Below are 72,089 nucleotides of genomic sequence, written 5' to 3'. Positions count from 1 at the left end.
TCAGTCTTACTGTAGAGTGTGTGTATCTCAGCCAGTATGTTGTGTTGTTGCAGACAGAGCGGCTGCAGGACTCCCGTTAATCAGAAACTCAGATCTGTGCCCCTGTGAAGAGTCAGATAGCTATTATGAGCACTCTGTGTATGCTCTTCGCCTATGCTGTTTATGAACAAGTTTATTTTCTTCAGTAAACTTTTATTCTGTTTATGAAGAAGACTCTGCTTAATTAATTTACTGCTGCACAACACTTATTTCAACCCAATTTCACAGTGGAGGGCTTATTTGAAGGGGAGCTTGCTCATGGTGGTGTTGGTAGTTGGCGCTGCCCTTCTCCCCAAAATTGTCCCCATACTACAACAAAAAATAACATATATATTCCAATCTCTGAGCAGTGTGAGATTCCAGGAGATCCAGGAGCCTATATACAACCTGAGCCTATGATGGAGGGGCTCACAGCATTAACACCACAGAAAGTCTTGCTTCTCCATCACGCGCAGCCTTGGATTCAAGCAGAAATCAAGGATGGCTCTCACTCTCAGGCTTCTGCCTGCTTTCTGCTTCTTGCCCAGTTCACACTCTCAGCTCTGGCTATAGGTGAGCCTCCCTGGGGAGAGCATTCCAGGAGTGGCTACTGAAAAGGCCTGTTCTCGTGTTGCCACCCTCCAAACCTCCTATGGAGGGGACACATGGAGAAGGGTCTCAGATTATGACTGGATGGTCTGAGCCAATTCATGTGAGGAGAGGCAGTCCTTGAGGTTTTGAAGTCTTGGGGCTTTATAGATTGTTAAATGTTTGGAAAAAGTCAGAAGTCCAAGGCAATATAAGTTCCTCAACTAAGTTTATTCAACATTTGTCAGTGACAACAGCTCACACTTTTATTCTGTTTATGAAGAAGACTCTGCTTAATTAATTTACTGCTGTGCAACACTTATTTCAACCCAATTTCACAGTGGAGGGCTTGTTTGAAGGGAAGCTTGCGCATGGTGGTGTTGGTAGTTGGCGCTGCCCTTCCCTTCTCCCCAAAATTGTCCCCATACTACAACAAAAAATAGCATATATATATTAGCTAAAGTGGTACCTCGGGTTAGGAACAGTTTCAGGTTAAGAATAGAGCTCCGGAACGAATTAAGCACTTAACCCGAGGTACCACTGTAAGTACTTAACCCGAGGTACCACTGTAAATGTAACCAGTCATCTCTCTGGGCCTCACTCTTACTGTAGAGTGTGTGTATCTCAGCCAGTATGTTGTGTTGTTGCAGACAGAGCGGCTGCAGGACTCTAGTTAATCAGAAACTCAGATCTGTGCCTCTGTGAAGAGTCAGATAGCTATTATGAGCACTCTGTGTATGCTCTTCGCCTAAACTGACTGGACAACACAATAATAAACCGAGCATGAACTGACCGTTGACAGTTAGTTGAAAGTGCATGCGCTTACTTGCCATTAGAACGCTCGTCCACCAACGCTTATATGATTGGTTAGAATGCGCCTTGTAACCTAAAATGTGTTAAACCCAATACATAACACTCCTCCCCCCAACTTCCTAACAAAAGGAACAAACATAGTCATCAAGGTGTGGCGGCTTTTTCCGCTCCCACTGGGACCATTGCGGTTCCTGTACCCGAGTGGGTGACCCAGGAGGTTCTTCCGGTACCTGCGGTCTGAGTAGGGCGGTCAGCGAGGCTGGCTCTGAAGGGGTCACTGCTGATGGAGCCACTGAGGATTCCGGCCTGAAGTTGCCCTGCTGGGGTAACTCAGTCACCGGCAACCTGTCTGGTTCCCACCCTGGCCTGGGCACAGAATCTCTCGAAGTACCCATTTCTCTGTCCTCTGATTCCACTTGAAGTTCCATTTTCGGAGGTGCCCTGGCTCTGATCTGGTCGAGGTGTCTCTTCCAAACCAGTCCCCCCTCCAACCCTACCTCGTAGGAAACTGGACCTGTACAGCGGGCAATGAAACCAGGGACCCAACCCTGTCCAGGCCCATAGTTTCGGACGTACACAGTGTCCCCTAGGGAGAACCCTCTTGGAGCCCCCCACACCACAGTGGATGGTCATTGCTCAAGAGCCCGGTCTGATCAATTTGTAATCTGCCCTTGGGGAAATCTGATTAAGCCCTGAAATACCTAAGCCTAACGACCTGAACCATGCTAGGCCTAGAAGGCTAGTGATTGGGCCTTTGGTTATAATGAGGTTCAAATTCTTGGTGTACTTCTTAAAGTGGACCTTGAAGGTGCCCGTCCCCTTTAGCTGGATTCTTTTTCTCTGGAAGTCCCACAGCACTACGGGGGCTGGGCAGAGTTGAGGACCGCCGTTAGGGCAAAGCTCTTTCAGAGTCTTAGCAGATATTATGGAGTAGGATGAACCGGTACCCAACTCCACAGTGCACGGGGTTCCCTCTATCTTGAGTTGTACCCTGAGCTTATTGGACCCTGGGGAAGGAAGTTGAAGTAGTACCCTGGCTGGAGTGGTGGACTGTAACTCCTCTTCTATGTAGGCCTCGTAGACATGTTGCTTGGGTCGTGCTCTGGAGGTCTTGGAGTGGCAGACTCGACCAATGTGCCCAGTTTTCCCACAGTGGCTACATGTGGTGTCCCGAAACCTGCATGTCCGACGCTTGTGGTTTTCTCCACAGCTGGCACAGGTCCCTCAAGGCGAGTCAGATGACCGCTGGTTCGACGATGCGCTCATAGCTTGGGAGTGCTGGTGTTGGTAGGATCAGTCTGAAGCTTGGTGGACATCCTCATTGTGGGAGTCTACAGAAGATGACCGATCTCACTGGATGCGTTGAATTCTCCTTTTGGTCTGTGGGCTGTGGGTCGCCTCGTGGGCGTTATCCTTCTCAAAGGCCGTGGTCATATTCATTGCTTCCATAGCTCATTATTCAGCAGAGCCACTGCGGCCATTCTGCAGGATGGCTCATATCAAAGTCCAGTGATGGCCAACTATGACTGGTAGCTATCCTCGGACCTGGAGCAGTCGCTTGTGCGATTGTGGGTGGTTGCGAAGACGCGGCAGGCGCAGTCTCGTTTCCGGCACTATTTGCTGAGTCTAGCGTGGCAGTGAGGTTAGGCTTACTGCGAGACGGCAGGTGGTGGTGTTGTGGTGCAGTCTTGGGCCTCTGGCAGCCGGCGGGAGCTCATCTATTCCACCTTCGTCGCCAATGTTAAAAGTTCAGAAAAAGTCAGAAGCCCAAGGCAGTATAAGTTCCTCAACTAAGTTTATTCAACATTTGTCAGTGACAACAGCTCACTCATAGGAACACAAGAACCAAACTGACTGGACAACACAATAATAAACCGAGCATGAACTGACCGTTGACAGTTGACAGTTGAAAGTGCATGTGCTTACTTGCCATTAGAATGTTCGTCTATCAACTCTTATACGATTGGTTAGAACGCGCCTTGTAACCTAAAATGTGTTAAACCCAATACATAACATAGATCAAAACCAGAACTTCAAACTGAGCCCAGAAACTAACTGGTAGCCAGTGCAGTTGTTCCAGAATTAGTGTTGTATGTTCAGATCATCCGTAACAGTCTTAATTTGAAAATCCTGCATATCCGTCTTTTGCGGGGCAGACGGGCGGAAGGTTACAAGTCATGAAGATGTGAAATTAAAATGCTTGGTGCATCCACAAGTACTATAGCTAGGAATGGACAATCAGTTGATTTCAGTTTCTTTCCGTTTCTCATTTTACCAATCTTAAATTTAGTTCTCCACATTTCCATATTGCTTTGCAATTATTATTTTTAAAAATCCTGATGAAAATGCATCCATACTTTAATGCACATTTCACCTAATATTCACAACAAATTATTCCAAAGCAAATTTCCCTAATATGCTGCCTTTGTGATGTTACTTTTGCTATTATGTGCATTTGTTTGTTTGTTTTATTTTGCTTTATTTCAACAATCTGTATACTGCTCAAACACAGTAAACTCTAGGTGGTATACAAATGACCCGATACAGTAAGACTCAAAATGAGTTTAAAAAATAAAATATGAATTCAGTTAAAAAGCCTGCTGGAATTTACAAGAAGTGCTCAGTAAGCGCCAGAGGTTTGATAGGAACGGAGCTGTTTACGCCTGTATATGCACTTTTTACACACTACTTAGCTGGACAAATGAATTGCAAATGTCAGAGATGTGTAAATTATGAAGGATAGTTGCGTTTAGGTTCTTGTATTGTTTCTGATAGTATGAATTAAGAAGGTTCACCTTTAAATGCAAATTGAACTGAATCTCTTCCACCATCCGTAATACTGTCATATATGTATATCATAATCGTATATAAGTACCTAACAGGTATAAGATGCATGACACAGCACCTTTTCTGCAAGCGCTTTGCTTGGTTGTTCTTTGAATGCATTTGTCTATTTATAGCAAGAGTGTACACAGCCAAAATCCTCACATCCTTTCAGTTTCTGACTGCACAATAACTCAGAGAGGGAAATGTGCTCTGACATGCCTACTGAGTTACGCTAACTCTCTCTTTCACTTACTTGGTTTCACCACTCCAGACAATGTTGTTCATTTCTGGGTAGATGAACTTCCTGCCTATCTTTTTTATGTAAGCTAAACACCATCCAGAGCCAGCAAAGCTGGTCATTGATATAGTTACTTGCAGGGCTTTTTTTAAAGCCAGAACTCACCGGAACTTAGTTCTGACACCTCTCAGGTGGGCACCATTGCCATTATGAGAGAACAAGGGAGGCATTCAGGGTGAGTTCTGGCATCTCTTTCCCCAGAAAAATAGTGCTGGCTACTTACTGGGTTTTTGTGTGTGTTTGTTTTTTTAAAGAAAGACAGTGGCTAACAGACTGAGGTGAATCCTGACAAGACAGAAGTACTGTTCTTGGGGGACAGGGGGCGGGTGGGTGTGGGGGATTCCCTGGTCCTGAATGGGGTAACTGTGCCCCTGAAGGACCAGGTGCGCAGCCTGGGAGTCATTTTGGACTCACAGCTGTCCATGGAGGCGCAGGTTAATTTTGTGTCCAGGGCAGCTGTTTACCAGCTCCATCTGGTATGTAGGCTGAGACCCTATCTGCCCGCGGACTGTCTTGCCAGAGTGGTGCATGCTCTGGTTATCTCCCGCTTGGACTACTGCAATGTGCTCTACATGGGGCTACCTTTGAAGGTGACCCGGAAACTGCAATTAATCCAGAATGTGGCAGCTAGACTGGGGACTGGGAGCGGCTGCCGGGACCACATAACACCGGTCCTGAGAGATCTGCATTGGCTCCCAGTATGTTTCCGTTGGTGTTGGTGCTGACCTTTAAAGCCCTAAGCGGCCTCAGTCCTGTATACCTGAAGGAGCGTCTCCACCCCCATCATTCAGCCCGGACACTGAGATCCAGCTCCGAGGGCTTTCTGGCAGTTCCATTATTGCGAGAAGTGAGGTTACAGGGAACCAGACAGAGGGCCTTCTCGGTAGAGGAGCCCGCCCTGTGGAACGCCCTCCCATCAGATGTGAAGGAAATAAGCAGCTATCTTCTCTTTAAAAGACATCTGAAGGCAGCCCTGTTTAGGGAAGTTTTTAATATTTAATGCTGTATTGTTTTTAACACTTGATTGGAAGCCGCCCAGAGTGGCTGGGGAAACTCAGCCAGATGTATAAATAAATTATTATTATTATTATTATTATTATTATTATTATTATTATTATTAGACAGCGATTTGTCTCCTTAAGCAGTATAAAATAAAGCCAACTAAACTTGGCTTTCCTTTATCCATACTTTCCTTTACGCTGGCTTGGAATGCAAGTTAGGACACCCTTCTAATTAATTTCTATAGGGTTTACTTCTGAGTAGACATGTATTGGCAATTCACTAATCTGAATTAATGGCTCAGCATCAGTTATACATGAGACAAATGTAAACAGTGACGTGCATCTTCAGTGGCATATACCTAGATAATTCTTACACAGATGTTACATTAGTGGCACCTTTTTATATCATCTTTCTGAACAATAGGGCATAGGTATTTTTAAAAAATGAGGGTTGGGAAAATTGTGACCCTCCAGCTGATGATGGGCTATGGCTCTCATTATCCCTGATCATTGGTTACACTCACTGAAGCTGATGAGAGGAGTTGTTGTCCAACAATATCAGAAGAATCACACATTCCATACCCCTATTTTAAGCTAAGGGTATGTGGGGTGTTAGTGGAGGGGTAGTACCTCTGTTGGGGGAAACACCCTGCTCCTTCTGGGGTAGTTTGTCCACCATTGGTCCCCACCCAGTGCTCAGCTCCCACCTGTGGCTCCTAGAAGCTGCCAGCATGTGACAGCAATCACACCCTGGGAACAACTTTGACTGGCTGGCTAAACCAGGTGAGGGTAACTGATGGGTCTCCAAGCCTTGGTGGGTTAGGCACTTCCCCCGCACAGGCTTTGGCAGATTCAGCAGATGAGACCAACAGTGGGTCCAATGGTCAAGAAGGCAGGGCAGATTGGGCTCATCAGCCTGGGAAGGTAGCCCGTCTAAGAGAAGGAAAATTCTGATCCTAACCCTTGTGGGATATCTTTGGGAGAAGAAAAGGCTGCACAAATCTGGAGTGCAGTCCCTAAGACGGATGTCATCTTGTACTAGCCAAGCTGGTGCCAAATGGATTGCTCTGCTTTCCTTTTTCTCACATCTGTGAGGCGGGGGGGGCGTGTCTTTTCATCTGGGCAGCCCAGAACCTCCACACACACTTCCCAGGCTTGTGCCCTGGAGAGGTTACTTCAATGCAGGAGGCAGCAGTTATGAGTTACTGGCCTCTGCAGCCACAGCAGGCGCTGTGATTCTCCAGCAGTTTGACTTCATCCCTAGAAACACACTCCATTGTCTCTCCACACAGATAGATGCCATCAGCAACAAATATTGAACTATCCAAGTCCACTAAAGGGAACTTTTACTGCAGAAGCAGAAAGTGCCCTCCAAATGTTTTAGACTACAACTCCCATCAGCTCTAATCAGCATGGGCAGTGATCAGGACTGATGGGAGCTGTAGCCCAAAGCATGTGAAAGGCATCATGCTGGCTGTCCTTGAAATACTGGTACTTACTAGCTGTATCAAAAAGCTGTATTAAAAGACTCCATGCCTTTTAACAAAAGCTTTTAAAAGGCAGAATCACAATTATGGCCAGTAGCACAAAGCAGTATAATATCAAATAATAACTGCACACCATTTACTTGAACATGTCCATTATGATGGAAGTGCAATCTGGCAGAGTTTAAGCTTTGAAGCCAGTATAGCTAAAGGATAACTGTTCCCTTTGACGCTGTAGTGATCCCTCATGAACAATTCTGCGGGTGATTAGCAAGATGGCATTTGAGCATTACAGGCCTGTGAAACACACACAGACACAGAGCATTAAATGGCAAAACTTTTAGGGTGCAATCAGACATGGGGAATAATGCATTAGTTTTCCTGATTATAATGCTAGCACTTCTGCTCATTTTCTAATGTTCATTTCACGCTGCAGTACCTGTTGCATTACGGAACGGTGGCTTTTTGGCCAACATACTGGCACGTCGCAGTAAATTTAATTCACACATTTTGTACAACAATGAATATCACTGGGCAACATCATCGCCCCCCCCCCATTCCACAGATGCATGCTTCCCTTCGCCCATGAAAATGGAAGAGAAGAACTTTGTTCTGGTACATGGCCCCAAATTTTGTGTGTGCATCCAAGTTTTTCTGGATTCAAGGGATTGCAAATGGATATTATTCTGGAATCAACATAGAACTAATCATGAACCACATCCCACTAGTTTTCTGAAAGTGGCTTTTATGTTGTGTGAAAGCTCAAATATAATGTGGAAGTTAAAAAGGAGATTTCAGGAAAATTGAACAAACGTCTGTGTGGATGCAACCTTAGTGTAAGAAAGGGTGGCCAGAGTGAGGGGAAGACGTCAACCCAACAAGCAAGCATGGAGTGGAACTTTGACCAAGCAGCCTTAGTTACCAGAGTTTCTGGAACAGGAGATTACTTCATGAGGATGCGTTTCATTTCTCCCCTCTGTCCTTCCAGGCACCAGTTCTTGCTCAGAGTTATTCTATATCTTAAGGAACAGTATTCTCTTTTGTGACTTTGTTGTGATTTCTTTTAAAGGATTGTCTGCCCTCTTCTCTGAGGTTGTCATGGAAGCTTTTACTAATGAACTCTATGGACCCAGATCATGTTCTCCTTTGTGGTTAAAATTTACTATTAATCAGCAAGAGTGGCAACATTTCTAAGCCTCCCATTCTCATCTCTCTGTATCTCTTTTTTCTCTCTTTGTTGACTGTAATTGATACATTCTTAGCTCTCTAAGCACATGAAACTAGGGATGTCAGAGAATTCTGACAAAGAAACAAAAACGGGAGCAGGAATTGCCAGTATTCTCTTATTCATCCCATGCACAGAATGGAAATCAATCCAGTGAATATGATTGGGATTCCTTTTTGTTGGTTTCAGTCCTCAAACAATACGTGCAATTGATTACATCCCCCACTTGCACTGAATTTCCTTTACACTGAAATGAATGGGGTAGAATAACTTAATGACAACATGCAATTTATGTAATTTATGTAATTAATTACATAAATTACCTAAGTTAAGTAATTTCTCCATAGCAGACAGCGAGACAAATAACATAGTTTTTGTTCATACATTGCTACAAAGGAACATGGATAGACCACCTGCCACTCAAGGAAGGCTATGGATTGAAACTTTTATTTAAATATATCCTGATTCAGTAAAACACTTATCTCTCTTGAATACACCTTTGCAGCTATTCTCTTTGGGGCAGGGAGGTGGATGGAATTCTCCTCCTTTTTCTTTCCTTACTCTCTTCCTTGTTAAATCATACCTGATGGAAGTCAAACTTTTGTGGAATAGAAACAGTCTGGCATGTGACCAAATGGGGCTGAATAGAAACAATACATTCTTATAGCCCTACTTGCAAGTTACACTACTGCAATCAGATGCTACAATATGTAGGCTGTGTCCTACCATTCCTAGGCTACAATAACCTTGGGTTAAAGGAGTGCTGAGTGCACAGAGACACAATTTTGTGGCCCATTTGCTGCAAAATGGAAGTGGTGTGTTGGTATCTTTTTCTTTCGGGGAAGACTTACTTGTAAGTAAACAGGTATAGTGGAGGGAGGCAACATGGTGCCCTCCAGATGTTGGACTCCACCTCCCATCAGCCCCCCAGACAGGATGGTCAATGGTAAGGGATGATGGGAGATGAAGTTCACAACACCTGGATAGCATCAGGTTGCTTACCCTTGATGTATAGGGTTGCTGCACACAAACCTCAGCTGGGAGTGGTGGTTTGCAAGCATTAAGTCATCAAATGGACATGTGCATTTGACTTCAGATGCTCTGAATAATCTATTACAACAGTGCATCAGATACAACCGATCAAACACTTGGCATCCATCTATAACATTCAGTACAGGAAAACACTATTATGTAGGCCCTGCACTTACCAGCTGGTTGGCAATGATTGACTGACACATTCATGTTTCAGTTTGTAACTCCCCCCGCCCCCAAAAAACCGCTCATTATTTAACAGAGTCTTCAGGACACACCCAGATTTTCAGCTTGGCATCCTGCCATCATAGCAGTCCCCACACTTCACTGCTGTGATCATTTTTTTTGCCATTGAGCTGTTGTGTGCCAATCCACCTGGTTTCTAACTTCTCCTATTCATTAAGAAAAGAGGCAGGTTTTGCTCACCGAGAGCATATGCATTTGGCATAATCATGCTTTTTGCTAAATGTTTGGGTTCCTTGCAAACTTTACTACTTAGAATAGTTTAGGGCCTCTTCAAGAAACCCAGAGCGATTTTCTTGTCAACCCACTCTTGCAAGCAGGAATCGCAGAATATAAACCTTCCCAGTTTTCTAATCCTTATGATTAAATGCAATGATATGAGAAGATCTGGGAGAAGAGCTCTTATGCTCTTTTCTAAATTTACTTATTATAAATGAAGGAAGGTCATACAGCCAATCAATTCATTGAAAGATGAAACTTATTTATGAAACATCAGTATTCAAAATTTCAAGATAAAACACAGCACATGTCTTCCTTCCACTCATCTGATTGTGATAGCAAGTTATGAATATTTTTCTTATTGATGATCACCTCCTATTTAATTACTATCTGTTTTTAGCACCAGGAAACAGCATTCTGCTTATCTTTTAGTAGGGTGTGGTTGAGTTGCATCAGCCGTGTATGTGTGTGTGTGTGTGTGTGTGTGTGTACACACACACACGGTTGTTTATTCTTGTTTTTAATGTTCATTCTTATAAGTTGATTTAAATTTCATTGTTCTGAAAAAAGTGTCTAATAAATAAAAATAATACATCTCCACATCTTCTTTCTTCTTCCCTTTTTAATCTATCTTATTTTCTCCCCCCCCCTGTCTTTTTTCTGTCTTTGTTTCTCTGAACAGATAAGATCCATTTAGCCTTCTAGGGCCCCTCCAGGCATTCTTTTCATTGTGCATTCATGACGATTTGTGTTCATGATGGTATTGTGACAGTTATCATAATTCTGCTTTCAATAATCTTTGCACTTGGAAAAAGGTTTGGGGTGAACATACTCCTCCATTTGCAACTTATGCATGTCCCACAGCTTGCTGCTGAAATCCTGCAACATTTTATGCCAAAAAAGCTGGGGGGGGGGTGTTCATCTTTTGTACTCGTATAGTGCAACACTGCAACAGTGCCCCTAAAGAAAATAATGTGATAACATTGGGGAAGCATTGAAGAGCAACTAATGACATGTGGACGGTCCAGTATAAATCCGCCACTAATGTGCTAATACAATAACATGCTGCAGAATATTCCCTAAAACACACACATGAAAACACAAATGGTCTAGAGCAGGGGTGCCCAAACTTTTTCCAAAGAGGGCCAGATCTGATGAAGTGAACATGTGTGAGGGCTGACCAAAGTTGTTGAGCTTTTTTTAGGATTTGACTCCTAAACTGCCACAGGGGGTGGATTAGACTTTGGACATGCCTGGCATAGGTAACTCTCCCCCCCCAGTGGAAGGGCATAAGAGAAAGGGCTGTAGAGCTGCCACCATTGGCCCCTCTTCTTTGCATGTGTCTATTGAGGCAATCAGCTATCTCTGCCTAAAAATACAGTCAGCTCTGTAGAGGAGCTTTGAGCCATTAGTTGCATTGTAAGAGTCAATAATGTTGCCACAGACTCTATAAATCAAACAGTTCTGAAAGCCACCCACCCACTTCAAACAGCAATCTGAAATAAACATGGGGGGCAGAAAATCACATCATTTTCTACAGATGCTAGGTGGACATCTTGCTACTTGTTTGCATGCACTCAATATAAAAACAAGTTGAGGTTTCCTGAATGCATGTAAAGTGGAGGTTTCCTGTGTAGAACAGCCGGTGCCGCTAGAGGGCAGACGTTCTCTGGCTTGTAGGCTGCCACGCATGCGCTGAAGAGGCGGCTTTCTTGTGTCAAAAAAAAAAAAGCGAGAATAAAAGGTGAAGGCTGGCGGCCGGCGGCGGCTACACGGGCCACATGACGAGGTCTGGCGGGCCGGATTCGGCCCGCGGACCTTGTGTTTGACACCCGTGGTCTAGAGGGAACCTAAGTTTTCATTGCATATGTGATGGCATTAAATATTGGTAGTTTCTACTGTAAATTTTTTGCTTTCCCACTTCATTAAAGCCAGCATGATGCAGTGATTAGAGAGTGTCAGGCTAGGATCCAGGAGACCTGTGTTCTAATGCTCACTCAGTCATGAAGCTCACTGGGCGACCGTGGCCCAATCACTATCTCTTAGCCTAAACTATCTCACAGAATTAATGTGAGAATAAAATAAGGAGGTGAGAACCATGCACACTGCCTTGAGATCCTTGGAGAAAAAGTTGGGATATAAATGAAACAAACAAATTAAATAATCAAGCAAACAACTAACCATTCCAGTGTTTCACAGAACCACCTTGAAAGACTGGTGGAATCTTTTTTGTTCAGTAGGAAATAAAAGGAACTATGTCAGAAGTTTAGGATGAACCTAAGTTCCAATTGTTTCCTTTTTCTTTTATACATCCTCCTTCAAGAGTTTAAGTGCCAAGAAAGAGCAGTTGCCATTAGCCTTGGCAGGACCACTGTATCCTTCAGACAGATGGGCCATCTATCCAATGGGAGTCCCCTTACATTGCTATCAACTCTGTACTTGGACACCAGCTGGTTGGACATTTGGCAAGATTTGGGGAAGTGTTAGAGGAGCCAAAAGTTAGCTGGCCACTGGGGTGGCTGTGAACTTACAGTACCACAATTGTGGAGGCAGAAAGGGATGGGATTATAGGGAAGCCATGCTGCTGGCCACTGCAAGAGACAAGGGAAGAGAGGAATCCTTATTTTAAGAAAGGATGGGACATTTATTAAATGAATAATGAACCAGAATCAGTGTGGCTGCCAGATATTTGACCTCAGTAAATGAAATGAATTATTATTTGCCTATTTGCAAGGCTTTAAGAAAACAATGCCAAAATTCCATCTGGCACATTTTAAATTATGATAATCCATGATCCTTGAAAAAATAAAATAAAAATCAGTTGATATTGTTCTGTTTTCTCCACCAAAGAGCTGGCAGCCTGAAATCACAGATTAGCAAGAGAGGCAAGGGAACTGTTAGCACTAGTATTAATGCCATTACCGGGTAGCTGTATACATAGTCACTAGGGAGAAGGGTGAAGCACTGTCCCATCTAGGCAACCACTAAGGGTTCTTATTGTAGGTTGTGCAGCCCCATCCTTTCTGGTACATCAGGGAAGGTTCTGATCCTGGAAGCAATGAAGCCACAGTCTCATAATCAGGAACAGAGGTTGGTGAAGGGAGGCATCATGGTGCCAGATGAGCTGTCTGCCTTCTAATTCTTTTTTTCTGTCTGGGTTCATTGCCCTACTTGTCTTGGGCTCCAGGCTACTGTAGGCCACTGGCGTATAGCCTGTTAGGGACAAAGGGAAGGATTTTTGGGGTTGCATCCAAAAAAGTTCTACTAAGAGTATTGAAATAAATGAACCTAAGTTGGCCATGTCCATTAATTTGAGTAGAACTAAAACTGGAAACAAACTTCCAGTTCAGTTTGACCCCCAATACTGCAAGGCTATGGGAACATGCAGACTACATCTTCCAGTATCCCTGAGTATTAGCCATGCTGGCTGGAGTTGATGGGTTCAGCAACGTTTGGAGGGTCACCCGCATAATTCTGAGCACTGTGTTTGGATGAAGAATGGCTCTGTTTTCCATATGCACTTAATTGCTGACAATGCATTTCAGAAGTCTCAGCATGTCTCTTATAGAGTTGGTGTGTCTTTTTTTATTTTTTATTAAACCGGTCTAGCCTCGGAGGCTAGCTTAGCTGGGGTTTGAGATCCTCCTTGCCCATTCTTTTAAAAGGGAACTGAATTGCTGCCATTTCATTTCTCTAATGCCTTTCCAATAGATCTAACAGTCACTCATGTTGCAATGTTGCAGTTGTTATCTTGGAAGCTTGCTACAGGCAAAACAAGCAAACAAAACCTGGGACTAGCTATGAAATCCAATGGTACATGCTTGAGGAATACAGCCCAGGAAGAATACATTAAAATATGAATGTTTGGCAATTACCTTCTTATTGTTTCATATGAGCTACTAGAAAACCATGTTCTACTTGTGCCAGGGAATTGAAGAGCCGTGATTCAGTTCACCTTCTGACAGTTAATAGATGCTGAAACATGACTGTGAGAGAAAGCAAAACCCAGTCAGCATTCAGCTTCTCATTTAGGAAGCTGTTGTTTTCATTTGGAGGAGCCTATAGGAACTGCTTATCAGCCAACCTAGTCAAACAAAGGGCAGACAGAGCTGTCATCCCTACACGGGAAACTATGTTTGTCAGCATTCAGCAACTTGCTGTGCATAGGGGAGTGATGGATATTCTCTCAAGAACTGCCCCATCTATATGAATCAGTGGAGAAATCTATGCATGCACCATTTGGGGGCATGTAAACCAAGCTATGTATTTGAAGAAGGAAGGCTCACAAAGAGAGCCTGGGAAAAATGAACCAGTGACCGACTTGACAAAATGTAGGTCCTTAAATCATAAGTCAAGCTGAGAACTTCTTTATCCCCCAAATGTCATGAGAGTGGAGTGATATGGCTGGGTGGACTATGCCTTTTTTGAATGTTCTTGGCAGATCCTGCATCCACATGGAAGTTTATTCCATTTTCTTGAAGTTTCCCTAACTGTTGATTTCCGCATTATATGCGAGTTTCCATGTGACATAAAAGTCACTTCTAGTGTAGGTTTAGAGGACTGGACCATTTCATGGAAAATAAGGCTATCAGCCTATACTAACCATTATGGCTATGCTCTGTCTTCATGGTTGGAGGCAAGGTGCTGGAAAGCATGGGAGGGGAGAGTGCGCTTATGCTTAAATTCTTATGGTGTTCCCATTGGCATCTGATTGTCCACTGCGAGAACCAGATGCTGGGCTAGATGGGCCATTGGCATGACCCAGCAAGCTTTTCTTATGTGCTTATGTTCTGTCATACATTATTGAAGTGTCTAGTACCGGGGTCAGCAAACTTTTTCATCAGAGGGCTGGTCCACTGTCCCTCAGACCTTGTGGGAGGCTGGACTATATTTTGAAAAATATAAATACCTTGCAAGCCGGTCCCGCAGCTGCCTCCGGACCTGGAGGAGGAACGCACTCTGCACACGCTCAGGAGCGCATCTTGGTGCCACCTGCTCACCGGCGTTGTTGACAAGGAGCAGCCGCTCCATTGGCACGTCCCCGTGGAGCTCCCAGGTGGCATGCACCATGGGCTGCGGCCCGTCGTCCAAGGCCAGGTCGGCGGGCAGGCCACGCACATGGAGCACCAGGAAGGCAGCACACATCTCGCCCTCCAGCTGCTCCAGTGCAACCACCGAGCGCGCCACCAGCAGCAGCGCCAAGCCAGGTGCCAGGCTTAGGGCCAGCAGACACGCCAAGCTTCAGTTGAAGCCCCACGATGCGTTCGTCATGATGCCCATGGCATGGCCCAGACCCGCCGCCCACCCACTCGCCTCTCCATCCATGGCCGCACCAGGTTTACCTCAGCTGCGGGTGGCGAGGCTTCGGATTGGCTGCAGGCAGTTCCTGCAGCAAATCCGAAGCCGTGCCAGAATTGCTGCCCACCCAGAAGCCATGCCAGCATCGCGGAAGTCATTCCCCGCACAGTGAGACGTCTGCAGCATGCGGGGACTGACTGAGCGGGCAGCAAGGTCCATCGGCCGGATTTAAGAGCCTGAGGGGGCCGCATCCAGCCCCCGGGCCTTAGTTTGCCGACCCCTGGTCTAGTACAGAGGAAGGGTGCCATGCCTCTGTCACTTTAAGCATCACCATCTGCAAAACATATGAACTGGAACATAGACCCATTTGTTTGCATCAGCCTTCCCCAACCTGATGCCCTGCATGTGTTTTGGGCTCCAGTTTCCATCAGCCCCAGTGAACAGCTTGGCAAATGACCAGTGATGATGGGAGGTCTAGTTGAAAACATATTTATGGCACTAGACTGGAGATGGTGGCTTGCATAAAAGTTGGTTGAAGTACACTGGGTAGATATTTGACTCTTTTGGCCAACTTCTTGGAAACACATAGGAGGCAGGCCCATGTTTGATTCACTGAGAAACATATTCCTTTGATGCATGAATACTGGTGGAAGCCACATCAATCTTCCTTTGACTCTTATATCATGACCTGCTTCTTTACTTTTCAAATAAAAATATATTATAAAGCAAAGCAAAGAACCAGTGGGTAGTCTCTGCCTTCTGTCCTGTATCTATTTGCTCTCTGGCGAGTATGGGAAGAAAACCTCTTGGGATTATCTGGTGTGAAGCAGATCTCTTTTAGAGTCATATTCTTAACCCAGTGAAGAGAATTACAGAACTTTGAAACAACTGCTTCAAAAAAGTTTTTGCTTCTTCACATGAGCGCCTGTCTTGTTGCAATCAATTTTTAAAGCCCCCCCTCAAAAGAAACCCAAGAGTCCTTTATCAGTGATTGAAAGAGATTCAATTTGGCCTCGTCTAATTCCTTATCTAATTATTTGATGTGCCGTGCAGCTTGAAAGCTAATTGACATTGTGTCATTTTCAGTTTCTTACAACAGAAGCACAGACAAGCCGCCCTTCCCATTTTGGCATCTTCCTTGAGTCACTTTGCTGGAGAAATAAGTAATCTAAATTTAATTGAGTGCATTATTGCCAGGACTATGAGACCTTTGCACACTATTAGTATAGACACGAATGCAACGAATCGTTTCCCTCCTGAGGATTTAGCAGAGGTGCAAGTGGGACCAGAGGGTTTTCCAGTACAGTAAATCCCTTCCTTTTCTTGAAAGGAAATTAATATCTGTTTGGAATATCTACTAAGCCACAGCACATAATTTCATTACTTATGGAATTACAATTCTTAACCTGATATCAATCTGAAGGCTCAGGGCAGGTAATAATATTTTAAAACACTTAAAGCGGGGTGGGGTGGGGGGACGGACATCATTGAAATGTGAAATACATGAAATTTTATATGGAAACTTTATCTTCCAGACTGAAGGCTGCATTGTTTCATGGGTAACTTTCATGACCCACACACCCGTCAACATTTCTCCAATGAAAATAGGGATGGCCTATTCCATAATCATTATTTTACTATTTATACCCCACCCATCTGACTGGGTTGCCCCAGCCACTCTGGGGGACCTCCAACATATATAAAAGCATAATAAAACATTATGGTAGAGGAAAATTGGGTTGTAGAGGAAAATTGAACAGGCCTGAATACAGTGGTGCCTCGCAAGACGAAAAGAATCCGTTCTGTGATTCTCTTCGTCTAGCGGTTTTTTCGTCTTGTGAAGCAAGCCCATTGACGGATTAGCGCTATTAGCGGCTTTTAGCGGCTTATCTGCTGATCGGATCAGCTGATAAGCGGCTTAGCGGCTTAGAAAAAAGGGGGGGGGAGGAAAAAACCAGCAGGAACTCGCAAGACATTGTCGTCTTGCGAAGCAAGCCCATAGGAAATTCGTTTTGCGAAGCACCTCCAAAACGGAAAACTCTTTCGTCTAGCGAGTTTTCCGTCTTGCGAGGCATTCGTCTTGCGGGGCACCACTGTACCTAGGTCTTTAGGGGATGCCACACAGAGAAAGGAGGTTTAGCCCTCACTCTTTTGCAGGAGGCTGTCTTCAGGTTCTCTCCCTAAGCCCCATTGGGTGGAGGCAAAAATAAGTACCTGCATCCCTGGTTGAGGCAGCATTGGACACCTCCACTGAAATTGCAACAGTAATTGTAGCCTCTGAATCATCACAGGGTCAGTAAATTTTATCCTCAATATGGTGGGCCAGATGATCACAGCAGTCTTCCATTGCCCCCAGAGGCTTGCCTTGACCAGCAGCTAAGAACAAGTTTCAAACAACCAGCAAAACCTCTCCTGGGTGCTATTACTCGAGGATGCAGCAGACGCAGAAAAACAGGACTTCTTTGCTGCATTTATTGTCACATGATAGGTGCAATTATGTGCTTTAGCCAAGGCTTAGTCACCTTGGAACAGGAACCTATACCACTTGAGCTCTAGTGACCACCTAGCCTTACTTCATTGGCCACAGTTCATTAGAATTTCAGGGAGCATTGCAGGCCTTGCAGCATCAGAGACCACACTCAGGAGTGATCAGCAGAGATTCCTGTATTGCAGGTAGTTGGACTAGATGAACCTTGAAGTCCCTTCCAACTCTACAATTCTATGATTTTATTAATTCAACAGCCCTTCTCAACTCACCATTACACAATGAGGCAAGAGCCTTGTTCAAATTACCTGTTCCTATCCACTGGAAAGTCCTCCAGAGCTTTCAGGAATCCACCAAGAACCATAAATAAAATATCAGTACCCTCTACACTTTGGCTTTTGTTCACAAATACTTTCTTCTATTCCAAGTATGTGCATTTACAGATAGATATGAATAAGATTCCTGTCTGAAACCCAGGAGAGCCTGTACAAGTTCATTGTTGGCAATACTGAGCCAGAAGGACCAGTGTTTAGATTAAGGCAGAATTTTAATTTGCAATGTCTGAATTCATTTAATTGGGCCATGGAGTCTTGGAAAATGCAATTTCTATGCATCCCAACAAATCTTACAAGGTTTCTGCTGTCACCAGCCAATCCTCCCTGTTTCAGGTTCTTTCCTCTTCCTTTAGAAGGGTAAAATTTGCTTTGGAAGACGAGACTGTCAGAAAGGGATGAGTTCCCCCAGGGTGGAACATATTTGAGCTTTCTTAGAGAAATGCCATGAATCTCCCCAAGGGTTCTCTGTTCTGGAAAAAAGGGCTAATTATGAACAGAGCTGGGTGTACGAAAGAGCTTATTGGAGCACCAAATATTTAGTCTTAACTCTAGGTAAGTGATTTCTGTAGGAGTGGATCGAGAAGAACCACACACTCCAGTTCACAGGCACCCACAAAGGCTTGCATCACATATATTGTGATGCACCCACAAAGCCCTTGAAACCAGAAGATGCCTTCATGGAAGGAACCACAGTGCCCATCATCTTCGATCATTGGTCATGCTGGCTGGGACATCTGGAAAACCGGAGCCAGAATCTAGTACTAAAAGAGTTCTGGAACTGATTCAAGAATTTGGTCAGGTAGCAGGTTTTAAGTTGAACAAGACGAAAACTAAGGTTTTAGAGAAAAATATAACTGAGATCGAGAGAGATAAGTTTGAGAAGGAGACAGGATTAACACTGGTTAAGAAAGTGAAATATTTAGGGGTTAATATGACCGCTAAGAATGTGAATTTATTTAAGGATAATTATGAAAAATGTTGGACTGAAGTGAAAAAGGACTTAGAAATATGGTCAAATTTGAAGTTATCATTGTTAGGTCGAATTGCTGTGATAAAAATGAATGTACTGCCAAGAATGCTGTTTCTGTTTCAAACATTGCAAATTTTGGACAAAATGGACTGTTTCAAGAAGTGGCAGAGAGATATCTCTAGATTTGTCTGGCAGGGCAAGAAGCCTCGTATAAAATTTAAGATATTAACTGATGCTAAAGAAAGAGGTGGATTTGCCCTGCCAGACCTTAAAATTTATTATGATCAGCCGCTTTTTGTTGGCTGAGAGAATGGATGCTTCTTGAAAATACTGACATGTTGGATTTGGAAGGTTTTAACAATGTATTTGGTTGGCATGCATATCTGTGGTATGACAAGGTTAAAGCACATAAAGCGTTTAAAAACCATATTGTCAGGAAAGCACTGTTTAATGTTTGGATAAGATACAAAGACCTGTTAGAAAATAAAACCCTGAGATGGCTGTCACCAATGGAAGCAAAGGCTCAGAAAAAACTCAATATGGAGGCCAAATGGCCGAAGTATTGGGAAATTCTGGAGCAAGAGGGAGATAGACTAAAACTGCAGAGCTTTGAAAAATTAAAAAACAGAGTGCGAGACTGGCTCCATTATTATCAAATAATGGAGGCATATAATTTGGACAAAAAATTAGGCTTCCAGGTGGAAAAATCAAAATTGGAAACAGAATTGTTAGACCCCAAAGTTAAGAATTTGTCAAGAATGTATAACTTGCTGTTGAAATGGAATACTCAGGATGAAACGGTGAAATCTGCTATGATCAAATGGGCACAAGATGTTGGACATAACATTATGATGGCTGACTGGGAACAGTTATGGACCATAGGTATGAAGTTTACGGCATGTAATGCCTTAAGAGAGAATCTAATGAAAATGATCTATAGGTGGTACATAACACCAGTCAAGCTTGCAAAAATCTACCATTTGTCTGATAACGAATGTTGGAAATGTAAGGAGACTGAAGGTACATTATTTCACCTTTGGTGGACATGCCCAAGGATTAAGAACTTCTGGGAGATGATTTATAATGAAATGAAAAAGGTATTTAAATATACCTTCCTGAAGAAACCAGAGGCCTTTCTCCTGGGCATGGTCGGCCAATTGGTGCCAAAGAAGGATAGAACTTTTTTAATGTATGCTACAACAGCTGCAAGAATACTCATCGCAAAGCACTGACACAAGATTTACCCACCCGGGAAGAATGGCAGATGAAGCTGATGGACTGCATGGAATTGGCGGAAATGACTGGCAGAATCCGAGACCAGGGAGAAGAGTCGGTGGAAGAAGATTGGAAAAAAATCAAAGGATATTTACAGAAATATTGTAAAATTAATGAATGTTAGAAGGATGCTGGAATGAAGTTACATGGTTTTAGCAGAAATGTTATAAAGAACTAAGTAAAAATAGATTGTTAATGGGCCAAAGTGTAAAATTTAAGGTCAGATTGTGTTAAGATAAATTATAGAACAAAAATTGAGGAAGATGGAAAGGATTTGCTGAAATAGCTAATGGAACAAGAATACAAAAAAGGGAGGTGCGAGGAGGTCGATGATACAAGTAAATGAAAGGTAGAGATATAGAGATATTGGATGTGTTTTTTAAATGTTTTTGCTTTTCTTGTTGTTTTGTTGTATTGTTTCTTTTTGTTTTTTCTCTTTATTTTTGATGTATTGTGAACTTTTTACTGTTTTTTTTCTTTTTTCTGTAACTATTAAACTTTTAATAAATATCTTCTTATTTTAAAAAAAGGAAAACCACAGGTTCCCCATTCCTGCCTCCCGATGTCATTTAAGGAGCAGGTTTGTTGAGATGAATTGAAAAGATCCTTCAGGTGGAGAAGTCTGTATGCCAAGGGTGGGGAACTTGTAGACCTTAGAAGTTGCCAAACTACAACTACCCCGAACATTGGCCATGTTAGCTGAGGCTGCTGGAAACTTTCCCATCTGGGGAGCCACACGTTCCTCACTCCTACTGTAGCTGCACTAGAAAATGCAGGATCAGATTCACTAGAAAATACAGGATCAGACAACCTAAAGAAACTAGCACAGTTAGAGGTAAGGAGCAATGTAATATGTGCCAACAGAGCACTACATAAGGTGTGTAGAAGCTTTAGATCTTCAGGTACTGCTGAACTAATACTCCCACCAGCCCCAGCAAACCAAATCCAAATCCAAACATGGCCAAGAGCTAGGAGTGATGGAAGTTGTAGTTCAGCAACATCTGAAGGGCTATAAGTCCTCTTTACATGAGATTCAAGCAAGCCTGTCCACATGATCCTAGGAGGGAGGAGAAAATGGAAGCTGGAATCATTTTCTGTACTAGGTGGAATATCCAAAGGCTTTTGGGAATATAAGTACATACCTTCCAGCATTTCTCTGATGAAAATAGGGATGTCCCATTCCATAATAATAATTTTATTATTTATACCCTGCACAACTTACTGGGCTGCTCCAGCTACCCTGGATAGCTTACAACATATATAAAAACATAATAAAACATTAAATATTAAACAAAAACCTTCCCTATAGAGGATTCCCTTCAGAAAGCTTGGGAGCTGGGTAATTCCAAACCCTCCCAACATTTCTCCAATGAAAATAGGGACATTCTAAGGAAAAGTGGGACATACTGGGATCAAATCAGAAAACGTGACGGCATCTTTCAATCAGGGATGTCCCTGGAAAATAGGGACACTTGGAGAGTCCGTAAGTATGCATGGAAAACTATACCATCTCCATCTGTTTAGACATATAGATAATGAATTGGACACATTGCACATCAATGAATCTGGCAATTTAGAGGTTATGGGTCAGAACACAGGAGCCTTTAGCATGGAAGGAAATTAGCTGCAAAGTGAGGAAGAGACAAATCACTCCTTGAAGGTAGTAATAATCTACAGCTGAAGTCATTTGGAAAGATATATGCTGGATTGTGGTTATTAGACCCTGAAGACTAATAGCAGAGAAAGGTGAGGGGGAGCGCTTAAAACCCTCAACAATTAATTACAAAGGATCCATGTTTTACCATTTGGAATTGAGAACAGGTGTGAGAGAATTGTACAAAACACATGCTCTGCCTTTGTGCAATTTAGAACAAGTGATAATTGTTTGAAGACAAGACATATGAGCTAACAGCTCCAATTTCCAGTCTCACTATTTATCTGTCCAATTACAAAAGTGGTTCAAAGGTTGTGAAAGGTGAGTTGCAAAGTTTCTGCCAAGCCAATTCTCTCTTTGAATCTTGTAATCAAAGAGCTGAGGTGTATGGATGTGGGTGAGCTTTTTGTTGTTATTGTTGCCATGGTGACTGTGTGAGTGATGTATCATGTCATAATTATGTTATGAGACCACAATTCACCAAATATAGCTCTTGCTCCATATTTCCAAAGAATTTGTGAACCAGGATGTATACAGGTGCTAGGGATTCAGTTTCTGGATGCTAGCTGGCCTGATCTACACCTGCCAGACTTATATGCAGATCAGAATATAGATAATATTATCACCAATATATATTTATTTACACCCCACCTTTTTCCCTGATGGGACTCAAGGTGACTTACTGATAAAAACATGAATCTCCAAACACATCAAAATAATATTGGAAAAACAATAACTAAACATCATTAAACTTTAGTAGAATTAGAATTCTCTCTCGCACACACTGTTTAAAACATATAAACAATTACAATAAAACAGCATGACACCAGCCCTTTTCTTAAAAACATTCAGTACCCAAAAACCTCTTGGAACAAGGAGATCTTCACCTGCCAGCAGAAAGACAAGAAGGAAGGAGCAAGTCTAGCTTCTCCAGAGAGGGAGTTTGAGAGTCTAGGGGCAGCTACTGATGAGGTGCCAGAAAGATTGCCCCATGATAGATCACGGTGCTACAAGTTTCTCCAAGCCATGTTCATGGATTTAATGCATTTTCCATATGTGCTCTCAAACATTTTTTTAAAATTAAAAATCAATATAAAATTACCTTCAGAATTTTGCAAGGGTAACTAATGTGACACCCGTCAGTGCCAGCATGCTCACAAGTACCTCCAAAAAATCCCATAGAAGTCTTTAGTGAATATCTCCTTGCAAACAGCCAAGACCGTCTCCCTGCTGGGCCTTCATACACTGAACATGCCCCCTTAAATGTGCCAGGACCCATCCTCCCTTCTGAGTGGAGAATTGCAAATAGTTTCTCTTTCTGAGCAAGTGTAGCAGCAGCTATATAGGTGCCTTTTCCTCCTATTAGCAGGTGGCTGATGGAGGGCATGCACCTTTTGTGTCCCTGTCTCTAGCAGATGTGACAGCCATTTTGTGTTATGCCTCCCCACCCACCCCAACCCCCCATTTTGTGACTGGCACTCAGAATCTTAAATGGTCTATCACGTACAATTCTAGTGGCTCACAGGCTCTAGTTATACTAAAATAATGTATTTGTTCCATTTTTGACGTGTTGAAAAGTACACTAAGCATCCTTATCAATGTATTGACTTCTATCCACTTTGGATAGATTTGGAGTTGCTGCTGGGGAAACTGTGTACACTAGTCTGAAATATAACTGCATTCTCACATTAATATTCTTATGCTTGCATTCTGAGGGCCTTCTCGGTAGTGGCGCCTGCCCTGTGGAGCACCCTCCCATCAGATGTCAAGGAAATAAACAACTATCTGACTTTTAGAAGACATCTGAAGTCAATCCCATTTAAGAAAGTTTTAAATGTTTGATGTTTTATTGTATTTTTAATATGTTGGAAGCCACCCAGAGTGGCTGGGGAAACCCAGCCAGATGGGCGGGGTATAATAATAATAATAATAATAATAATAATAATAATAATAATAATAATAATAATAATAATTTTATTAAACTTGTGTTAATTGCAGAAATAATATATGTTTTGACATCTTTGGGTCCTTCTTTTCTTGACTTAAAGGATGAAGGTATATACATAAATGTACAGTGAACTCATGATACCCTTAAGCCACACACACACACACACACACACACACACACACACACACACCAGCTTGGTGTTCATTAATAGGTCCATTTATATGCATTTACCATGGCAAAAGACTTGAAGTTAAAAATAGAATTCTCTCTGCCAGTTTTGAAATAGTCCCAATTCTATTTGTTACTCGAAGAAATGCAAAGTATACTTACATGTAGGTACAGATTAGCATCAACTGCAATTTCTTTCTACCAGAAGAAATTGAATCAGAAGAAAAACTAGAAAATAAACACACACTTTCACTAGGCCTTCTGCCTTGAGAGATATTGCAAATCTAATTATCAGAATGTTAAAGATGTATTTCACTTAGATATTTCACTTGTGCAAACCTTTCCAAATTCAGATCATAATTTGGTGGCCATGAAGGATGGGGAAGAAATTCAATCCAGTTCACATTTAAAGGAGAACTAATTCACTTTTTCCAAAACAATATGTGAAATAATAGCCATCCTTTGAAATTCAACTTCTCTGAATTTTTCAATTCCTCCAACTAAGTAATATGTGTAGGCTTTGACCTTTAAAGCCTTGTGTGGCTCAGGACTGCCATTTCCCATGTGAAATGACCTGGACCCTGTGATCATCATCTAAGTGCCTTCATGGTGTGGATCCTCCATGGGAGGTCTGGATGGAGGCACACAAGAATGGGTCTTTTCTGTGGTGGCTCTCCACTTGTGGAATGCTCTCTCCAGGGAAGCTCACCTGATGCCAACACTAGATATATTTAGGAGTCAGCAAAAACAAATAAAAAAAAATCTTCGTCACCAGGTCCTTGGCTTTTAATTATCTATGGCCTTCATTAGTGGGTAGGATGCTGTGATCCTGCCTTTTTTAAAAAAAAGTATGCATTTTAGATTTTTTCTACGCTTTGTTTTATGCTGTATGTTATTTATGGATTATTGTTAGCTGGTTTGGGATGCAATGGTAAAAAGTAACTAATAAGTTGTATTATTAATAAGAATGATTGCATATGTTAGGATAAAGTGTGCATAAAAATAACATACTAAAATGTGTCATATTAGGGAAAACTGTGTTGCAAAAACATGTCTATTACACAAAAAAATGCATGCCCAAAATGTGTATACAAGGAGAAATTCACACTAAAATATTGATAACTTTAAAAAAAAAATGGATGGGGGTGATGGGAGTTTTAGTTCAACATAATCTGGAGAGCAACACATTGGCTACCCCAGGGATATCCCCTGGATTGTTTTCCATTTTTCACAGTTCCCATAGTGCCAACTGGGCACTGTGCCATCAGCATTCAGATTACACCTTGTTAGCTAATTTAAAACTAAGATGCACACATATTTTGTTCTAATCGAGACAAGCTTTGAGAAATTACCGCCAAGAGACGGAGCAGATTTGAAAGAATGAGCACCTGGAAAGTGATGGATGGGAAGCCGAGATAAAGTCTTGTCCCTGCCTTAATTATCAGAAACTGTCTGATTAGTTTTACTCTTCTCTGACGCAAGGAATAAAATCCAGGTGTCAGACTTTAGCAGTACAATTAGCGCATGCAAGATTCCAAACATGATTATTAGGTCGTAATAGAGGCGCAGAATAATGGGAGTCAAGTTGATGAAAATATAAGCCCAGGCCTGCTTGTGAGAGAAACGTTTGGTAGCGGTAAAGAGAATAGCCATGAGTCCCTTACTCAGTGGTGACTAGTGCTGGGAAGGCAGGGATCCCAGTGGTAGATGGAACTGGAGTCAATGAGAGGCAGAGCCAACTAATACACCCTAGTGGTCCCGGGCCCTAAAGAAGTTAGAATAGCTTCAACCAGAGCCAGGGCCTTTTTTTTTTTGCAAATTCTTTTTATTTTATTTCTTGCATAAAATACACACACACACACACAAAAAGAAAACCACAAACAGTCCAAAAAGAATAAAAAGGGGGGAAAAAGCAAAATACAAAAACACAAATAAATCACATAACAAAAACATTAATTCGTACTGTATTGTTAATCTGACTTCCCTCCACCACGGTTTGAGCTATATCCCAATGTTTTCTTCTGCAGTATCTTTTTACCACTTTTATCTCTACAACGCAGGTTTTATGTTACACCTACTGTAATTTTAATATTTCCTAAATTTGTTTCCATGTATGAAATAAATTTGTTCCAATCATTAATAAATTTTGTGTTTTTCTGATACCTGATCTTCTGTGTCATTTTTGCTAGAGCCAGGGCCTTTTCAACACTGGCTCCGGCCTGGTGCAACGCTCTGCCTCATGAGACCAGGGCCCTGCGGGATCTGATTTCTTTCTGCAGGGCCTGTAAGACAAGAGTTGTTCTGCCTGGCCTTTGGCTTGGAGCCAATTTGATTCCCTCCCCCTCTTTCTATTTTCTTTTTCCTTTCTCCTCCTGTGATGAGGCTGCATTTTAATATTTTAATATTTTAATGTTGTATTTTAATCTTGTTTTTAAGCTGTATTCATTCAACTTGTTTTTATTATTGCTTGTTAGCCGCTCTGAGCCCTGAGGGTGGGGTATAAATAAAAATTATTATTATTATTATTATTATTATTATTATTATTATTATTATTACTCCTTCCTGAGTTCTACAAGGGCAACCCTGAGACTCTGCAGGAGGAAGCTGGTATGCAGTGACATGCCCTGAACAGCGTGTGCTCGACTGACCAGCCTCCACTGCCCATACTGTTACCCTTTTCAAATATCTTCCTCAAGGTTCCTGTAAAAGCTTCCTGAAAATAAAAACACCACAAATCTAAATATGGAATCTGCACTGAGAGCAGCTCCGTGCATGCAATATTGTTGATCAGATATTTTTAAATGGGCAATAGGTACTTGCCCATGTGTGTTTTAATCTGCAAACTATTGGTGAGAACTGCCAACAAAAGCAATTTTCCATCTTGAAGAAATTCTCTCCCTCTCACCCTCTCTCGTTTTATTTTGTGGCAAATTAACTTATGTAGCTCTTTTTCAAAGTGTATTCACAGACCATAACATTTGATTCAGTTCATAGGATAGCTAAAGCCCAGGCATTTATATCTGTAAGATTTATGGGTTCTTCTTGTCCCTGTTACACTTCTTGATGCGCATGTCTATGTGCGTGTGCACATGCAGGATCAGCTAAACCTCTGTACAAAACCTGACAGTAAACATGTTTAATGGAACTGATTGCAGAGAATTACTTGATGGCCCCATTTTGCTAGTGAGGCAACCTTTGTACTTACTCATCTTGACTTTGGGTTGCCTTTCATCAGATGTACAGATGTTAGCACTAAATATATTAGCTTGGGAGCTATTTTTTAACCAGCTGAAAGGGATGGAAGCATAGAGAAAGCAAAATTTCATATGCTGAACATAGGCTATCATCCAGATATTTGCAACCAGAAGGAAATGATGTATGACTGTTGTACATAAGATAAGAATACTATCAGAACAGACAAGGAGCATAAGCACTGGATTTCTGCGCCCAGGCCTACTTGACTTTCATCAATCAGAAATAACTTTTGGGTTGGGTGGAGCTACTGTGCTCACTTGCTAGGGGGTTAAGTTACTGTTGTTTACCTGGAGGGAGAGGGGTGAGGAGCTAGGGGAGGGTGGTGTGGTGCAAACATACAGGTGAAGCCTGTTCAGCCCTCCTGCTGGTATGTTGACACCACACCAATCTTCCTGCCACCTCATCCTCTTGGTAAGCAACAGTGCCAAGAAGGTAGTGTAATGTCTCTGTGCCACTCAATGAGCTGTTTCTGGCATCAGTGGAATGTGATGCTCCCTGTAAAATATACATTTTTCTGCCTCAGGCAAGGGGCAAGAACCTCCTTATAGTGTGTACAGAAACCAGCTGAACTCATAACTAAAACTTCTGCGCTGGTAAATGGGACAGTATTCACCACCACCATTGAGGGCACTAGGCTAACATGTAGAGGAAACATGGCAGACCACACAGCACTGTCAGCTCTGTCCTCCAGCATCGTACTGCTACTTCCTGCTCTCTGAAACCTGCAGCCTGAGGTCGCCATCTCGCCCCTGGAGAGTTTGATATGATTAATTCACAGCTTCCTTTAAAAAACAAAACTAAGAACACCACCAGCAAACTTGACTTTTTAATGTCAGAAACAAAAAGCAATGAGCACAGGGTTCATAAGATCAAGGACTATCAAGTACTATCAGCTATCACTATTTACAGTTCCTTCTCCCTTTCTTAAGCAGTGAGGTGGGCTGGAATGATGTGATGACATCAGGGCCAGCCCACCCATGAGTAGGGCTGCCATACATCCATATTTCCCCAGATATTACCGGGATTCCAAAGGCAGAATTGACGAATTCTGAAAGGCAACTTTGGGGTGTCCTGGTTTTTACTTTTTGAAATGTGGCAACCCTACCCATGAGGCAAGCTGAGGTGACTGCATCATGAGGCAGGATCAACAGGGGCAGCAGATCCCTATGTTTATATTTCTTTCCCCCTTGTTTTTGGTGTAGATCTTCCCTCACTCCTTCAAAATGGGGACACCATTCTGGGGTATACCTCAGGTGCCAAAATGTCTTGGGCTGGTCCTGGATGACATATAGACCTTTGGAGCATATGTCAAATGCAATCCGGTATGGAGAAGAATTGAACTTAAGTTCATGGGGAAGTTAGAATTGGAAAAGTCTAAGAGTCTCTTTCCCTTGCCTTCTCTTCCTCTTGGGTCTTCAGCAGGATGGGAGCAAAGCAGCACACCCCCTTCCTTCATGTAATGGGCAGAAGAAAAGCAGGCTGGAGCCAAGCTTCCTGGTGGGATCTTTTTCTCTGGCTTTCATGTAAAGGACTGTTATATAAATGGGCAACAATTAATATATGGAAACCACAGCAGAGCTAATCTGCATTTCTCATGCACTCTTAGCAAATACAGATGGCCAATTACCAAGTAGTAATTTGCTATAAGGGACACGGGTGGCACTGTGGTCTAAACCACTGAGCCTCTTGGGCTTGCTGATCAGAAGGTCAGCAGTTTGAATCCCCACGATGGGGTGGGCTCGCGTTGCTCTGTCCCAGCTCCTGCCAGCCTAGCAGTTCGATTACACACTAGTGCAAGTAGATAAATAGGTACCGCTGCGGCGGGATGGTAAATGTGTTTCCATGCACTCTGGTTTCTGTCATGGTGTTCCGTTGCACTATAAGCAGTTTAGTCTGGCCACATGACCCAGAAAGCTGTCTGTGGACAAACGCCGGCTCCCTCAGCCTGAAAGCGAGATGAGCAATGCAACCCCATAGTCGCCTTTGACTGGACTTAACTGTCCAGAGGTCCTTTACCTAATTTGCTATGCCATACAATGATGGGAGATCATGTGTAGCATCCCCACACCCATTTAGTGAAGAGAATATTTTATCACTCCATGATTTTCTGATCTGTGACATGTGAGCACATTGTAGAATTGACCTATACATCTTGTATACCAGGCTGTATACTAGGAGGAGTGGTGAAACTTCACCACCCCAAGGGGGCAAGTGCTTTGAATTCCCAGGTTTAGATTCCCTGACATCTCCATGTAAAACAATCTACTAGCAAATGAGGGGAAGGACCTCAGCCAGAGACCCTAGTGCCACTGGCAGAGTAGACAATTCTGAGCCTGCTAGATTGACTCTCTGACCTCATATAAGGCAGCATTCTCTCAAAGCACTACAGAGACACAACTGCATAACAATTCCTCTGACCTGAAGCTGTTAATGAACTCTGAAACTTCAGTGATTGTTATTAATTATTTTGAAAAAAGCTACCTGAACCCTTTTGTCTCTTTACACAATGAAGTGCAGAATGCGGGCCAGCATCTGGGATAGCTAACACTAATAAATACCACCCTTGTTGTTACTGTTGTATTTTTTTTTTTTACTGAAAATTGTGCCATTCTTTTAAGCCATTCTCTTTGATCTAGGTGGTTGTCAAGATCTAAACAAAGTTTTGAATTCGCCACCGTCAGAGAATAATCAGAAACTTAAATCCTCTCCATGAAATGAGATTTTTTTTTGTATCATAAACCCCTCCAAGCAATGTTTGATGTTTTATTAACAGTCCCCACTTTCTCTAATAAAACAAAGACTTCAGCATGTATTCATCTTTGTGGACAATGAAAAAAATTTGTTCACAGGAGAATTCATTCGTCCTTCTTTGGGAAGAATGCTTGAGCTATTTCTGTGAGTCACTTTATCTAAACCATCCTAATTGCAGAGTGGCTAGCTTTGCTCTTGGTCGAAAATCCCTCTGCAGTTTCAGAAGTACACTCAGTAAACCATTGCACGTTTCATTTTTGCCAACTTCCAAACAGCTTTGAAGTGCCACCTAAAATGACTGTATACAAAGAAGGAGATAAAATCATCCAACTGGAAATTTGAAGACATTATTAGTATGGATGGATGGATCTGTCAATTTTGATTTCTCTCTGTTTCTCACTGTTTCTAAGCCTAAATCCAATCTTCACAATTCTAAATGGGTTTGGGATTAAAAAAAAAAATATCATAAAAATTAACCAGCATTTCAGTGAGAATATCTCAGGATGGACAAAATTTTGCAAGCACGTTTCCCTAATAAAATATCATTTTTGAACACATCTATTGGTTGCAGAACTGCTTAGCAAAATTTAGAATTTTGGAGGGTGTTTTGGAATGTGCGAATTAGGGACCTGTGCATTTACAATGCAAACTGAACCAAATTTCTTTCCTATCACTAGTGCATCCACTTCATCTGTATTTTCTGGTGACATGAGCTCCACATGCCTCACCCCCAATGTGGCATATATAAATTGGATTGCTGAACAAATGTGAGAGAGGCGGAAGGGACATGCCTATCCCTCAAATGCATTGGTGTTTCCTATACAGCAATAGGAGAGATCAGAGATGCCTGTCGTGATTGGACCCCTGCTGGGAGGATTGCGCTGCCTCACTGCTATCAGACCCCCCCCCCCCGGATTGCGAAACTGTGCCAATTGCCCCGCCCATGGGCAGATCGTGCCTCCCCACTGCTCTGGGTGCAGGAACAGCTAGCTCCACCACTGGTATCATACATCCAGATATAAGATAGATAGATGATAGATAGATAGATAGAGAGAGAGAGAGAGAGATGATAGATAGATAGATAGATAGATAGATAGATAGATAGATAGATAGATAGTAGGTAGATGATAGATAGATATAGATAAAATAGATGATAGCATTTTATAGCAATAAAGGAAATTTTAAAACTCCCATCCGTTAGAGATAAAAAAGACTTTGAACTTCTTTAATCTTCCTGCCCATGCACAAACCATCCTCTCCCCATTACTTTTATTATTTACCTAGGGTGGCTTTTGACATACACATCTCTTCATGCTCCATACAGGCTAACACGTGGTGTATTGTCGCAGTTGAAGAATACATCCCAGCCAGGCAAAAGCATTTGAAGAGTATGTTGGGAGCAAGTCTAGTGAAGAATGCAGTCTGGGAAGAATTTTGTGGGCCACACAGAGAGGCCTGGGCAGCTACATTTGACCTCTAGGTATGTGGTTTCTTCACTTCTGTCTTATTGCAATGGTGCTGCGAGTGATAGTTCTGAAAGTGGTGGGGAGGCTTAAATGCACATAACCATCAACTTTTCTGTCTGCCTTCCCCCCACCCCCCTGCTTTGCTTGGCAAAAGGCTCTGCACTAAATATCTTTGTTTTATTGACATATGACAGTTCTTTAATAATTGACAAATTTAATATCTGTCACAGCAATAGTGTCAGTGCGTCAACCTTTTGGGGGTGACTACCTGTCTCAAGACATATAGCAACATGCCGAGATTGCCTTGATGAGTGAACAGTTTGCTGAAAGGTCACCATGCAATTATGCTGGGACCTAAACCTTTCCTACGATGATGGTGGTAGGGTGGGGGAGATTGGCAACTTTCCCACTCCAAAGAGGTGGTGGGTACTTTATTTCAAGCTAAGAGCAGGATAAAAGGATATTTTTTTTTTGAGTCTATCCATCTATCTATCTTTGCACAGATATAGCACAATTATGAGATACTAGCTCTATAACAGGAAACCTTTCTTTTCTTTCATAAATGTTTCTCAACTGTCACAGGGTTGTAATTCAGAAAATGTGTATCTTTCCTACTGGAAGATATAGGAAATAAATTGTGTGAACCAGAGAAGTGGTGCATTATCCACTTGGCCAGGGATAATCCAGCAACTTCTGGGAAACTATTGGGTTTGATGACTGCCAATATCCCTGTCCATGACTCTGCTCTAAACTCTGATTAGTTGGACCTTCACCTCTGCTCCAACCCCCCCCCCAAAAAAAAAAAACACCACCAGTGCTGCTGCCTTTGCTTCTCCGGTGAGCCTTAACCATGTTGTAGATATTCTGAGTGTTATTTGCCATTCAGAGAATTAAGCATTTGGTAAGTGAACTTTCGGTTCAAATCCCCATGACAGGGTGACCTCCCGTTGCTCGGTCTCAGTTCCTGCCAACCTAGCAGTTCAAAAGCAAGTCAAGTGCAAGTAGATAAATAGGTACCGCTTCGGCGGGAAGGTAAATGGGGTTTCTGTGCGCTGCTCTGGTTCTCCAGAAGCGGCTTTGTCATGCTGGCCACATGATCCGGAAGCTGTACGCCAGATCCCTCGGCCAATAAAGCGAGATGAGCGCTGCAACCCCAGAGTCGTTCACGACTGGACCTAATGTTCAGGGGTCCCCTTACCTTTTTTAAGTGACTTGGAGGGACATGGGTGGCGCTGTGGTCTAAACTACTGAGCCTTGGGCTTGCCGATCAAAAGGTTGTGGTTCGAATTCCCGCCACAGGGTGAGTTCCCATTGCACGCCAAAAAGTGCAAGTAGATAAATAGGTACCACTCCAGCTGGAAGGTAAACAGCATTTCCGTGCGCTGCTCTGGTGTTGGTGTTCCATTGCACCAGAAGCAGCTTAGTCATGCTGGCCACATGACCCGGAAAGCTGTCTGCAGACAAACGCCAGCTCATTTGGTCTGTAAAGCAAGATGAGCACCGCAACCCCAGAGTCATCCACGACTGGTCTTAACTGTCAGGGGTCCCTTTACCCTTTACCTCTAAGTGACTTGGAACTTTTGTAGTTCACCAGCTCTGACCGTTAGATTGCATATACCCTGCCCTGGGTTTAGTCATCTTGTTGCCATACTTGTATATTGCTTTTTGAGTGCAATGCGGTTATCACGATTAATTTTAAGCTGACAAATAATTGCAAAAATATTGCCAGCAAGGCAAGCGGCAAAGGAGCCGTGGCAGCATTAAAGCTCCAAAATGGTGAGATGAAAATAAATGAAAGAAATCCAGTAGAAGAAATAGGCTCCTCTTAGAAAGGGAGGCAGGGGACACAACATCAGCTCAGGAGGGGAGGGATTCCACAGTTTGAGGGGCCACCACTGAAAAGGAAAGGAAATGAGGAAACTGTAAATCAAGCGGTAGGGAACTTCAGGCAAGGTGGCCAAATGTGCACCTCCAAGCCTCTGTATCCTCTGGTCCTCAGGATTCTCTCGAGGCCACATGCCCTCACTAGCCACACCTCATACTGGACCTGCCTTGCATGCTCCTTAAGTGCTTCTGCCTGCCTGAAACATGCCCTTGATTTCTGGCAATGTCTTTTGTTTTCATAGGTGGGTAATAGAGAGAGGACTTACAGTGGGTGTAGGAAGCAGTCTACTGTACAAAGGTAAAATTTGCTGTCACGGGCTGCCTCTGGTCTCAGCTCACAAAAGACCAACGCCAAGCTCTTCTTATATACAAGGATGTTTATTGCAGTTCATTATTGGTTCCACAACCGAGGCGTGCAGCCCCGAGTGTCTAACGTCAGACATTTGAAGTCCCCTCTGACTCGGCCCCGCCCCTGCACCAACTTATGAGGCTTGTGCTAGACCACCGCTTCCTGTCTTTCCTTTTCCGCAGGGTCTTTCTGCCCCCCTGGGTTCCTTCCCTCCTGCTCTCTCCCGAAGCGGATTCCTGAGATGCCTCTTCCCCCCTCCTTCGTGCTTTGGGGCTGGGCTCCTCCTCCGGGCTTTCTCCATTTCCGCGCGCCTCCACATTTGAACTTGGCGCGCGCTCGCTACCCCTGACCTTCCTTTTGACACTGACACTACTCCCTGTACTACTCTCCCCCTCTTCCGGCAGGACGTTCTCCCCAGATCTCCTTCCCCTGTCTCTTTCCTGCTCCGCTCCGTGTGTCACACTGGGAACCCCCCTCTCTTCCCTTCGTTCCTGCTGGGAAGCCGGCCCCGATCTCCCACTCCCGCTCGGGGTTTCCCTGCTGCTTCCCTGCTCCTGGCAGGTCCCCCCTGTGACCCCCCTTGTCCTGACTAGGGGCGCCCCCTCCTGAGAATCCTCCGATTCACTTGAGAGACTCATGGAAGATCTCAAGTCATTGTCATCCTCTTCCTCACTGTCCTGGGATTCTTCCTCGTCGCTCTCCGTCTCCTCCCTCACCTGTGCCTCTGTCTCTGAACCCCTGACATCCATCCCCCCCTCGAAGCCCCCCCTTCCCCCCTCCCGCTGCTCGGGCGCAGGTTCCGGGGGCTCCGTCGTTGCGGAGGTCGCTGCCGGACACAGGTCGTCGACGTCGATCTCCTCTGCTTCCAGTTCATTGTTTGTGTACTCGAACCCATTGTCCTCTCCCAACATGTTCATGTCCTCCCCTCCCCCTGTTGCCTGGGTGGGGTCTGCTTGCCAAGGACCCACCCGCCACCTCATGCGCCAGTCCTCTTCTGGTTGGTCGTCCCACCAGTAAGAAGGGTCGGTGTCCACCCCCGAACACGATCCCCTTGGAGGGCTCGACTCTGGCGTCGTCTCCTCTGCGGAGGAGAACCCTCGGAAGGTGCTGGCGGAAAGTGTGGGCGTAAAAAGCCAATCGTCGAAAAACTGTGCTGGCATGGGCCTGTGTGGGAAAAGGGCATGGAACTCATCCTTGAGGAGGGGTTCGTCCAAAGCGTAGTCTGGCACCCAACTGTTGGTGCTGGCCGGGGCGCCCTCCCTGGCGAGAAAATATTCTACTCCCTCTTCCCCCCATCTTGAGTCCAGAATCTCTGTGACCTCGTTGACTGGTTCGTCCTTAGGTGACCTCCCCCTCTTGGGCGACTCCCTGCTTGGTTCTGGTGCCGTCCCTGACTCCTGAAATCTGTGTGGGGCCTTGTAGGGGGTGAGCATCGACCTATGAAAGACCGGGTGCATTCTGGAACCCTCGGGGAGGGCCAATCGAAACGCTACGGGATTGATCCTGGCCTCAACTTGGTACGGCCCTAGTTGCCTGTGTCCTAGCTTCTTTTTAGCTAACGACTTGGCCGGCACCGCTTGGGCCGCTAACCATACCCAGTCTCCCACCTGGATGTCTTCCCCCTCCCTCCTGTGTTTGTCCGCCTGCACCTTATAGGCTTGTTTAGCTAGCTCTAAATGTCTCCGTAGCTCGTCGTGCACCTCTTGCAATTCTGCTGCGAAATGGTCGGCTTCCCGTGGCTCCCCCTCCCCCGTCGTTACGAGCCCCGGGAAGGTTCTGGGATGCCTTCCATTGTTAGCGAAGAACGGCGTCACCCCCGTAGACGCGTGCTTCGTGTTGTTGTAGGCAAACTCAGCCATCGGCAGGTAATCCACCCAAGCCGCGGGTCGCTGATTGGCGTAACATCTCAGGTACTGCTGCATGATCGCGTTGACCCTCTCTGCTTGGCCGTTGGTCTGCGGATGTCTCGCCGACGACAGGTTGATTTTGACGTGCAGGATCCCTAGGAGCTTCCGCCAGAAACTGGACACAAACTGGCGCCCCCTGTCGGACAGAATGGACCGTGGCAATCCATGCACCTTGAACACGTGGTCGATGAACAGTTTGGCTGTCTGCTCCGCTGTCGCCACCTTCGCGCAAGGAATGAAATGCGCCATCTTGGTGAACAGGTCTACAACCACAAGCACCGCCGTCTTGCCTCGCGAACTGGGCAGATCAGTGACAAAGTCCAGCGCCACCCTCTCCCACGGTTGCAGTGGCGTTTCCAGCGGTTCCAGCAGTCCCGCTGGCTTCTGGTGCACTGGCTTGGACCTTTGGCACGTGTCACACCTGGCGACGTACTCCGCGACCTCCCCTCGCATCTGGGGCCACCAAAAGTCTCTGGCCACTAATTCTGTCGTCTTTTCCTTGCCGAAGTGGCCAGCGCTGGGTGCGTCGTGCAACTGCTGCAGAACTTTCGCGCGGAGATCGTCTCCCGGAATGTAGAGAGCACCTTTACGGGTCAGCAGGCCGTCGCGTATCTGGAACTCGTCGTCCTTCGCTGTGCCCCTCCGCACCTCTTCCATCTTGGACTGTGCGAACGGATCCGCCTGCAACGCGTGACGCACCGCCTCCAGGTCCACGGCGGCTGAAGCGCACGCCCACGCCTGCGGTGCAAAAATGTGCTTGGCTGCCACCGGTGTCGCTGCCTCGAGATACTGCGGTTTCCTGGAGAGCGCATCTGCTATGACATTGTTGTCGCCTGGGATGTACTCTATCCTGAAATCGAAATCCGCAAAGAACTCCGCCCAGCGTATGTGCCTCTGGCTCTGTAGCTTCGCCGTGCGCCAGTACTCTAGGTTCTTGTGGTCCGTGCGGACCTGCACGGTGTGCTTGGCTCCGATGAGAAAGTGCCTCCACGCCTTGAAAGCTGCGTGTATGGCCAGCAACTCCCTGTCCCAAATGGTGTAGTTCTGCTCCGACTTGCTGAGCTTTCTGGAGTAGAAAGCACAGGGCCTCCAGTTTCCCTGCGGGTCTTCCTGTAAGAGGACGGCCCCCACCGCTCTGTCAGATGCGTCAGTCTCCACCCTCATGGGCCTGCCAGGATTCACGTGTAGCAGCTGTTCTTCGGACGCGAAGAGACTCTTAAGTCTCCTGAAGGACTGCTCCGCTTGGTCCGTCCAGGTGAACTTCTTCTTCTTGGAGCTGAGAGTGTCCGTGATAGCTGCCGTCTCCTTGGCGAAACCCCTGATGAACTTGCGGTAAAAGTTGGCGAAGCCGACGAACCTCTGGACCTCTTTCCGATTTCGCGGGCTCTTCCAGTCCAACACCGCGCGGACCTTGGCGCTGTCCATGGCTAGTCCCCTGTCGGACAGCCTATAGCCCAGAAAATCCACCTCCATCACGTCGAATTGGCACTTCTCCAACTTGGCGTAGAGCCTGTGCTCCCGTAGCCTCTGCAGGACCTCCTTCACGTCGCTCTCGTGAGCCTCCGGCGATTCTGAGAAGATCAGAATGTCGTCGAGGAAACATACGCACTTCTTGTAGAGGAGTCCCGCTAGCACATGATGCATAAAAGCTTGGAAAAAGTGGGAGCCATTTTGGAGACCAAACGGCATAACTCTGTATTCGTAGGTGCCCAACGGCGTGAACATGGCCGTCTTCCACTCATCACCCTCTCGCACGCGTATGAGATTGTAAGCTCCGCGGAGATCCAACTTGGTGAAGATCTTCCCTTTCCGCACCGTCGCGAGCAGGTCGTCGATCTTGGGCATGGGAAAGGCCGCGGGCTTTGTCTTTGAGTTTATGAATCTGAAGTCTACGATCAGTCTCTTTTGGGGCGTGTTTTTCTTCTTCACAAAAAACACAGGACTGCCCCCTACAGCCTTCGATTCTCGGATGAATCCCCGCTGTAGATTGTGATCTATGAATTCCCGGAGCTCCTGCAGCTCCTCCTCGGACATGGAATACAGCCTCACAGGCGGCAGCGTTGTCCCTGGCAAGAGGTCAATAGCGCAATCGTAGGGCCGGTGAGGTGGCAACTGGTCAGCCTCCTTCTCGCAGAAAACCTCCAAAAACCCCTTGTACTTGAGGGGTACTGCTTGCGCCATGCTGAGATGTAGCTGCTGCCCCTCCTCTTGGCCCTCCTCCTCCTGACCGGTCTGGATGCAATGCTGCGCGCAATAGGACGAGCCGAAGGTGAGCTGTCGCTGGTACCACGCCATGGTCGGGCTGTGCCTATCCAGCCAACTCATGCCTAACACTATAGGCGTGTCTGAAAGGCGGGTGACGTTGAAACTGATGACTTCTCGGTGATTGCCAATCTGCATCACCATGGGCGGCGTCTGTTGTACCACTTGCCCCCCCAGCAGCCTCCTGCCATCCACTGTGACGACGTTCAATGGCAGCGTGGCTGGTAGGAGCTCTATGCGATGCTGCTTGACGAACTGCACCCCCACGAAGTCTGCGTTGCTCCCACTGTCAATTGTGATGGGGACCTCCAGGGTGCGTCCATTAGGTAGCTGGAGTGTTGCAGTGAGCTGCACTACAGGTTTGGGTGGCAGGGGGTCTGTAGGCTGCAAAGGCGCTGGGGACTGCTCTATTGACTTGCCTGGCTGTGCCCCAACATTGCTGATTCCAGCCAGGCATTGTCGTTTCCCTGATACAGCTCTTCATGTTGTGCTGCTGCATTTACTGTCGCCAAGGCTGCAGTGTGCTGCCGGAGCCTCTGGGGACACTCTTTGGCCATGTGCGTTGCACTGTCACAGACGTAACACTTCCTGTTCCCTCTAGGAGGCTTCTTCTTGACTGTTCCGGACGCTGGGGCTCCGGCCACTGACTGAGCCTTTGCACTCCCCAGTTCCATAGGCTCCTCCCCTGGCTGCAGCTGAGGGGAGAGACGCGGACGTCCTGGATCTCTGGGAAACAAAGGAGGCACTCTAGACGGTGCGTGAAGCTGGCTACCCCCCTCATTGCGCCAAGGGCGTTCTTCCTGGCGCACTCCAATGGCAAGCGCATGCTGCACCACGTCTGCCAGGGTTTTAGGTCTGTCCCCCCTAGCCAATTCGTCCTTCACCGGGCCAGAGAGCCCCTCCCAAAATAAGTCTCTGACAGCCAGAGAATCTTTCTCCCATCGCAGCACATTCAGCAAGGCGAAAAAGCGAGCATGGTACTGACGCACGGAAGCCTTGCCTTGCCTTAAACCATGGAGCTGCTGGCGTGCCACATCCACATCCACACTAGACTGGAAACAAGCGTCCATGCATTTGATAAATTCATCAGAGTCCCTTCGAGCAGGGCAATCCTCGCGCCACAGATTGCGCAGCCAAGCCCTCGCTTCCCCATGCAAGTGGGACACAATGAAACCCACTCTTTCCTCTTCATCTTTAAAGTCGTCGCGAAGCAAATGCAACGCATATTCTATGTCTGCCTTAAAACTGGGGTATTGCTGCAGGTTCCCATCGAAGTGGGCTACTAAGTTGCCCCCTCTTCTGCCCAGTGCTACTCCAGCAGCTTTGGTCCCCGGGAACCCCACTTGGCATGCATGATCCCACCTGGCTTGCAGATCTTGGCACCGCTTTTCCGCCTCTTCCCCCCTCTTCTGGGAGATCGTTACCGCAGTGGTAAGCTGGGAGACTGCGTCGCGTAGCTCAGCTATCTGCTGGTCCATACTCATGGCTGCCAAACTTCGTGAGCTTTGCAAAAAAAAATTTTTGCGTAGTTTTGGAGGGGACTTACTGTCACGGGCTGCCTCTGGTCTCAGCTCACAAAAGACCAACGCCAAGCTCTTCTTATATACAAGGATGCTTATTGCAGTTCATTATTGGTTCCACAACCGAGGCGTGCAGCCCTGAGTGTCTAACGTCAGACATTTGAAGTCCCCTCTGACTCGGCCCCGCCCCTGCACCAACTTATGAGGCTTGTGCTAGACCACCGCTTCCTGTCTTTCCTTTTCCGCAGGGTCTTTCTGCCCCCCTGGGTTCCTTCCCTCCTGCTCTCTCCCGAAGCGGATTCCTGAGATGCCTCTTCCCCCCTCCTTCGTGCTTTGGGGCTGGGCTCCTCCTCCGGGCTTTCTCCATTTCCGCGCGCCTCCACATTTGAACTTGGCGCGCGCTCGCTACCCCTGACCTTCCTTTTGACACTGACACTACTCCCTGTACTACTCTCCCCCTCTTCCGGCAGGACGTTCTCCCCAGATCTCCTTCCCCTGTCTCTTTCCTGCTCCGCTCCGTGTGTCACACTGGGAACCCCCCTCTCTTCCCTTCGTTCCTGCTGGGAAGCCGGCCCCGATCTCCCACTCCCGCTCGGGGTTTCCCTGCTGCTTCCCTGCTCCTGGCAGGTCCCCCCTGTGACCCCCCTTGTCCTGACTAGGGGCGCCCCCTCCTGAGAATCCTCCGATTCACTTGAGAGACTCATGGAAGATCTCAAGTCATTGTCATCCTCTTCCTCACTGTCCTGGGATTCTTCCTCGTCGCTCTCCGTCTCCTCCCTCACCTGTGCCTCTGTCTCTGAACCCCTGACATTTGCATTAATTGTGCCACCCTAGCCCTGCTCACCACAGGCATGTAATCCTGGAATGTAATGTGGTCTTTGTGCTGAAACGCATTTCTGCAGTGTTGATGTAAAGCAGGTGACCAATTCTAGGGGTATCTTCAGCCCCCCTGCCAATGTCTCTTGGGACAGGGCAGAGCCCCCCCCCCCCAGTCAGCTTCCTCCTTGTGGTGGTGAAAGAACGACTGCCCTGCCCTTCCTTGCACTGTCTCCCAACGGGTCACTGCCTCTACAGTGTCTCCCAGTCCAGCCTCCAGGGCAGGTTGAGTGGGGACTACAAATCCTATCATGCCTTGGTGCTGTCCGGCCCCTCCGCTGAACTCACTTTGTCTGCAGGGTCAGCTGCAATGAGGTCGAAAGCCAGCAGCTGAGCACAACACCATGCCATGCCGCCAGGCTCCACTCTCAACCTCTTTCTGATGATACAGTCATGCATGCAACAGCATCTCATCAAACGTGTGTGACATGTGATGATCACCTTTGATGACACCATTAGACATATCAGAGGAGAAAATGCAAAATCTACTCAACCCATTTGACTGATACCGAGATAGATTTATGCTGCATGCTGTGGGCTCCATTCAGACACGGGGTTTATTGTATTAGTTTTACTGGTTATAAACCTAGCACTCCAGTCCCAATTTCTAACATTCCTTTTACACTGTATTACCTGTTGCATTATGCAACTGTGGTTTATTATTTATTTATTTATTTATTTACATAATGCCGTGATAAATTTTAAATGGTAGGAAAGACCTGTATGCCGGAATATCACCGCAAATTTCACCACATCAATTTATAATGCAAACCCATGATTTTCTGGGTTAACAAGGTTGCAGACAGATATTTTCCTGGAAGTAACAAAAGAAACAAGTGCTAAAGTTCTGCTGGGATTCCTCTACTTTTCTTAAGGTGCCGTTTACATTGTGTGAAAAATCACACAAAGTGCGGAAATTATCAGGTAGAGAGACATCAGGAAAATGGGACAAAGTGTTGTCTGTGTGCAGCCAGTCACCTCTCCCCACATATTTGAATACTAAAGCCGCATTAACTGACTCGCTCTGCAGGTTGTGAAGCTTGATGCAATAAAGTCCATAATGGTTATTGTAATCAGCTACTTCACTCAGTATAACTAAATGTTCTTCAAAATTGATCAGGTAAAAAGACAAAACAAACAGCTCCAGAGTGATATCAAAGACCCATCAATTACCTGCTAATTCCTTCTCAAGGACATGGAAGAACAAAGCATAGTAAATGTCAGCTATTTGCGTACTTCCCAATGCTGATTTATTTAAAAGTGTTATTTCCCCCATTTTTGCAATAGCTTGTTATCTGTTTGGGGGCAGGTCAGCTGCATGGTTTTAGTTTTTTGTTAAATGGTTAGCTTTTGAAATGTCTTTGTGTATGAGCCTGGTGGGTGGGTGAAAAGGGGAGATGTCTATTTTTGCACTTTAATTCCCCATCCTCCCTCAGAACTTTTCTCCCTTGTTGTATTTATGGCTAAAACAGACATGAAGGCTTTTTAAAAGGAAAAAGGAAATTTCCCAAACCTTAAACCCTAAACCAGAGCTTTCCAAACTGTATGTCATGACACATTAGTGTGTCAGCTGCAGTGTGTAGGTGTGTCAAGCACAGGCTCCCCATTCTCCTCCCGGGGCTGGAAAGGGGTTTGTTTAACCTCTGGTTTGCTAGTAAAACAGAATTACTGCGTCGCAAAATGCTGCATGTCTAAAAAGTGTGTCACCAACATGAAAAGTTTGGAAAGCTGTGCCCTAAACCTTAAACCCCAGACCTTAAAATGGCCAGTTCTCCCCATGCTGCTTTCAATCAATAGGCCTCATCCCACTCCAACATGCAAACATCTTTGCTAGTTCCCACCCACCCACCATCTTTCTTAGTCAAGGGTGTGGCCTAGACTGTTAGCTTCCTACACCTTAATCTAAGTTATGTCCCTGTAAGGTGCTACTAGACAATTCCCCCCCCCCAAAAAAAAAGATGTTAAGAACACAGGAAGATGCCTTATAACATTTTGGGCCATTAGGACATCTAGCTTAGGACCATTTGTGCTGATGAGCAGTAACTTTTCAGCAATTCAAGTAGAGATCTTTCCCAGCCCTACCTAGAAATGCCAGGAATTGGAACAGGTATCTGTTTTTTGCTGCAAAGCATGTACTCTATCCATACTCTCTCCATTGGAGGAACTGCAGCTTTGGGAAGAAGATTGATAGCAAGTGGAGAATCGATACTGGGAAAAGGGTTAAAGCCTACCTTCCTAATACAATTCCCTCTGCAGCTGTTTTTAAATAAATATGTATCAGAAGTTCTAATGCTGTACTTTTGGGCTTTAGGGATGGAGGAGAAATTCGATTCATTTAACATTTAAAGGCAAATCTACCTAATTCACACTTTCCAAACAATGCACAAACCAAACATATATTTTCTTCAAAATTTGTACTTGCCTGAATTGTACAATGTAGTTCTCCAGCCAAGCAACATGCACAAAAATAAATAAACTAGGGTAAAGTGTGCATAAATTAGTGAAACCAACATTGGAGCCAGTGTGGTATAGTGGTTAACAGCGGTGGACTCGTAATCTGGTGAACTGGGCTCGTGTCTCTGCTCCTTCACTTGCAGCTGCTGGGTGACCTTGGGTTGGTCACACTTCTTTGAAGTCTCTCAGCCCCACTCACCCCACAGAGTGTTTGTTGTGAGGGAGGAAGGGAAAGGAGAATGTTAGCCACTTTGAGACTCCTTTGGGTAGTGATAAAGCGGGATATCAAATCCAAACTCTTCTCTTCTTCTTCTAAAGGAAACTGTTTTACAAAGTGCAAAATTGCATACAAAAATATGATATTGGGAGAAATTGGTACTAAAATATTGATGAAATGCTGATTTTTATGAAGATAAAACTTTGTGAACTGTTATGGAAATGAAACTTAGTATTGGAAAAATGAGAAATGGAGAAATACCGAAAGATTCAACCATCCCTAGTCCCTAATCTAGTTTTGCTTTCAGCCTCCTTCCCATTCAGCTACAACTGCCTGATGCAAACATGGCCACAACATCTCAGTTTGCCCTTTGCTGGCATAATATGGAACAAGGATTTTTTAATTGTATAAATCAAGATTGGGAAGGGATTTATTCAGATAGGACCATTACAAATAAAATCTTTGTATACAGAACTGCAGATATAGTCAGAAATCTTGAAGCTTTTTAACTCCCTGGGACACCTGCCATTTCAGCAGCACAATCATAAATCAAGGTGTGAATTTGAACAAGAAAAATAACTTGGTAGTGGCAGGTGGCACTTAATCTATAGCAGATTAAAAAGTTAAGTTTTAGAGAAACTTTTGTGGAATGATGGCACTTTCATGAAGCATTCCTCATTTTGTTCTCACAGATACTGTCAGGGAACTGCCATCAGAGCATCAGGTGGTGGAGGGACTCAGGCAGGATGAAAGAGACTCAACTGCTGAAGCAGGGACCAGCAGGGGGAGGAGTGGGTCTCTGAGGGAATGCGAGCAGGAGGGAGGGCTCAGGGAGGCTTCCAGCGAGAACAGTGGTGAGGTATCGGAGTCTCCCATAGGGAGACCCATACCTCGCAGGAAACTGTCACGCCGTGAGTCCAGGAGACGCGTTTCCGTTAAGGAACTTCTTTGCTGGAAACGCTTCCGCAGACAGCCACTGTCGGACTCTACTAGTGACTAGAGCAGACATGTCTGAGGAGCTCCGTCACACACGGAGGTTTGTGGGGGCGCACAAACTCTGAGGGAGCACGTTTTCACGCACAAGCAGCTAATCAAACCCTCACAGATACATTCCTGCGAAATGATTGGCAACAATCTTTGAACACAAATTCCTTGATGCAATGCCTGTCTAAACCATACTGAATTCCTTTGAGTGACTAGGGAACCAAGACAGTCATTTAGCATGATATCCCTTGGCTGCATTTGCTAAGCTGTGCTCAGTTTGTTATTATTTCTCAAAACCACCCTCCTCCCCAAGTACATGTGCACAGAAACAACCTTTGTCAAATTGCACACAGCCTAGGTGACATATTTTAGGCCATTTTCTCTCTCTCCTCTGTATTTCTTACATTCTTAAAAGAGGAGAATGGTAATGCAACATTTGAAATAATAAAACTGTCATTAAATCCCAAGGGATTCCCCCCCCCAGCATGTGCAATAAATTCTTTGCATTTTTTAAACAATTGCTTTATTCTCTATCTCACAAGTTTTCACAGTGAATAAAAGTAATATAGTTTTGCATGCCACCCCAGTTTCTGAGTGATGCAAGGTTCTAGGGGTAACCCAAAATTCGGTTTCCTTGGAATGAGAAACAGCGGGACAATATTTTTAAGCAGAGGCTGAATGGCCATCTCTTATGGATGTTTCATTTGAAATCCCAGCATTGAACTAGCTGACTCTTAGGGTTTGAGCTTGGAGCAACCAGCTTAGACTTCCTTACATGCTGGAGTTCACGTGGTAGACAGTAGAAGTAACTTTTCCCCAATGTGAGCAGGAGTGACTTAGCTAAGCCTGGCAGGTCATTTTACTCTATGGCATTAACCATTTCATGCATTGATTAGACTTAAGCATATTGCTTAAATGAGACTAGTTATCCCACATCTTTGAGATGGCCTTCCCTATGGTAGTACAACTGAACCTCTAGGTCAGAGGCAGTGTATCTCTGAGTGCTTTTTGCTGAGGGACGAACAATGGGCGAGGGCTGTTGCCTTCATTTTCTGCTTGCGGGCTTCTCTGTTGGGTTGCAATTGTTGGAAACTGGGTGCTGGGTTAGATGGACGTTTGGTTGCATCCAGCAGAGCTCATCTTTCCAGGTTCCTTTTTAAAACATCTCTATAACAGAGTTCTAGAAACAGTGGCAACTTATTTGATCCCTTCTCCCTTCAAAGAGGCTCTTAAATTTGATACTCATGAATAAAGCAGTGGAGGAGCTGACATTTTGGTCTGATTAACAGTCTAAGGGTGTTGTAAATGAACTAGAAGAGCACCATTGTTTGGTTACTGACCTCTTTATATGCATTCTTTATGAGCTGTGATCTCATAAGCTGGTGGCTTTTGCTTCCCATTGCTTTCCTCTGGGCAGACAACATTTATGGCAACTTTGCTTCAGTTTGGTAAGGGATTTCTTATCCATCTACACCCTTTTTTTTGCATCTGCCTTCTTTGGATGGTTGTATTTACTGCCACATCACAGTGAACGTCTTATAGATTTTCCTGTATAGAGAAGAATTATTTGCTCCCTGAGGGAGAAAATATAATTCCTGGTGCCTTTAACTGCGAAGGCTTAAGTTCAGCCAGCCTGATCCATTCACTTACTTGTGAATGAAGAATTTATTCTATAAAAAGAGAGAACAAGAGTCTGGCCCTTATGATGCTGGGTGAGGGTCAAAGATTACCTTCCGGACATCCATGTGAACAATAAGTGTGTCTGTACTGACTGGAAGCAATTTGTTTATTAAAATAATGTGGTCTTCAATGGATGGGTGCAGAAGATAAGGATCTGGCTTCCTGGCCAAATCCAGTTCTCTGATCTACAGTATATGATCACACAACCTCATCATTTTGCAGGCGATGGGAAGGAGAAAAGGCATTCTATCCTCCCCCCCAGGGATGTAAATAAATAACCAATTAAGCAACACCCAGTCCGTCAGCTAAGTGTGTGTGCTGTGGCTGGTTTGCTCCTGGCACAAATTTCACACATCCCACGTTGTTGCCATCTGTCTTGAGAGATAATGGAAGGCACCTCTTGGGGGTTAAGTCAAACTGCTGTGTTAGCAGTACTGAAGTGGTTTTCCCAGGGTGCAAGCCTGGGTGGTATGTATGGCTGTCCTGGGCTGCCCAGATGACAAGATCGCCCTCTTGGCCTCATTGATGTGGCCCAAAGGACAGCAGAACAAAACAAAAACTCTTATAAGTTGTGGTGGTGGGGGTGACTAAATCAGTTGTGATTTCATTTTATTGTTTTGGCAGCTGTGTAGGAGAGACAAGCACAGGAGCCCTGAGAGCGCGAAAAGTTGGCAACTCATTTCTGTGTCCCAAGCTGCCCTACCTACCCCCAACTTCCTAGGGCTGCTCCCGTCCCCTAGAGCAGTGTTTCCCAACCACTGTTCCGCGGCACACTAGTGTGCCGCGAGATGTTGCCTGGTGTGCCGCGGGAAAAATTAAAAAATTCGAAAGATTTTTTTTTAAAAGTCAAATTTTCGATTGGGGCGCCGTCACTAGATGACCCCTGGGGTTCCCTCCCTCCCTCCCGCTCTGCTCCTCCCTCCTTCTCCGGGGAGGCCCTTCCTGGCTCTCGGCCAAGGCTTGGCGGCTGCCACTCACTCACTCGCTCGCCCACCCGTCCCTCCATCCCTGCACCCGGCCTCTCCCCCTCCGTCCCCTGCGCGGGGGCTGCTGGGATCCGTAGTCCCCTCGCCCTTGGGCTCCGCGCCCGCGCGGGGTGCGCGAACTACGTTTCCCAGCGTGGCCTGGCGGGCCGGGCGTTTTGTTTGAAGCGCTCTTCTCCAGGCCATGGAATGAGCGCAGCGGCGGCGGCCGGGCGGGAAGGGGCTCTTCCGCGCAGACCCCGCGCAGCCTGCCTGCGCCCCCGCGGAGATCGGGCGGCAGGATGGAGCCCGGGGATCCCCGCGGAGGCGGAGCGGCGGAGGCGGAGGCTGCCCCCCAGGTAGGGCTGCGTCGGGGGTTTTTTATTTTTGCAATGCTGCATCTGCGCCGGAGGGGACGCATCGGACCGCGGGGAGACCCCTTGGCGGGCGTGCACATTGCATGGAGTGCAGTGCAATGCAATGGCAACGCGGCGCCCTGCATGCATGCATGCAACTTCCACCGGCGCTCCGGACTTGGCAGGTGAGGGGGGTCCCCAGTGGGCGGCAGAGAGAGCCGGGAGGGCGAAGGGGAGCCGGGGGGTGCAGCGCTGCTCCCCGAGCCGAGCCCGGGGGGAAACTTCGGCGTCGTTGCGCCGGGTGTTGGAAGCGGAGGCTGGCGGGGGCCCCTCACCTGCAAAACCTGGTCGCCTCTCATATATTTCGTGCATTGCATTCATCGCCCGCTTTCTCCTCCAAGGAGCTCCCGGGGGCGCGCGTGGTTCTCCCCGTGTTATCCTCGCAACAACAGCCCTGCGAGGTGGGTCAGGCGAGTGGCCCAAGAGAGCACCCAGGGATTGTCCTGGCCAGGTGGGGTGATTTGAATCCTGCTCTCTGCCGGGTCTTCGTCTTCATTTAGCCCCCACATGTGCATGACTGTGCATGACTGAGGTTTTCCCCCCTCGTCTTGGCTATGGTGTGAGTCTGTGCTGTTAATTAATGGGGTTCTGCCTTCGGAGAAGATGAGCCAGCCCTCAAGGAGGTGATTATGTAATTTGCTAGCAATTCATGTCCCTCCCGGCGTGACGCTGCGCGCTGACGTCACGGGGCTGTAATGGTGGTGTGCCTCGAGATTTTTTTCATGAAACAAGTGTGCCTTTGCCCAAAAAAGGATGGGAAACACTGCCCTAGAAAATGCCTCTTTCCCCTCATTCGCCATGTCCATTGTGACATCATAGGCAGTCTGTAGCCAACAACAACAGCTGAGGCAACATCTGCACAGACCCAACCCCCAGGCCTCACAATTGTGGGGGTACCTCTGCATTCATTTCTTTAAAATACTTTTATTTCAAAATAAATAATTTAGAAAGGCATTTATTTATTGGGAGCGGGGGGGGGGGGCAACAGCTGGCTGGCTTAAGCCATGCAGTTCTCTTCATGACTTTTGGAGTTGGTCTTTGAGAAAATCTCACCGGCTTCAGACATCCCTGGTTTTTTAAAAAGAAATAAAGAAAGCAAAGAAAGACATGACTGCTGAGGTGCCCTCACAATTCTGAGGCCTGGAAGGTCTATGCAGATGTTTCACAAGTTGTTGCTGTTGGCTATAGACTTCCTGTGATGTCACAAATGAACATGGCAAATGAGCAGAAAGAAGAAGTTTCTAGGGGGTGGGAGAAGTTTAAGCACACTTTATAGAAAGGTGGAAATAATGTAACATGTAAAAAGGTAAAGGTAAAGGGACCCCTGACCATTAGGTCCAGTTGTGACCGACTCTGGGGTTGCGAGCTCATCTTGCTCTATAGGCCGAGGGAGCCAGCGTTTGTCCGCAGACAGCTTCCGGGTCATGTGGCCAGCATGACTAAGCCGCTTCTGGTAAACCAGAGCAGCACATGGAAATGCCGTTTACCTTCCCGTTGGAGCGGTCCCTATTTATCTACTTGCACTTTGACGTGCTTTTGAACTGCTAGGTTGGCAGGAGCAGGGACCAAGCAACGGGAGCTCACCCCGTCATGGGGATTCGAACTGCCGACCTTCTGATCGGCAAGTCCTAGGCTCTGTGGTTTAACCTACAACACCACCTGTGTCCCTAATGTAACATGTAGTTTGCTCCTAATACCCCTGCCTACATGGGTAAAGTGGGGTGGAGGGGAAAGGACGTATTTTTGCTGTTGAAGTGACTGGTCAAAGCAGGTTAATTTGGGAAAGCAAATTGCTATTGAAGTACTTGTTAGTGCTGCACCAAGAAAACACTCAACTCCATCATGGGAAAGGTTGCTGAGGATCCAAAGCAGCACAATCGAATACAGCAATAATAGGCAATTTTCAAAATACAGAGATTTGTAATGGGAGAAAGCAGAGAGCATATAAAACAGTTTAAGTAGCAGCGCCCACTACATCAGCTATAATTTACTTATAAAGCATAGTGCAACAGCTAGACATTACAAACAGCATACCACATCAGTTCGATGTTAATTCAACTATTTACAACCACATTCCTGGCCACTTAGTCAATACCTGAATTCCTAATTCAGTTGTTTCTCTCGTATCCAATGCTGATTTACTGTGCTACCATACATTTGTTTCTGGTTGCTGACCCCCAGGTTTTTTACCTGGAATTGAGTTTCTGAAAGGGCCCTTTTTTTGGGGGGGGGTAATGTCCATTTGGACTGGTATGGTGGAAGGCAACGAGGCCAACTGTAAATGGAGGTAGAGGGAGAGGCAGAGGAGGAGGCAGAGTTAAGGACAGCAAAGTCAACTAACTCTAATCTTGCTTCCATTCTCCTTCCTGTTGAGTTCTACATGGGCACATCTGAGACTAAAGAGGAGGAGGAAGCTGGCAGCCACTGCTGGAACCTGAACTGGTGGTAAGTAAGAAGGCAGGTAGATGCAGACTGACTGAAGGGAGACCAAGGCTGATGGGGCAGTGCCCCATTTGCCCTAAGGAAGTACCGTATTTTTGCTCTATAAGACGACGCACCCGACCATAAGACGCACCTAGTTTTTAGAGGGGAAATGCAAAGGGGGGGGGGAATTGTTTAAAGGGAGCGCTGAGCAGAGCCTGTATGCATCCCAGGCTCTGCTCAGCGCTCCCTTTCACGAGCGTGTGTGCGCCTCTTGCAGGCTTTTCTGGGAGGTGAGGGAAGGGACAGAGGGGCTAAGCCAGAAGCTAGAGCAGCAAGAGGGAGCGCTGCGCAGCGATCCCTCTTGCTATTCTGGCTTCTGGGATAGCTGCACGAAGCCTCCTCAGGGCAGCGGCATGAAGGCTTCCTGTGCCCTGAAGAGGCTTCACGCGGCTAAGCCAGAAGCTAGAACAGCAAGAGAGAGTGCTGCGTAGCGATCCCTCTCACTGTTCTGGCTTCTGGGATAGCCATGCAGCCTGCATTCTCTCTATAAGATGCACACACATTTCCCCTTACTTTTTAGGAGGGAAAAAGTGCGTCTTATAGAGCAAAAAATGCGGTAACCTCCATTGCTGCTTTTATTACATTTTAGCAGCAATGCTCAGGGAAAGTTCCAATCCCCTTAGCCCATTTTTTCATAGATGCTTCTCTTTTAGGGGATCATTTGCAAAGCCAGGATGGGACGCACTCAAAGACAAGCCCACTGGTTCCGTAAAGTCTAGAACCACTTTGCCTATTATACAAGGTGCACCTCAGATGTTTGAAGTGTGCATTTCAAAATGGAGCATGTGAATGCAAGCAGTACCAGTTTACAAGCAATAGTACTGTTGGGAGTGGACATCAGTCAGTCTTAGTTTCTCGCGGTCCCGGTCCCCCCCCCCCCCGCTCCATGTTAAATTTCATTTCTGCTTCAGCTTGTGATTTATTATTTATTTTAAAAGAAAGTCCTTGTACAAATTCAGCAGCATTTTAATGGGCATTAATCCATCCACACACACTTTGTTTGCAATTTTCCATAAGTTGCATACAAACAAACAATTTCCTCAAATATAACACTCTTAGGTGTGCTATTTTCAATAATCTGTGCATTGCTGCTGCTGCTGAACTGCAACATCACAACATTTGCAAAGATGCGGGTTTAAAATGTTAGTTTCTTCAGCTTGTATATTGTTTTAGTTAGTTGGGATTTAGTTCACATGAGCAAAGTGAACCAAATTTAACCCCTATTTGTAAATACCATGCTCAGAGACAATGCTTTCTGAGACTTAGGTTTGTTTGTTTTTACAGATTTTGATCGTTAAAAATCAAGTCCCTTAGACCTACAGTAGATGAAACATGGAAGAAAAATCCTGCTCCACATAGCAAAGAAAGTTCTTGTCATATTTATATAATAGTGACTGCAGCAGCAGCAGCAGCAGCAGCATCATTACAGTTCCATATCACTACTGTGCTATGCCCCCCACTGGGAAAATGGTGGAGGAGTGTGGCTGACTGTGCTGCAGCTTGTCAATCAATCAAGAAATAGCAGAATGAGGTAACTACTGCCATTATTTCAGTCTGGTCCTAGGGGGACATGCCAGGCAACAGTGGAAATTGTGAGCTGATTAAATGGGACTTAATGGGCTACATTTCTCATTGTGGCTCACATTTGTTGCAAGCCTTTTAATTGTGTTAGGGAGCAGCTTCAACATCTAACAGATTGTAAGGATTGTTATTGTTTCACTAATTGGTGACAATCAAATGAAATGCAATGCAAGCGCGCAGCTCGCTTGGGTGCTCCTGGGTGACCCCAGAAGAGGTCCAGAGCTGGCAGAGTTAGTTTCTTTTGCCCAGGGGGATGGTTTCCAGATGCCCTTTCAGTACTAAGCTGGAAAGATTGTTCATTAGGCCAGTCAGAGAACTAAATCAACTGTTGCCCCTCATACACAGTTGTTAAACATAGATGTTGTGCCTTTCAGATTATGTTCTGAAAGATAGCTGGAGGTTGGTAGGCTTTTGTGTGGTTGTCTCAGCTCACTGTAACCTCCAGAGAAATGCACTCCGTATAAATTCATCCACACTACACAGCTCACTCTGTGAACCCATTTGCTGAAATCATGTACAAGTGTATTACTATAGCATATAATCATTTGGAAACTGCAACTGTGTTTTGTCATTCTTTCCCAGCAGTGATGGTGCTGCTGGGGACTGTGCATGCCTTCCTCCCCCATTATATCTCACAAGTGTCAAGGGCATACATTCCAACATCTCACTGATTAAAATTAGTGAGACACCTTTTGTGCTTGTAGCCATAGCTCAGTGGTAGAGCATTTACATTGCCTGTAGAAGGTTCAATCCCCAAAATCTGCAGGTAGGACTGGGACAGAACCCTGCCTGAAATTCTGGAGAGCCAGGACCAGTCAGTGTAGTGGTCTAACTCAGATTCCTATGTCCTTACTCTCCATATTGAGAAAGGATCAGTGTCTCAAATCCTCCATAATACACATTGGTTTTTGGCCGTTCCACATTATAGCTGTCAATGATTTTAAAATGTATGAAGATTTAGGCTTCAGTCCTCTGCACAGGGTGGGCACTCTATTACAGTCAACTTAATTTCATGCTTATTAGCAAGGAGGGGGAAATGGAAGGGTGTGGCACAAAAAAGATATACAGGAGGCAGGGAAAGGAGAGAGGGAATAGATGGAAGGAGGGAGAGATATTCAGAAACTGTTAAGAAATTATGGCTCTCAAGCTCTTGCATATTATTTTTCATAGAACAGAGTTGCATTTCCCACCCTATAATGTAGTTGCGTCTTTAAAAATATATTCTCTGCAAGTCTTGTATACAGACATACTGTTATGTATGTCCTCCCCAATTATGTAAGCTATTGAAATACGAAAGCAGTCAAGACAAATGAGACATTTCCAGCAGGTCTACATTATACACACCCAGCTGCAAGCAACATCTTACTACTGTTAGGTGTCTCCCATCTTGACAGCTGGTGAAGCATTCGAGCCATTTGGAAGAGAGGAATGCACTTCTGGGGCCCAATTTGCTTGCTTAGATGCATAGGATTAGGAAACCTCAAAGCACGTGGAAGCAATACAATTCCCTATGCTCTCTCTATGATTGATAAATCTAGAAAGTATTTACATTGCCGCATATGGTAGCTGAATCAAACCAATTCACAACACTGTCTCTCCCTAGTTTCAACCTGCAAAGAGTGTTTATGACTCTTACTCCCTCTTGCAAACTCTTTAACCTATCATTGCATTACAAAGACTATGTCCATCAAACAGTGTCTAGCCCTTTCTTAGAGAACATGATGACCCACTAAGCTTATCAGAGTACTAGGTAAAGAAGAAGATTTTTAGGAAGTCATTAGTTTGCACCAGGCGTCCTATTGGAAAGACCCAGTTTTCTGAGTGCATGTTCTGGAAGTTGGGCAATAGGGGCAGTACAGGATTCCTTTTGGTGTACCGACCTCCCTGCTGCACCAAGGATTCCCTGCCCGAGCTGCTTCAGGTCGTGGCGGATGTCCTCCTGGAGACACCTAGTTTGGTTGTCCTAGGGGATTTTAACATCCATGCCGACACGACCTTACAAGGGGCCGCTCGGGACTTTGTGGAAAGCATGGCCTCCATGGGGCTATAAGTCTGGCCCAACTCATAGCCACGGGCATGCCTTAGACCTGGTGTTCACCTCTATGGATGTTGGTGATCTGACACTAAGTAAAAGCGAAACCAAAGAAGTGCCATGGTCAGATCACTTCCTGGTGCAACTGGACTTCTCCGCGACCCTTCCCCTCTGCAGGGAGGCGGGACCGATTCAGATGGTCCGCCCCCGCCACTTAATGGATCCAAATGGTTTCCAGAGAGTGGTAGGGGATGTTTTATCCCATGTTGATGGCCTTTCAGCTGATTCCCTGGTGGCCCGCTGGAATGTGGAGTTAACCAGGGCTATTGACTGTTTGGCTCCAAAGCGCCCTCTCCGATTGCATGGAGCCCGGACAGCCCCGTGGTTTTCCACGGATCTGAGGGCAATGAAACAATCGTTGAGACGGCTAGAGCACCGGTGGTGGATAACCCATTCTGAATCTGACCGGACACGGGTTAGAGCTCAATGTCGAGCCTACCAAGTGGCGATAGCGACGGCGAAGAAGACTTTCTTCACCACCTCTATTGCATCTGCGGAAAACAGCAGCAGGAGACTCTTTCAGGTGGTTCACAATTTAGCGGAACCACCTGCTCCATCAGGGCCCAGTAGGGGCAACATGATCTCCTGCAATGACTTTGCAAAGTTTTTTGCAGATAAAGTCGCTCAGATTCGAGAAGGGGTAGACTCCACCATGGGAGCAGGGCTGGGGCGGGAGAGTGCTAGAGTCCTGTCTAGTCAAGTTGTGTGGGATCAATTCCAATCTGTTACCCCCGAGGATGTGGACAGGCTGCTTGGACGAGTGAAACCAACCACGTGTCTCCTGGATCCTTGCCCATCCTGGCTTATAAAAGCTAGCCGGGAAGGACTGGGCAATGGGCTTCATGGGGTGGTGAATGCTTCCCTCCGTGAGGGAGCCTTCCCAGACTCGCTGAAAGAGGTGGTTATTAAACCGCTTCTTAAAAAACCATCTTTAGATGCGGCCACGATAGCCAACTATCGCCCAGTCTCAAATCTTCCATTCTTGGGCAAGGTGATTGAGCGAGTGGTTGCTGAACAACTCCAGGCACGCCTGGAAGAAGCGGACCATTTGGATCCCTTCCGGTCGGGATTCAGGCCTCATCATGGGACTGAAACTGCCTTGGTCGCACTGGTTGATGATCTCCGGCGGGCTAGGGACAAAGGTGAGAGCTGTTTCCTAGTTCTGCTGGATCTCTCAGCGGCGTTTGATACCATTGACCATAACATCCTTCTGGACCGTCTTGAGGGGCTGGGAGCTGGGGGCACTGTTATACAGTGGTTCCGCTCCTTCCTCCTGAGCCGTGTTCAGAAAGTGGTGGTGGGGGATGAGTGTTCAGACCCCTGGGCCCTCACTTATGGGGTGCCTCAGGGTTCTGTCCTCTCCCCCATGCTTTTCAACATCTACATGAAGCCGCTGGGAGAGATCATCAGGGGGTTTGGGTTGGGTGTTCATCAGTATGCGGATGATACCCAGCTCTACCTCTCTTTCAAATCAGAACCAGTGAAGGCAGTGAAGGTCCTGTGTGAGTGCCTGGAGGCGGTTGGATGGTGGCTAACAGATTGAGGTTGAATCCTGACAAGACAGAAGTACTGTTTTGGGGGGACAGGAGGTGGGCAGGTGTGGAGGATTCCCTGGTCCTGAATGGGGTAACTGTGCCCCTGAAGGACCAGGTGCGCAGCCTGGGACTCATTTTGGACTCACAGCTGTCCATGGAGGCACAGGTCAAATCTGTATCCAGGGCAGCTGTTTACCAGCTCCATCTGGTACGCAGGCTGAGACCCTATCTGCCTGCGGACTGCCTCACCAGAGTGGTGCATGCTCTGGTTATCTCCCGCTTGGATTACTGCAATGCGCTCTACGTGGGGCTACCTTTGAAGGTGACCCGGAAGCTACAACTAATCCAGAACGCGGCAGCTAGACTGGTGACTGGGAGCGGCCTCAGAGACCACATAACACCGGTCTTGAAAGACCTACATTGGCTCCCAGTACGTTTCCGAGCACAATTCAAAGTGTTGGTGCTGACCTTTAAAGCCCTAAACGGCCTTGGTCCAGTATATCTGAAGGAGCGTCTCCACCCCCATCGTTCTACCCGGACACTGAGGTCCAGCACCGAGGGCCTTCTGGCAGTTCCCTCACTGCGAGAAGCTAAGTTACAGGGAACCAGGCAGAGGGCCTTCTCGGTAGTGGTGCCTTCCCTGTGGAACACCCTCCCACCAGATGTCAAAGAGAACAACAACTACCAGGCTTTTAGAAGACATCTGAAGGCAGCCCTGTTTCGGGAAGCTTTTAATGTTTGATGTATTATAGTATTTTAATATTCTTTTGGAAGCCGCCCAGAGTGGCTGGGGAAGCCCAGCCAGATGGGCGGGGTATAAATAATAAATTATTATTATTATTAGAAGAGTTTGGATTTGATATCCCGCTTTATCACTACCCGAAGGAGTCTCAAAGCAGCTAACATTCTCCTTTCCCTTCCTCCCCCACAACAAACACTCTGTGAGGTGAGTGAGGCTGAGAGACTTCAGAGAAGTGTAGCTAGCCCAAGGTCACCCAGCAGCTGCATTTGGAGGAGTGGAGACGTGAACCTGGTTCCCCAGATTACGAGTCCACCGCTCTTAACCACTACACCACACTGGCGCACAACTCTGGGGTTGCGGCGCTCATCTCACTCTATAGCCCAAAGGAGCCTGTGCTTGTCCACAGACAGCTTCTGGGTCATGTGGCCAGCATGACTAAGCCACTTCTGGCGAACCAGAGCCGCGCATGGAAACGCCGTTTACCTTCCTGCTGGAGCGGTACCTATTTATCTACTTGCACTTTGATGTGCTTTCGAACTGCTAGGTGGGCAGGAGCTGGGACCGAGCAATGGAAGCTCACCCTGTCACAGGGATTTGAACCGCTGATCTTCTGATTGGCAAACCCTAGGCTCTGTGGTTTAGACCACAGCGCCACCCGCATCCCCTTCAATCAATCAGAGTACTAGATCCCCCCATATTGATGAAGATACCCAACCAGGAATGGAAAACCTATGGCACTCCACTTCCCATCAGCCCCAGCCAGTAGGCCCAATGGCTAGGGATGATGGAAGCTGTAATCCAGCAATGGCTGGGGACCACAGGTACTTCATTCCTGATACACATTTTCTCACTCAGCTTCTAGTTCCATCACAATGGAAAGGCATCCTCATTGCAGCTGACTGATATTTATTTATTTGTGTTTGTGTGTGTGTGTGTGTCCCAGTTCAATAATACTCTAACAACAGTACAACAATCCAGTAAAACAAAGGCAGCTATGTTAGAGCAGACCACAATATAGTTTCAGCCATAGTTTTATGTCTTACTCAGAACAGAGAGCCAAAAAACTATACTGAAGCACCATGAAAAGCAGAGTTTACGATAATAAGACACACGGGTTAGAATAATGCTTAAAGGCCTGGGGAATTTTTTTTTTTTTTTAAAAAACTTTGCTTGACACCAAAATGGGGAGGCGTCAGGAGAGTATTCTCTGGTGAGATCATGCTGCAGCTGGGAGGCCAGCACTGAAAAGTCTATTTCCACAGTAGTCATTTTACATACTTCAGTTTGCAGGTGCATTTGATGCTCGAAGAAGGGGCTGTGTCTTGAATTGTGACAGGGCCTCTTGACTGTGTTGATGGAGGATGGAGAGATGTGGAGGGGAAGAAACCTGGTTTGTGCATTGCTGGAATGTATCCTAGTGTACAAAGGCTCATTCAATGCTCTGGTCATGCAAAAATCTGCCTCTGGCCATGCCCACTACTGGCATGCAACTCCTAGAAGAATGCCCATATGGGAATAGGGCCCTCAGGATGAAACCGTTATCCCACTCCTGCTTTATTGCCTATCCTGTAAACCAGGATTGTCACCACTGAGAGTTCCTGAGTCCAGCAGCAGCAGCTCCCAGCAACTTTGATTGTAATGCATTGACACCTGATGAATCCTCATACCTTGGGATAATATGCTGCCAAAAAGAGGAAGACTAAACCCTGCTCCAATAGGTAGATAGTGTTGACTTCAGGCATCCAACATGGTACCTTCATCTTTGAAAGCACATTTCCATCCCTCTTAAGTCTGCTCCAGCACACTGTTTGGGAATCACTGGCCTATTTCAGTCAAATTGTGTTCATCTCTCTGCTACTTTTTAGTTGCAAGACAGAAGGAATTTTATTAATATTACACAAAGTTTTGAATGATTTACTAGAACCCTGCACCCCAGCAGATGGTGTTACTACACATGCTGTGTGCCAGCATCTCATAATGGCACTGTGACTTTAAGACCATTTGAGGTTATTCCTTGTAACATGTGGCAGCAGATTGAACCAGCCAGGTGATCTTGCAAATCGTGTTTCTGCACCATAAAGTACCATAGTTTGGAAGCCATTTTCATAAAGCTAATGTCAGCAGAGAGAAGGCAGCAGCAGAGGTGGTAAATAAATGAATGATAGCTAAATTAGATGATGATAGACGATGTGGGAGTATGCGTGAAATCAAGGGATATATGCTCATGGCTATGGTTTGGACTTATACTTTAAAAATAGCTTGACTGAGAGTGAAGCACACAGAGAGAAACAAACCTTTTTTCCTTTTTTAATGGGTGGAACATTGTGTAAACCTCCTCAAGTCTCCTACTCAACCACCAAGCTTGTTGGCTTTTAACTGTGGATTCCCTTTATGCTGCAACCCTGCCTGGCATGTCAGAAATGGGCAAGGTGAACAAAATGTCTACTGCTGTACACAACACACACAAACCCAGACTATTTAAGGGTGTGCTGGGATGAAGTGAAATTTGCTGTAAATGGAGCAGACGGTCTCATGTTTGACCTCCAGCAGCACATGGAAAGATTTTGTTGCATTTATTAGCATCCTCAAATCAAAGGCCCCCACAGATGCACATGACAGATGGCCATCAACCACATCTGCCTAAAAACCTCCAATGAAGGAGAGTCCACCATAGAAACATAGTCAAGCATGGCTCTCATTCAAGCTTCTGCCACCTTTCAGCCCAGCTCTCACGCTCACCACTCTGCTATTGTCCTTCTCATTACCTGCCAGATGAGGGCATGGGGGGCAATTTGCCCTCTGAAACAGAGGAGCTTCTTTTGTCAGACCAGTATGTTTAGGTCCATTTACCAAGAAGCTGGTTTGGCTACTTCAAAAATTGAATGCTCCATTAGGTTTAAACCCTGACTAGCCCCCAACCCCCAAAGTCACAACAGTATTCATACAATCCCAACCATAGTCAAGAAAGATACAGATTCCAGGTTTGAGGTCCAGGAGCTTTCTGTTGGGACTTAATACTCCACCAGCTGCTGCGGCCAGCACCATTCATCAGGTTACTTCATGGCTGAGTGGGGATTTGAACCCAAGTCTCCCAGTTCATAGTCCAACACACTAACCCTCATACATTTGCCAAGGAGGCCATGCCAGCAGCCTCAGACCTTAGCTTGTGAGCTTTGGGCCAATAAGAACACAAGGAGCAAGGACTGACTCTGTGTCTCAGAGGCCTTCCAGATGATAAGCCATGAGGAGTTGCTTTGATTATGTTTTCTGTTGCCACTCAGGATCTTCATTGTTGTCCCTTATCTTTCTCTTTTTCTCCAACCTGCACTGAATTTGTCAATCTCTTTCAATGGAGGTTTCAAATCCAAATCTAGCTGATTATCAGTCCTGTAGAACAGGAGAAGAGGTGGGAAGACTTCAAGCGTGTCACTTCCAGGGTTGTAAGAGGGCACTGTTTTTCATCCCCCAAGTATTAATTGCAAGCAGTATTGTTTCCATCCTGCTACAGTTCATCTTTCACCAAAAGCTTCATTATTCACCTTGCTGCCTGCTGTGGTGAAATTACATAGCCATTATGTTATCCCACCCAATTCATTTCAGTGCAAGAGAAACACAATGCAAATGGTGAATATAGAATCAATTATTTATAATTTGTGTGCTGAAAGCACCACCAACAAATATCAATAACAGCTGATGAATTGATTTTCTTTGCAGACATGGGATGAATAAGTGAACATTGGCAATTTCCACTCCTGTTTACATTTTTTTCTCCCTATAATTCTCTAAAACCCAGGATCTACCAGCCAGAGCCAGGTGTCAAAGACATACCATTAGAATTAAAGAACAGGGTGGATCTGAGCACACTGCAAGCCTAGGAATTGGTTTTCAGTACCAGAACCGAATTAACTTAGTCTTTTGACCCCTGTTCTGTGAAACAGCATTCATGCTGAGATACGACAGGCACCCACAACCTGCAGTTTCTGGAAACGATTGAAGGTATTTTTGTTCCGATAAGATTTCCCAGCTGGACAAATAGGTCTCTGCTACGGGTGTCTGTTTTTTTATTGTTTTTATGTTTATCAGCTGTTATTTCATGTATCATTGTTTTTAAGCTGCGTTTGCATTTTGTGCATTGCTTTGAGACATGTGTGTGGAAGGCAATTAAATTAGTAGTAGTCGTAGTAGTAATAAAATGCAGCTCCTGCAAACTGGAAGCATCAGTGTTTTCCTTATATGTGAAAAAGTGACAAGCCTTTTACCAAAATATGATTGAAGTTTGGTAGAGCTGTCTGTCAGGGGGCCATGGGAAATTCCATCCTGGTTGGATCTGGCTTTCTGATCTCCAGTCAACCATCCCTGAGTTAGATTGTATGCACACACACTCCAATTATGTTTATTATTTTCAACAGAATGCTTCCTGGTGGATTGTGTCCTTGCTCTATGCTTCAACCCCAATTTCCCAGTGCAGTCACCCATGTCTTAGATAGATTTCCCAGATCACATTTAGTATATTTGTCTGTGCATTAGTGACTATTAAGTGGTTTCTCTTTAGGTAGAAGCTCTCTTCTTCTTCTTCTTCTTCTTCTTCTTCTTCTTCTTCTTCTTCTTCTTCTTCTTCTTTCTGGTTAGTTCACACAAGCCCTAGAAATAAATAAGGGACTGAGGTTTGTAAAGGAAGATGGAAAAGCTTGATTGGGTCTCCATCATTTTCTCACTCGCAATTTTCAGGTATTATTTCCTATTGCCAACCTGTCAATCAAAATGAATTCTTCTCTGTGATGCTGTTAGCTCCTGTGTATAAAAAGATTTTTGGATTAACAGGCAGGTCCCTAACAGTTGAAAGTGAGATTGCTTAATAAGATTTGCTGGTAAATACAGGGCTGTGGAACACTATTAAATAAACCACATGAGGATTATGGAGTAATTCACTTAGTGGAGGGCAGAATTTACTCTCTGGGATGAATCTATTTGGGGACAGATGTAAATATACTTTTGATGGGAGACCCTCTGGTTGCTTTCTGGGTCAGCAGGGACTAATCAATCTGTATACTCTCTTGTAAACTACATACAGCGAGATTTGCTTCCTCCAATGCATACAGGCTAGGGATTCTTCCAAAACTCTCAATTACTTGGTGTAGTTTCTATTGTGAAACTGATTCCTGCCCTCCAGCACTCCCATTTCCCCCCCAGATTTTGTGCAGAGCACTGTAACAGTAGTGGACCTTGCCATCTCAAATTTCAGCAGTGACCTGTGTGATGCCAAAATCCAGTGCTCCCTGCCTCTCACTGTCCATTAGACTTCATAGTTGTGGTGCCTGCTGTGGTACCCCAGGAGCTCCACTCTTGGTGCAACCAAACTGGTCACAGTTGTGCTGATGCAAGTGCACCATAGTGTTTCTGATTTCTGCTCTCCTCCCAGCGTACATTCCTCATCTGGTTGGTGGTGTGGATACTGGACTGGTTGTCTGCAAGATCATACCCATCTTTGCCTCTGGCTGCGCCCTCCTCAAGCACATACAGCCCCCTGTTAAACATGGGGGGGAAAGGGCTCTCAGACTGGAATGTAGCCTTTTGTATAAATGCTGGATTTACATGTACTGCTCCACCCACAAATTTCTTCTGACCATGCCCACTTTTGCCCCTGGCTGTACCTGCCACCAGCACCAACAGCTCCTTGGAAAATTTAATATGGGACAATGCAGCCTGCAAGCTAGAAAATGTTCTTCACCCCTGTTCTACTCAAAAGAAAGTCCAGCTGAGTTATACTCCCAGACATACACCCAGAGAGGGTACAGGATTGTACCCTTTGGCCACAGTCTTATACCGGCTCCCCTAGTAGTATTTCCTACTGAAGTCAACACGACTTACTGCTGAGTAGTACTGCACAATACATAGGATTGCACTGTGAGCCCCCCCGCCCCCCGCATTTCATATTACATTTATCTTCTCTCTGTGGCAGGTCTTATCACCATCAGTTTATCAGCCTCCCTTCCAAAGTAAGAACATTTCTTGTGAAGAAGAAAGCATTTTCTTTGCTGCCAAGATACGGAACGACTATCCTCCAAACTCCACTGAAGCCTCCTGTGTGGGAACTACAGGTAAGAAATCACTCATTCCATTTGATTACAGCCCATCTGCAACCCCCCAAAGAGCGGCACTGGCATCTTAGAATAAAGTTTATGAATCGTTCTGCAGAAGAGAAATCAGCCTTTTGAAACATATTTTGTGCCGGCGATGGCAGGCGAAAGACAGAAAGCTTCCTTTTGAAACCCTTAATAAAATATAAGTGCTGGATAACTGGCTACATGCTTTTCTCTTTGAGAAAGTTTCATATGCTCAGGGACTGAGTCCTGATAAGAAATATGAATGCATTTCAACATCAAAAACCTTGGAAGAAATGCAAAGCAGAAGAGAAAGACAGCTGGAGGTAGCTTGGAGGAGGAGAGGAGCTGACATCCATACAGATGACCTGCACAAAGCAATGCACACATCCTAGAAAACAGAGGCCCATAATGGGGGGGGGGGGGTTTGATGGGGGGGAATTCAGGTCTATTTTTGCTTTTGGACATAGGATGGACAGGAAGATAGAATCATAGAATCATAGAGTTGGAAGAGACCACAAGGGCCAGCGAGTCCAACTCCCTGCCAAGCAGGAAACACCATCAGAGCACTCCTGACATATGGTTGTCAAGCCTCTGCTTAAATACCTCCAAAGAAGGAGACTCCACCACATTCCTTGGCAGCAAATTCCACTGTCGAACAGCTCTTACTGTCAGGAAGATATAGGAACATAGGAAGCTGCCTTATATTGAGTTAGGCTATTTGTCCATTTAGTTCATGATTGTCTATGATGAGTGGCAGTGGCTCTGCAGAGTAGGTTTCAGAGTAGGTTATCTCCCAGCGGTACCTGAAAATACTAGGGATTGAACTTGGAACATTCTGCACTCAGAGTGGGTGCTCTGTGACTCAGCTGTGCTGCCTAGAACCTGTCTGGAAGCTCCTTTGAACAGGATGAGACTGCAGGTCCAAGGTTATAGGTAGGGGTCTTCCCCAGTCCTACCTAGGAATGGGGGGTGAAATTTATTTCAGTTCACATTTAATTATGAATGCACCTAATTGTCACTTTCAAAAAGAGTGCACAAAGCAAAAACAGCTATTCTCCAAAATGTGCTTTTAAAATAAATAAATAAATTGCAATGCAGTTCTCCAGCCAAGTAATGTTCACAAAAATACATGAACTAGAGTAAAGCATGAATTAAAATGCATAGATAAGGGAAAATGAAAGACAAAAACACATTATTTTACGGGAAATTGCCTTGCAAATATGTATATATTAGGCAAAACTGCAGGTAAAAAAAATGTATAAAGAGAAATTCACATAAAAATGCTGATGAGGGTGTTTATAAATACAAATTGATGTGGAAAACTGAACTTAAGCCTGAAAAAAGGAGAACTGAGAGAAACTCAAATTGTCAAATTTGCTCATCCCTAGTCCTATTTGGAGATACCAGGGATTCAACCTAGCTCAGGGGTCTGCAACCCGCGGCTCCGGAGCCGCATGTGGCTCTTTCACATCTTTGCTGTGGCTCCGGGGCAGATACTAGCGAGGGGAGGAGGCGCATTGTGCGCCCCGACACTCCTCACTGTGGCGGGCGCTGTACTGGCTGTGACATCGCATGGGGGCGGTGCGTGCGTTAGTCACGCACCGTCCCGACGTCACCTTCCTGCCCGCTGTCAGATCATGGCTCCGGAGATATATTTGTTTTAAATGTCTCAATGGTTTTGCGGCTCCCAGTTGTTGTTTTTTCTTCGGAAACGGGTCCAAGTGGCTCTTTTTGTCTTAAAGGTTGCAGACCCCTGAAGCTCCTTTTGCATGCAAATCAAATGCCTTGCCACTGGGTTACAGCCATTCTCCTTGAATAGAAGGCAAATGGATTTGAGGATGGTGCAGAACAGAATTGGTGAGAGGTGTGGCCTCAGACAGGTGAGTATTGAGGGCAAGATAGAAAGGCTTGGAAGACCTCGTTCAGCCTGCAAGTCTGGGATTCTCATCTCTGCCTTACAAGGATCTGAGCAATAGTGTTTTTCTGAGTAACTATTGTATAGTACAGGGATGTGGAACAGGATCTGGCCAAGAGGCTGGATCCAGTGGCGTAGCGTGGGGGGTGCAGGGGGGGCCGGCCGCACCGGGCGCAACATCGGGGGGGGGCGCTCGCACTCGCAGCTCTCTGCCCCTACCTGGCTCACTCACTCTCTCTCACTGCAGTGCTGGCTGTGCGAATCCGATCCGAGCCGCTGGGTCGCCGCCCACTGTGGAGGGGGTGGGTGCCAGGCGTGCGGTGCGGAGAGAGAGCGAGGGACTATCTGGGGGAGGGACAGTGCAGCGGCCGCCCAGCGCAGCGCTGAGCGCGGGAGAGAACCACACCAGACCAGACCAGGCAGCAGCAAGAAGAAGCTGGCAGCGGCGGCAGGTTAGGGGTTAGGGGGCGCAAATTACTTGCCTTGCCCCGGGTTAGGGGGCGCAAATTACTTGCCTTGCCCCGGGTGCTAACAACCCACGCTATGCCGCTGGCTGGATCCTTTCCCCCCTGCCCTCGACCAAGTGGGAAAGGGGCCACCTACCTGTCTTTGCACATCTAGTTTGAAATTGGGCAATGGAACAGCACTTTGCAAGCCCCGATGACCAACTGATTGTTGGGACTTGTGAAACACCATGCATGGGACGTTATGCAGGGCTTTGCAGGTGTTAGAAAACCACCTTTTGACCTAACTGTGTCTCTATTCTACCGAGAGCCAGTATGGTGTACTGGTTAAGAGCGGTAGTCTTGTAATCTGGTGAACCAGGTTTGCGTCTCCGCTCGTCCACATGCAGCTGCTGGGTGACCTTGGGCTAGTCACACTTCTTTGAAGTCTCTCAGCCCCACTCACCTCACAGTGTGTTTGTTGTGGGGGAGGAAGGGAAAGGAGAATGTTAGCCACTTTGAGACTCCTTAGGGTAGCGATAAAGCGGGATATCAAATCCAAACTCTTCTTTTTCCTCTTCTACTCATCTTAGGTCACATATGGATGGAGGATGTGGGTTTGCCAAAATGGCCTTGTGGACCAAATGGGGAAGTCTGATAGGCTATAGTTTCCCCACTGCTGGTTTTGTGGGTATCAGCAGGGGATATACATTGGATATCTCAAGAACTCCAAATCCTACAATGCTGACCAAGCAGAGGCAAAAGGCTAGGCTCCAAGTACGTATACCAGGCCTGGCCAATCCAGAGATGCCATGTTTTCTGTCAATCACAAGAGAAGTTGGACACTTGAAATACCCTTCTGTGCCTGAAAAAGGCTTTGAACTCTGAAAACACACAGTCCAGATAATCTCCTAGAATTGATGTCATTCTCAATCTCTGATGACATGCAGTTCTTAATGTATTGCCAAAATCCTTCTTCCCAAAAAGAGCACATTACTGGACCTCTAATTTATTAAAATTTATTTTATTGTTTATACGTGTAATCCTAAACCACTAACTATTAAAAAAATATCCTTATGTACAACAAAATCAGGGACACGGGTGGCGCTGTGGGTTTAACCACAGAGCCTAGGACTTGCCAATCAGAAGGTTGGCAGTTCGAATCCCTGCGATGGGGTGAGCTCCCATTGTTCGGTCCCTGCTCCTGCCCACCTAGCAGTTCGAAAGCATGTCAAAGTGCAAGTAGATAAATAGGTACCGCTCCGGCAGGAAGGTAAACGGTGTTTCTGTGCGCTGCTCTGGTTCGCCAGAAGCGGCTTAGTCATGCTGGCCACATGACCCGGAAGCTGTACGCTGGCTCCCTTGACCAATAAAGCGAGTTGAGCGCCACAACCCCAGAGTTGGTCATGACTGGACCTAATGGTCAGGGGTCCCTTTACCTTTACCTTTACAACAAAATCATTACAACATAAAATAATAAAATACAGAGTATTGGTTCCAGCAATACTCTGTTGACTCCACAGCAATCTCCTGTGAATTTGATTTACTGACTTTTTTTCAGAAGCTTCTAGGTACTGATAGTGACTATATTTTGGGTCAGTGGCTATGCTTGGGACCAAATGTATCATTTTAGTATCACTGGAAAAGCTTTCCTTTTTTCCTTTTACACTGATAATCAGGTAAATCCACCCTTCCCTATAAAGTGAACATATTTTCAGGAGGCTCAGATTCAAGGACTAAGTAACAAACACTTCAAATAAACTCCAAAGTCTGCATGCACAGCACTGTGAAATCTATACAAGGAAGGCAGAAACAATCCAGTCTCATCTTCAGTGGCAATAAACCTTCTTGCAGCGGTAGGAAAGTTAGGCAGCCTAAAGATAAGTTGTTGGGGATAAAAAGGTGATATTTATAGTGCCAATGTTTTCCTTATTCATAAATCAAGCCAAGCTTGGAATGAAATTTCAACATAAAACCCCAATCTCTTTTTAAAAATGGGGGATGCAAGAAATGGAAGGAGAAGTTAAAAAAGAAGTTCCAATTAAAATGAATTATTCTGCAACATAGTGGTAAATATATTGAGGGACAAGTGGGAATGTCTGCATGAGCTACACCAGTAGCCAACATGGTGCCTTCCAGATATTGGACTTGACCGTCCCCCAATCAGCCCCAACCAGTAGGTACAATGCACAAGGGTGATGGGAGAGGAAGTCCAAAGGGCACCAAGCTTGCTTTCCCTGAGCTACAACATTTGGCAGATCTATTAGCCATGTCCGAGCAGCCAAGAATTCAGCATCATTATGAAAGGGAGTTTATGTGCATTAAGAAGTATGTGCATATGGCTCATTCATGGGGAAGAGGAGATGTAATCCTGCTTTCTCTTCTGCCATTCTATTTCCCGCTACAAATGTGGTCAATTGCAAGCCTCATGTGTCTACTAGAGACCTTCTTAGTACAAACATTGTCACTTTTAACTTCATAACTTCAGCTATCTTATTATTTATTTATTTATTTATTTATTTATTTATATTTCATGAAATTTCTGGACCATTTGTTGTAAAAACAAAACAAGACATCAAACCAATTTTACTATTGGTCCTATATACAGTGGTGCCCCACAAGACGAATGCCTCGCAAGACGGAGAACCCGCTAGACGAAAGGGTTTTCCGTTTTTGAGCTGCTTCGCAAGACGAATTTCCCTATGGGCTTGCTTCGCAAGACGAAAACGTCTTGTGAGTGTTCCGATTTCCCCCCGCTTTCCCCCCTTTTTCTAAGCCGCTAAGCCTTTAATAGCCGCTAATCTGCTAAACCGCTAATAGCGCTAATCCGCTAAGCCGCTAATAGGGTTGATTCGCAAGACGAAAAAACCGCTAGACGAAGAGACTCGCGGAACGGATTACTTCCGTCTTGCGAGGCACCACTGTAATAGTGTCAGCATAATACTGTAAGAATGGGCTATAGTCACTTTTAGGGGGATGGCAGGTTTAATTTCATCCAAAATATCAAATGCTGGGATCATAATTTCAAATGTGATCTCTTCTGAATATTCTGACAACACTTGCCCTCTGACATTTCAAGGTAATAAATTGGCAAGCCTGCTGCTTAGCTCAAGGGTACCCATCCTGTATTTGCTATGCAAAAAATATATGATCCCCCACCTTCTGACAACTCTACACTGTGTTAACAGAAATGGGGTCTTATCAAGTCATGTCAAGGTTTCAGGGACTATGAGTCCCATCCTCCCTTTTGAGATGTAAAGAATCATATAAACGCAGTGCTGCAATTAATATTCATTGCCTATTTCTTGAGAAGGATAGGAAAGCTCTCCCCAAACCAATCTGACATCGCAATACGAACAGATTGAGCATCAGAAATGGGCCAAAGTCTGGAGCAAATATTTATTCCTTTCAATTAAAGTTTCAGAAGCGTAATAAGGGCCTGCTCGTTTTGTCCAACATCCTGTTGTCACAGTAGTCAACCAGATGCCAATGAGAAGCCTATAAGCAGGGCCTAAGTGCAAAAGCTTTCTCTTCACTTGCAATTCCTGGCAGCTGGTATACAGAGACAATACTTCCTCCTGCAGGAGAAGTAGAACATCAGAGTTAGTTGCCTCTGGTAGCCTTATCCTCCATGATTTTGTCTCATCCCCTTTTGAAGACATCCAGGTTGATGGCCATCATGGCATCTTGTGGCTGTGAGTTCCAGAGTCTGAGCATGTGCTGGGTGAAGCTGTTTTTCCTTTTATACTGAATCTTCCAACATTTAGCTTCATTGGATTGCTCCAGGTTCTAATATTCTAAAACAGGGGTGTCCAACCGATCGACAGCGATCTACTGTTCGATCCCTGGGAGGTTTGGGTTGATCGCGGGCTCTTTTTCCTTTGCATGGGAAAAAGAGGACCCAGACCTGCCCCCTTGCCCCGTCCTCCATTCGCACATGATCACTAGAACGGAAGACAGAGTTTTCGCTGTGAGGTTGTTTGTTTCCTGATCAATCTCTTGGTGAACAACGTTTTCCTTTCTCCTCTAAAGTAAGCTCAACATTTTTGACCTGCCTTTCTAAAGAAAGGTCAACAACTTTGACCTGACCCCCCCCAAAAAAAGGGGTAGATCACTGCCAGTTTTTTATTCTGTGAGTAGATCGCAGTCTCTTCGGAGTTGGACGTCCCTCTTCTACAAGTTCTTTCTACCCACTTTCTTCACACCATGCATAATTTGCTACACCTCTGTCATGTCCCTCTCTTAGACACATTTTTTTCTCCTAAGCTAGAAAGCCCAAAGTGTCATAAACGTTCCTCACATCCGGTCAACAAAACTACAATCCTATGTCCTGGAATTTGATGCAGCCTTGGCCAAGGTGAGATTATTTCTCAGTCTAGCCCAGTAATGCCTACTTTGATTGGTTGCTGACCTTTAGGACCTCAGGAAGAGGTTTTCCCTGCCACCTGCTATCTGTTGCTTGCACCTGAAGTGCCAGAGGACCTGGGTACTTCTCCATTCAACGAAGAAGCTCTACCACCTAATCATAATTCTCCTTTCCTCGAATACTTACTTGAAACTCATTCCCACTGCACACCAGAGGTACTGGCTTCTGAATAAGAATCAGTGCTCCCCCCCCCGGGGGGTACTCAAGGATACACAGTATTGACCCCTCTTTTTGTTGTTAAAAACTGTAGCACTTACTGTATCAACTTCATGGTGAGTACCGGCACCTACTTTTCTAGGGGGGGAGGGGGAATCACTGATAAGAAGCATACAAAGAATTTGCATATGAGAAACCCACCTGTGCATTGCACGGGTGTGAACTAGGATCCCTTGGGATCCTGTCTACGGTAACTCTATAGTTCTATGAGACCTAAGGCTCAGGAGTCAAATGTGACTCTACATGCCCCCTCTGTCTGACCCTTGGGATTCTCTGCAAGAAACACACCCTTCCCACCTGCATTTTCACCCACAGACCGCATTCCTGCCTGACCTTGGCTAGATCACAACACATCAAAAAAGCATTTCAGGAAAATGCGTTGCAAACCGCAAAGTGGGAAATCACATTGGCGAAAGACAGAACTCCACAGCGCCAACTGGTGTCACAGTGTTATAATGCATTAAAATGCTTTTTCTTTACTAATGTAGCTGAGTCCCTTGATTCACATCCTCTTTGTTTGTTGGATTGGAATGTGTCTGATGATTCTTCTTGCTTGTGTGGTTGAAGGATAGAGAGGGGTGCAGGTGTGCAGAAAGTGCTCTACTATGCAAAGCTAAGTGTAATATTATTTGGACCGCCCACCTATGCCTCTGGCCCTGGTCACCACTGGAATGTGCCCTATGTAAGGTGGCCCAGAAGGAAATATGACCCTCAGTCTGAATAAATTCTTCACCCTGTACTGCAGCAAGACAGGGAACTTGGATTGCAGGGCATAGTCATTTCCCTTCAACCCAGCTCCAGCTCTCTGCCTGCTGATGTATAGGATCAGTAATGTAAAGGGTTACTGGGCAAAGATGGCTGATAATGGTCTCTTCCTGTGGACATAATAACCTGGCTATCAAAGTAATGGAGAAAGAATCAGCAGGAGCCCACTGGAACCTCAACATTGTAACCCTTATCCTTGCTATGATTGCTTTCCACCATAAAAATCATGAAAAAAAATTTTTTTTACAAGGTCATGGGCAAAATTACTAACGGGGAAAAAAGAATTTAATAATAGATGTAGTATTTTTCCCCTTTTGGGGTTTATGCCACAATTTTGTCTTATTATGACTTATTGGGAGAAACCCCAGTAGAGAAACAGCATCTATTATTAAAAACTCTTACCAGATATTCCTGGAAGACCAACTGGTCTGGTGGTGATAGCCTCATATTGCTGTCATGTTAGCTTTGCTTACCACTAAACAAACCTATTTTTTTCTCCCCCTTCTCTTAGTTTCAGCAGAAAAGTACCTCTGAAACTGCAACATTTAAAATACCATTTACGTCTATTGCTCTTAGGTGCCCTATCATAATTCCAGCTGCAAAAGTGGTTTTTCCTGTGGCATTTGGCTGTTGATATATCACACACACACACACACACACACACACACACACACACACACACACACACACTTTTTGAAAATGGGGGGGGGGAGCCTGATGTTGCATAGCACAGTGTTTCCCAACCACTGTTCCGCGGCACACTAGTGTGCCGCGAGATGTTGCCTGGTGTGCCGTGAGATGTTGCCTGGAGGGAGGCGGGCGAGTTGGGCGACGAGAGGCGGGGCGGCGATGGCGAGGAGAGGCTGCCCAGCGCGGGGCTCTCGCCGTCTGCCTGCCTGGCTGCCTGCGAGCTCGGCGGGCAGCGCCTCCGTCCGCAGCGCCCGCCTCGCGGCTCTCATTCCCTGCCCCTGCCAAAGCTCACCCAGCCAAGCCGCGCTCTCCTTCCTGCCTCGCTTTGCTGCCTCCTCCCCCCCCACCCCCAAAGCTTGGAGGTTCCCCGGCAAGGGGGAGGAAAAAAAATTGAAACTTACACTTTCGTGCGTCCCTCCCGGCGTGACGCTGCGCGCTGACGTCACGGGGCTGTAATGGTGGTGTGCCTCGAGATTTTTTTCATCAAACAAGTGTGCCTTTGCCCAAAAAAGGTTGGGAAACACTGGCATAGCAAACAATATTATTTTTAATTTTACCGAGCTTTTGCTTTATGAAGGTGTGAAAAGGATCTCCCTTCCAGTTAAGCATTCCTTTCCAGTTAAAAAATCTGGGGCCCTTCCATCATCTCCTACCAGAATGCCCTTTCTCCCTTTGGCTGCGGCTGAGGCCAAAGGTTTTGATTAAGCCCCTGATAAATTTTCCTAGTTGCATTGACCTTCTTAAGGCTTTTGCTGATATCCTTCAGACAGTTTGCTTGCACAAGGACCTTCAAAGTTGCTTAGAATCTTGTTTGGATCCAGTGCTCATCCAATGATACATTTCAACTTAGCCTTTTAGTTCCGTCACTGTGTGCATTTTTAAACAAAACATTCATAAAACAACAGTAAAAAGGTAAAGGTACCCCTGCCAGTATGGGCCAGTCGTGTCCGACTCTAGGGTTGTGCGCTCATCTCGCTTAAGAGGCCGGGGGCCAGCGCTGTCTGGAGACACTTCCGGGTCACGTGGCCAGCGTGACGAAGCTGCTCTGGTGAGCCTGCACCAGCGCAGCACACGGAAACGCTGTTTACCTTCCCGCTATAAAGCGGTCCCTATTTATCTACTTGCACTTAAGAGTGCTTTTGAACTGCTAGGTGGGCAGGAGCTGGGACCGAACAACAGGAGCTCACCCCGCCGCGGGGATTCAAACTGCCGACCATACGATTGGCAAGTCCTAGGCGCTGAGGTTTTACCCACAGCGCCACCCGCGTCCCTTAAAACAACAGTAACTCCATCAAATACCTCAACAACTCTTAGTTCCCCACTTTCAACTGATGCCTGAAGACAGAGAGGGGGCCTGCCAGTTCTCCCATAGCAGGGAACTCCATAACCTAAATAAAGGGCTCCCAAACTGTCAACCAAGGACCACCAGTGGTCCTCAAACTTCCTTCTGGTGGTCCATCATATATCTGTAAAAATGCAATTAAAAGCCATTCAGCACCTAACATAGCATATTGCAACCGCTGCACCAGGAATAAAAACCATGAGCTGGTCTGCCCAAGACCCTTAGCAATTTTCAAGTTACCCATGGGAAGTGGGGAACTGACCCTGATGCCACAAATAGGTAGACTCTGCTTCTTGTGCCTACCAGCCTTAGGATCATAAAGGCAGGCCTCTTCTAACACCTGGCATGCAAGTTCACAGAAGTAGAGGTGGTCTTTCATATATCAAGATCCCAAACAGTTTGAGGCACAGCTATCCTGCACTAGGTTGGCAAAGGCTGGTTGTGATAGACAGCTGAGCTAGACCAGAGTCTGGTGATGCAGTGCCTCAGAGGTCCACCAAAGTGATGGAGCCTCTCTCTGATTGACTACCAAGACAGTTAGGCAGAGGGGGGAGGGAGGTGGTGACAGCATTTTAGGAGGGAAAATAAAAGGATCAGTTTCTGAGATAGTGTTCAGATAGTTAAGGAGATAGTTAAAGGGGGAGAGCTGGAGTGAGATATTTTAAGAGATAGTTTGGGGATGGAGAGTTAGTGAGTTGATTCTGGTCTCTGTGTGTAACATCCACTCTGAGGAAAATATCTACAGCTAGAGAAAGGAGTCTCTGAACTTAGGTAGAAAGACAGTGTGTAGTGTCTTGGGAAAGCCTTCAGACAGGAGTTAACTGGGGGTGGGGCTGAATTTGAGCAGAAGTAGTAGCTGTGAGGTTACAGTCTACTGAGGTCTCATTTCAG

At 45.7% G+C, this 72,089-nt stretch overlaps 2 long non-coding RNA genes across 2 annotated transcripts; one reads left to right on the top strand and one right to left on the bottom strand.

Annotated features, from left to right (window-relative positions):
- Positions 1-13,654: 13,654 nt before the first annotated feature.
- Positions 13,655-25,647, bottom strand: LOC308578895. Its single transcript, XR_014004187.1, has 3 exons — positions 25,545-25,647; positions 24,043-24,108; positions 13,655-13,733 (listed from the first exon to the last, which is right to left on the bottom strand). It is a non-coding gene; the product is annotated as an uncharacterized lncRNA (long non-coding RNA).
- A 5,568-nt stretch (positions 25,648-31,215) lies between these two features.
- LOC308578901 lies at positions 31,216-61,523 on the top strand. The gene is made up of 3 exons (XR_014004194.1): positions 31,216-31,366; positions 33,479-33,534; positions 61,257-61,523. It is a non-coding gene; the product is annotated as an uncharacterized lncRNA (long non-coding RNA).
- The last annotated feature ends 10,566 nt before the right edge of the window (positions 61,524-72,089 follow it).

The sequence above is a fragment of the Podarcis bocagei genome (genome assembly GCF_964188305.1).
Source record: "Podarcis bocagei genome assembly, chromosome: Z".
In the NCBI taxonomy this organism is placed as follows: Eukaryota; Metazoa; Chordata; class Lepidosauria; order Squamata; family Lacertidae; genus Podarcis; species Podarcis bocagei.
The sequence above is the reverse complement of the archived record's forward strand: the minus strand, read 5'-3'. Positions and strand labels throughout refer to the sequence as shown.